Raw genomic sequence first — 72089 nt, 5'->3', positions numbered from 1 at the left:
TGCGGGCTAAGCTCATTAGCCGAGGCAAGCAAATTAGGCCCCATCCCTTCGCTACAGATTGGAGCACAGGGTCCCTGCGTGCTTCAGAATGAGCCTCGCAGACGCAGAGAAGAGGAGTATATGTGTGTGTGCGTATTTGTGTGTGAGAGAGAGAGAGAGAGAGAGAGAGAGAGAGAGAGAGAGAGAGAGAGAGAGAGAGAGAGAGAGAGAGAGAGAGAGAGAGAGAGAGAGAGAGAGAGAGGGTTAGGAGTGTCTCGGGAGAGCACCGCCTTCCCTTTGGCTCGAGCACACAAGCGAGATGCCAAAGAAACCGGTGCATAGCGTCACAAGAGAGGGAGGGGGGGGGGGGGGCGATGAAGAGAGCCCACAGGCAAGGGTGAATGGGAGTGGAAATAAAGAAAAATTAAAACCCACAACAACAACAAAGTGAGCAGGGGGAGAGGAGAAGTGCTACGTCCACTTGTGTGTGATGTCATCATGGCGCCTGACTCTGAACCTGCAGCAGCTGAGAAGAGGCCCAAGAGGAAGACGGTCACGCTGATTCATCGACAGTCCCACGATTCTCCTTTTAAAAACGCACTCATCATAAAGTGTCTCTGAGCACGCATAACCCGAAACTCCCCCGCAAGTCACGGTGTGCGTTTATTTTTTTTGCCCGACTGCGCTGCGAGTGAACGCCAAGTCAAAGTCACTCGTCACCTGAGCATCAACGTGACGATGACGTGCTTATCGTTGTGCTGAAGGGGGGGGGGGGGTTAGCTGGCGCCGAGCCAAATGGCGCTATACAGAGGCTGCTTGGAAAAAAAAAAAAACAACAGTGAGCTGCATCTTATCTTTCTGCAGCACAGTGTGTGAGGGGGGAAGCTGTCAACGTCGAACACGCGGGGCGTCCACATAAAGCAGATCTACAGGATGGAAGCGCTCATGAACGGGCAAGAAGAGGGGGCCGGCCTGAGAACGCCATTTCCCCGTGATGAGATTCTCAGAAAAAGCACGAGCATTTCTTCTTAACTTCTTGGAAACATACCCTGGGGTTATCACACCATCACGGACCGGGCTCTTCACGTCGTAAACGTTTGTCGAACCACGTAAATCTGTCCAGGGCCTCGCCGTCCAAAAGAAAAAGGGCCACACAGGTGTGTTGAGATGCAGCCCCCACCGGCTTCAGAGGTGTGTGTGTGTTTAACCTTCAGGAGGTGGGAGGTTTGGACCCTTCCTCTGAGATGAGATCATCTGGCTCAGCGTGTGACACACACACACACCACAAACATGTCAATTCACACCGAGAGGCAGAGCGTTACCTGCACGCAACCATTAAACTTTTTCAGCACAGGTTTTCCGGGCCAACGTACTGCCCCAGCCTGAGCAGCAGTCGACCCATAAGGTGATGACCTAATAAAGCAGAGAGTATCTAGTGATTATCATTTGGACTTCATCTGGGGGGTGAATGCAAGTCGGAGTATCTTAGAGGGAAACCGGTACGCTAACGAGACTAGCTTCATTCCAGTTGGTGATCGTTTCATCTCCACAATCACTCGTCGTAGTCCGACGAGCATTCAACTTTCATCAAACAGCGACTCAACTGCTGTCGGCGCCTCCATTTCCGCCGCTTTTCCCGTCTCTCACTTCAGGTGACAGTTTAACCGCTTTCGGTCCAGACTGTTGAGCGATTGATTGAGCGATTAACGTTCAAACTGACAACCGGTCGCATCCCGAGTTGGAAACTCGGAAAAGAAGCTTCTTGACCTGTTAGTTTTCAAATAGATCAGCATTTCTTATTTTTTTTAAATCTACATTTGATTTCTTTTTCCTTGTCCCAACTGACTATTCACAGCCTACAAACTTCATCCGTCACGTTGTTGGTGCTACGCTAAACTCAACTGCTAATTGAGCTTAAACTCGGGAGAAAAACCTCCCATGGTTTCAGCTACTACACATTATTTTCAGGGCTAAAGGGGCCAGTACACTGGGATGTTTTTTTTAATTACCTGCCCTCAAGCAGCTACTATTTTTTTGTAGTTTTCAAAAAGAAAACAGAGTTAATGAAGATGTATTCAGACTACTCCAGCTCTGGCCCGGTAACTGTCTCACAATGCCTTTAATGGCCTCAAATACAAATCTCCGGTGACGTAAAGCTGTCATCATCACCTCCGCGCCTCCCGCCATCTGGCTGTCTGACTTGCACGTAGCGTTTGTGTCTTCGACTCGTCTGCTTCAGGGATGACATCAGAACTACAAAACCGCCCGACAGCTTCTACCCTGTTATTAGCAATAATGAGGCTTCACTGCCAAGGATGGGCAAGACCGTACAGGTCGCCGCTGTGATGCAACGCATCGCTTGTTCTCTAATCTTTGTGGGAATTGTTGGCTTTATTCAGCCTGTAAAACAGGCACATAAACAATGAAAGGTGTACGGAAGCTAAGAAGTGCACAGGAGGGCTTACAAGAAAAGCCGAGTGATGGTTAGGAAGTCCGCCGCTGCAGGTGTGAGGAATGCGAGTGTCTGCTGCGCGGTGCATATAAGAGGACTCACGTTTGCCATCACAGCCAAAAAAGCCAAACAGGAAGTTGCACTTCAAACAAACTAAGAAAGACCAGCCGAGTGCCGACTTCACGAGCAAGCTCTGATTCTCATTACGCAAAGTAAATGGTTGAAGGTTTAGTAATACGCTAGAGTTTAGCTGTGAAGAAGTTTTTTTTTAACTATTAGACAGTTTTAACCATTTAAATCCAATAAGACGGGGATGGACCATCCCGTAAGTGGCCCATCTGCTTTGTTTAGAACGTCTGCTTCTGTAAACGCTCACTCAGCGACCCGAAAGCGACATCGAATGGTTCTAGGAACGATGACGGAGCCCAGAAATCTCTGTGAAACCAGACAAAGTGGTGGTGCAGGTAGGTCTACCCTACGGCCATTTAACGAAACTACACTGTGATCTGTATAGGTTTTAAAGACCATACCACAAACAATTATTTTTTTTATTGAAGCCGATGTTTGACAATAACTTGTGCCTTATTCAGCGCATAGCCCCAAACTTCTGTCCTGTTGGTACAGATTGAGTAGCGTTGGGACCGTGTTACTTTAACACTGAAGCCAAGACAACAGCTCAACAGCTACAGATGTGCTTTTTGTTAGATTCAGCTGCATTTATGTTTTACAAACATTTTAGCGTTAGAGTCTGCAGATAACTAGAAAAAGACACATTGTCTGCCTGTCTATGCAGAAAATTGCAGGTAAAATTCAAAGAAGTTAAATGAAATATACCAAATTAAAAGAGGAATCAATTCTAGGAATAGGAACGCATCACAGGTCTTATTGACCCAACCCTCTCGCGTTTCCCTGCCTCAGTGTCAATTAAGAGCAAGGAGTTGAGGTTTGACTTTAAAAAGTTCGAGGCAGTTGAGTTGTCAAAGTCAACAACTGGAGAGTTAGAGCTGAAAACCGTTGAACTTCTAGCTGAAGTATCAGGGACGCGAGCAATTAAATGTCAGTCGATACCCGAGCACTCGAGCAGTGAACGCAGTTAAAGTGGAGTCTGTGAAAGCCATTTCCCAGTATTGTTTCACTTTAAGTTGAACGGTCAGTTTGTATGTGGGCCCTGGAGGGCCCGGAGCGCCGGTGGGTTCAGGTCCTGAGCTGGGGGCCGAACCCCAGTGCGTGCCAGAGAAACACGGATCCCGTCTCGTTTAGCACGCTTTGTGGTTTGACTTTTTTTAGCTTATATTTATACAACCAATGTGTTTATGATTAAAATGTTTACGAGAGCACAAACGTCTTTATTGAACGAGCCTCCTAAAAGAAGAGAGAGAAAACAACTGCTTAACTTGACAGAGTTTACCGACAGATAAGTTGACTTATCTACTTTCAGTTGAAGGAACGGTTTAATGTCGCGTTAGTTGAAATGTGAATTTGTTGATTAAATGTTGTTGATGATTACGGTGTCAGGCTGATGTAGTGGTGAGCCGACTCCACGAGGAAGGCCCTTCAGGTTCTTTAGGTTCTGAAAAAACGGCGCCGCGAGCGAGGCGGGTCATGTTTAATGTCATAATAACAGAACCGCTCCACTAATCATCCCCCCAGATGTTCAGTCGACGGCTCTTTTCAGTGCGGCCGCTATTTCAGCCTGGACAGGCTCACATGTGCAGCCAGTCAGTGGGTCATTATTAGATAAACACTTCCAGACTGTCCGCGTTTGCACTCGGCGTGACCTCGGGCGAGCGGAGGCATCTCGACAGGTCTGCTCGGGAAGAAGCGGCATCACCTTTGCGCTCGGAAAATCCCGAAAAACACTTGAGAGAGAGAGAGAGAGAGGGATAAGCGATAGAAGAGCTCGTCTCCTGCTCTGGGCTCTTTCACAGCCATCTTAGAAATCAAGTAGAGATTTATGGCGTCCCCCAGGAAAGATAGACGTCTTGACTTGGCGAGGAGAGTGGCGGAAGGGATCCGGCGCGCACGGCCACGTCGTCTCTGCAGACGCATAACAGCCTGAGCCTCAGCAGCATGGCCATAAATTCAGATTGTGGAGTGGTGGTGGGGGGTGGAGAAGGAAAGGATATTTATATGCACACATAAAGGGAGCTGGAGGGAGGAAAGACGAGGCTAAAACCCCATTTGCAAAGTTGTTAGATGTCTTAGTACTCGGCATGATGGGATTTCAGTATGAAGCAGACAGATTCCTCTACGTGACCCTTGACCTTCACAGTCAAAATGCCATGTTAAGAAATAAAATGTTCTTTGCAACATGTCACATGAAAAGTGGTTCGACATTAAATCTCAACATCTAATTCACTTACTGACTGAAGCCAAAAGGTCTCTTCAGGTTTCGACTTTGACCATTTTTAAGCACCGCAAGTTAAAAGGGACAGTAGCGGGCGGGTTTCGGGTCGCTTGCCTTCAGGCATCCAAACCAGCGTTTGACAGCTGATGCGGCTCCGGGAAGCCAAAAGGTGGGTCGAGCGTGTGTTCTACTCCATGGATTTGGGACGTTCCTCATTAAAGATTCAGGAACTGATGAAATATGAATGCATTTTAAAAAAGACAGTTCACCCCAAAATAAAAAAAAGATGAATGGCAGATGAAAGCAAACAGACATGAGACTTCTTCTCCCGATCGATTGATAGTTCTGACGAATCAAGACAGCAGGGACAGGAAAGTGCTGTTTATTTAATATTTCATATTTTTGCTTATTATTATTATACATAGAAGTGATCATGTTATGTAAAAGAATATGAACTAAAATCCAATGTTTAATTTAATGTCACAAATCCAGATGTTTTACAAGCTTGCAGCCAGAAGACAAAAAGGAGCCGCTCATCATCACAACCTGTCCTGCTATGAATGTGAAGCGTTCACGGACCCGGCCAGCTATCTTGAATGCCACGGTGCATCTGTACCTCTCGTGGGACTCTGATCTGCACGGCTTCTTCAGTCCGATATGACAATCCTTAAACTTCAAGAGACTCTCCTGGACCAGCGCCTTGAACCTCGTTATCAACTTCCTTTTATAACAGTCCTAAGTCTTTGAAGCTTAACGGTCAAACTGCAAATAGATACACCACAACAACGCTGACCTTCTCTGGCAATCATACGGAGTATTAACGCCCAGAAACACACACACGCATACACACACACACACACACCTCAGCGAGGCTGTCCTAAAATAAAACAGATAAGAGGTCTTAAGTGGGGGACTTGGTGACTTTAAGTGGAGAGCTCCAAGAGGTCCAGTGATTTGTGCCTGGAGGCCTATCACGGAGCTTAAATTGGGTTCTGGGCATCAGCTACGCCTCCATTAGACCAATGAAAGGATTAACGTGGTTTCCATTACCAAAAAATCCTCACCGCATGTCTTCTCCTGTACAGCACTTTGTGACCTTTGTCTGTGAAAAGTGTGATATAAATGAACTTTGACTACAAAAGGGGATTCAACTAAATTGCCACAGAGTCTGCAAAAATAAATTGACATTTTAATGGGGTTGAAAAATGGCCGACTGCAATTTTCAAACAGCAGAAGGTGCATCGTTTGTAAAAAGGCAGACCTGAGGGTCAATGAAATATTGTGGAGCTGCACTGAAGTCCTGGAAGAGATATTCTGCAGTCTTCAGAAAACAACTTTGTCTTGGTGCAGACCGCCACAAAAATCTAAAAAAAATTTTTTTAATACTCCTTTAATTGAAAATATTCATGTAAAAATGATCACTCCCTCTGATATGTCGCAATTGCGATATCGTTTAAAACTAATTGCTAAATCAGCTGTGAATTCCACTCAGAGAGATTCCTGGACTGGATCACAGACCTGTGATGTTCAATTTCACCGATCCTTTGCAAACTTGAGGAAGTCTTGCTTTGTGATTCCACGGTCATCAAAACCTGTCATGCTCTTTCAGCCATCGACGTCAGCTCACTGTGGAAGAGTTGAAGTCAAGTTGTCTACTTCTGGCCAATAATCCACGGGAATAATAAAAAAGGCATCCAAAACCAAAACAGTCGCACAGAAAAAACATTTTTCATGCCGACTTTAAGACTTTTCTCCTGACCCTGAAGAAGCACAATAAAGTGAGTGGGCTGCACATCATTTTCCACATCCATAATTACACATCTGATATGTTGCGACATAACTCCATAAAGTGCCATCCGTTTCTCAGCGAGCAAGAGACCCTTGAGGCTCGCCGTGCACCTGAAGTCCTGAGACATGCGTCGACACTGTACCGATCCAAACGGTGCCCGGGGAAATATATGCACAAGTCAGTCTTCAGCTGTTCAATACACATGCACATACACACACACACACACACGTGTGCATGCGTCAGTGTGACACACACGCGCGCAGCACATCTGGTCAGTACGATCGAGCCACGGCACCAGAAATCTTTGTCGATCGAACTTGCCAGGGAATTTGTTTCCATCCCCCGAGCACCGAGGACACCTTCCCAAGAACTGTCATCCTGGAAGAGGGGAAACACTTGAGGGGAGAGGGAGAGAGGGAGGGAGGAGACACTCAAGAGTCATCGCAGTGTGGGGTGAGCCAGCCGAGCGGACGCTGCCATTGGTGGGCGGGACCGATCGCTGCCTGGCAGGATGCACCGGCCTCCAGTCAGACGCTGGGAACTCAGTGAACTGGGAGCTCTGTGCAGGTCTGCTGCAAGCCATCAATAAACTAGAGAATGGCTTCACCACCGACCACCATATACAGTTAAGGGCGACTTCGCATCAGTAACATAAACACGAGTGTTACTCGATCAATTGTGGTCCACGCTTCAAATTTTCTGATTTTCCCATGAAATCTTTTTCACCAGGCCGTGGTCGATTCATCCGCAGCTTCTCATGAGTCCATCGGAAAAGACTTGAGGACAGATTGTCAGCACACGGTTGGCGGTAGTGCACAGTCGTGAAGCTCGGCCAGAGACTATCTGTTCCCTCTCACTTATTGTGCTCTTCTACTACTAAAACCAGTCCAGACCCGCAGCCAGACTCCATGCAAAACAGACACAACTCAAGGAGAAGGTCCAGAAGCAAATCAACACTCCACTGTGGCTGCGTATTATTTTAGTATTGGTATGAAGACGACATAATTCATGACCAATTCGACCGGGTTATGGTGGTGTAACGCATATGGAGTCTCCAAAAATGAGAGAAATGATTGCACATTTTTATGGATTTATTTGGGTCACGCTCTTTGTGTCTTTCAGGGTGTTGAACTGCAACAAACTGATGGATGCGTGTCGTCCGTGATGCACCTCAGCCTTGTGTCAGAGCTCCAGTGTGGGGTCACCTTAGCTCAAAGTGCTATTGGTGGCTCATAAATCACCACTAATTAGTTTGAAATAAAAAGGAAAAGTCGTCATGGAGGTTTGAATACGCACTTAACAGCCACCGCCACGTGAGACCACCGGGGCTAAGCCTCCTGCAAGACGTTGGGTGCTACAGAAAGCCTGGAGAGGGTCCATGCAAGTCCCTGGACACGTCGACCTCCTCTGGCTGAGGCAGACTGGTGGACAAAGACCCAGTTACAGTAGACAGAGAAGTCATTGTCCTAGCTGGAACTCATGTCAATCATTTGCTGGTTACAACTTCTCCATTGTGACCGTTTTCTTTGTTTTATACAGTAGCGCTGCACATTGTCAGCCCAGAGGCCCCCAAACATACTAGTTCTCCTGGCACACTTATCTGTTAATATGTGGTAACTTGATTTTAAACTGCACTCATCACTATCACCCAAAACTGAATACAGTAGACACACACAGTAAGCAACTGTGGGAAGCGGACCATATCGTCTGGGGAGCAAGATATTTGACTTGGAGCGCAAAACTGAGCTAAAAGTAGAGTTGGACTTGTATTTGTAAGGTGACACTTGGGTGTGTGGATGCGTGAGGTTGAGGCCCTTGATATATATTTAACATTGTTGATTGGACAACACTTTCAATTTCAAGATGCAACCATTGATTCTGAGACATGGTGATGGACATTCACACCATTTTAGGACACTTTGCACCCAAAATAAATCAAATACATTACATCTTGCCCGTTGAGTTTGCATCCTGCTGATTCGTTTCTTTTTTGTCAGAGTCTACTACAGAGCAAACAGAGTGGAGACACACTGTGCAAGTCCAACAATGGCGACAGAATAGTATACAAAACAAAAGTCTTCTGGCAGTCCAAGCCCTGGTGTCCTCCTGTGTTTGGTCTTGACCAGCGGGCTAAAATAAGTCTCTTAACGGCAGCATGAGACATGTTCAGTCATGGTGCTTCTGCCAGTGAGACATCAATCTGCAACTGTTTGTCCTCGTTGTCTCCAAACACACTCCTGTGTGTGTGTGTGTGTGTGTGTGTTCGTAAACTGACAGGAACAAATCTCCCATCACAGGCCCCAAAAGGAAAATGAAACACTCAAAATGATTACCCAGACGCAACACAGCTCCATCAATACTCTGACTCATGGACACAGCGCACATCCTCTCACCCCCCCCCCCCCCTCCCCACACACACACACACACACACACACACACAAGAGTCTGACAGCACCACCGACAGCTGAGGAAAGTGACAGTGACACAGACAACATCTCCTCCCACACTGGAAATCAGATCAGACCTCTCAGCCAATTAAGTCACTGTGAACTAGGGCTTGTGTATATTTGGAGCGGATGGCAAAAATAAAGCCCCATCGCTCAGGGATCGCGATGTAAATGAAGTGTGCAAGAGAACATCAGAAGCAAGCTTTCTTGATACTCACAGGTTGTTTTTTTTAGTTTTTTTTTTTAGAAAAGCAGCTAAATCACACAACATGAGCACAGTGCTAAAATATAGACGCGCATCAATGTAAAAACACTTGTGTAAATAATTGTTTGGTGTGTGTGTTGCCCCGTCGGGCCGCACTCTATTTCGGTCTGCATGCCCTAACAGAGCGACAGCAGGTGCAGCACAATGAACAACTGTAGTCTCACCAGCCAGTCACTCACCGCAGAATGAGTCACACATGGGGAGCTCGGCCGAGTCAAACGCAGGACCGATCATTTCCTCAACGCACATTGACACAGATAAATGCCCCTGCCGGAGGTCCGGAGGTCCAGCGCATCAGCTCCAGTCAAGAGATCGGAAGTTACACATATTTAAAAGAATCTGAACATGCGATGAATTACCGACACATGGGAACGTTTGCTGGCATTTGTTGTTGAGCTGTTTCTAGGTCAAAAAAGCAGAAAGCAGCAAGGGTCTCTTAGTCTCATCAGAAGCCGTTAAAAGGCAAACCATCTATCCGACACATTAGGAATCTCTCTGTATTGGAATCGATCCGAAAACCACCAAATATCTGACCTTATTAATGACTGTAAAACAAGGTTTCACCACCAAAGTCATTCAACAACTGGGACGAACAACTAATCGTGTGGATCATCAGAAGAAAGCCACATACCTTCTAGAGCAGGGAGTCGTCTCAGAGAGCCATCGAGTCTCGAGTGTCTCAGGTGGGTACAGTTAGAAAGTTAGCTAAAAGTCAGAGTCCTACTGGTTCCGCGGTGCCGGAGAAGGTCAGCGCTCTGGAGGCTTATGGGACAGGACTACTGGGACGTAAAGATAGACTCGTCCGCGGGCCCCGGCCAGCTCACACCCACCTCCCCCACCCACTTTCTATCTACAGCCCTCCTTTAGGGGCGCATGTGTTGTGGCTCGATCCCCGGCAGGCTTGAACCCGAGGGGCGGGTGGCGTGGTTGGTAAATTTAGAACGGTGCTTTCCCACTCAGTCAGTGGCAGGCCAGATCAATCAAATGACGACAGTGACAAGTGACGTCACGAGGACAATCAAACTGACCGTCACTGAGCCGTCCAAGATCTCCTGAATATCCTGGCACTCAGGTACCGACAACCACGGCCATTTCTTCCATTTTCATCTGTCCTAATTGACCTGCTGGAGCCACAAAACACTCCTTGGATAATTTCTGAAATGATAAGTCAATCAAAGAGTAAGTTAATTACTTTTTTCCAGTCCAAAAATGACTCAATAAATATGGTAATCGGTAATTGAAGTCGAGAAATACTTTATTCAGAGTTTTGTGTAAAAATAAGGCAATAGAGCAAATCTCTAAATAAAATCTGGACTACTAGTTATCTTGTATTATTAAATTAAATATCTATTAAATATCTACTTACGGAAGGTTACAATGAGAAATGACATCATCTTCAGCTGGACCTCCTCCTCTGATGATTTTTCACACCCCACATGTCCAGTTTGTAACGCAGGCAATATGTTAACAACTTGTAGTCCCCAAGCTCCAACTGAAATAAGCTTGATGACATCACTCTGGTTGTTTTCTAAAAAAGGCCCCACCCTGAGAAACAGACATACAAACAGACATCACCCAACTGATCAGTAAGCTGTGCGTGGAGTGTCCCTTACATGGTTATGTTGTAATGTAATTTACTTTCAATGGAAAAGTGTTCCAAATTGAATCCAAAGGGGAAAACCTATTTCAGGACCTAGATATTAAGAAAGGTTTAAATAGAACTCAATCTCTCCGAAATCTGCCAGTCTCTAGGGGTCAAATCAGACGTTAGCTCAATAATCCCTCAAAAGGCCACACACAAACAAACTGTACCAACCACGACCGGCAAGACCTTTCCATTAACGCCTAACGTTTGATTTTCATCACAATAACAGTCAAAAGTGTTACATCGGCCCGAACATTCGCCACGAACCGCTGGTTTCATAACATGAACTAGAAAAAAGACCTTGCAGTCGCACGCCTCCGAGCAGTGACATCATTTTATCCAACGTGACATTGCGTGTCATGGCCAAAACGCGTCTTGTGATGTCATAGTGACATTTGGCCACCGTAATAGAAATCAGTTTGTGTTTAAGTTGTTCGAAGGCATTCCAGAGATATCACGAGAACGAGAGGAGATCACAGTGACCTTGACCTTTAGCCTTCATCAGTCTGTTCTGGCGTCCTGGTGGACATTAGTACCTTCCGGACCGCACGGACAACACGTTGCCAACACGCTGTAACTCCCCAGTTTATGTTGCTTCTACCCTCTTTTATCCCATAAAGTAATGGGGTTTAACTTAGTTTAGACCCGTTACTCGGTGGTGACTCGTGGCTACGAGTCACCACCATCAACAGGAAGTAGCAGCAGAGACACTACAGCGTCGTAGTACAAAATAAATACAAAAGGCTCCGTCTGATTTGAGGCAGGCACGGTGTAATCCTCTCTCAGAGGACGTCAAAGCAAACAAAGTCCCCGAGTGCTACAGTGCTAGAAAGTGACAGGAAGGTGCTTAGTTCAACGGGCAGACAAACGTCTCATTCATCATGCTCACTACACATTAGGGGTTCAAAAGCACAGTGAGGGACACCGGGCAGATGGAGGGGAAGGAAGGGAATACACACAAACAAAAGACCCAAAGATAAGGACGGGGCTCCGTTTCAGCTGGCCTCCTAACAAAAGGACACGCTGGGCAAAAGAGAGGACACTGCCAAGCAGAAGGACATGAAGAGGGCGGGACATAAGAGGAGGAGGCAGAGATTCATCGTTTGTTTTCTTTTTGTGGACATTAGTCTACAGAATCGTAGGACCTGGCACCTCCTCGCCGTCATCAGGGACAAACACAAGTTATCTAAGGCGGTTTTAAACGTCACAGCAAAGAGCACCATCTAGTGTTGACAACATGGCACAACCACTCCGTTCCCCTCCGGGGCTTCTGGTCTCGTTTTGTTGGCTTCTTAACTCCCAACACCACCACGTCCTTCAAGAGTTCACGCCAGCCAATTTGTTTATGGCTGCGTGAAAAGGTGAAGCCTTTAAAAAATATCCACTGGAGCTGGTTGGGAGAGCAGGTCTGGGCGCGGGGGCCAGGCTCTTCAGCAGGGCCTTCGTGCTTTGAGTTAGGCTTTTGAAAGCGACGGGGTTCAGCCCCTGCCGAGCCAATTAGCGGAGGAGAAACATTAGTTCTTCCCAAGCCAGCTGAGAAAAGTTCGGAGCGAATGTGATTTCAATTTAGCCGCTCGTTTGGCAAGAGCTGGATGTTGATTGCTAACATGCCTCTCGACCACACTGAGCTGTCAGCACAACACAGGCGACCAAGGGCGAAGGAGTTCGCCTCCTGTTTTTCCATAAACAGCTGCAGGAAAACCACAACAATGTCTCGGGACGCAGGGAAAACTGCAAATAGGCGCACCATTAAAACCCTCTCCCCGCTCCTGCACCGCCCTGCTTTGATGAGGGGCGGCCATGCCGGCGAAGCTCATCTGTCATATTCTGTGCGCTCATGAACGCAGAGCATGGAGGAGTACTGAGACGGGCCCAAAACCCAGCAGCAGCATGAGACGCCAGGATGAAACAACAGCACCAATTACAACGGAGACGTAATAAAAAACGGTTTAAAGTGTCGGGAAAAGAAACACCAGACGAGGGTCGAGGAGCGGGACGCAGGACAGGTTGGAGACGGAAAGAGAGGTATTTGGGTAGTTAAAAAGAAGTCTGCCTTTTTATTGTCATCGTTTTTTGATTTTTTTTAACGAGACTTTGGGGTCAAAAGCAATAGTGGATTTATGGGTTCAAAAAAGCACCCATGAATAAAAAGTAATTAATGGTTGCATTGCTTGTTCAAAAAGTTAAAGTTAAATTGCTTAACCCTTTTGTAAAAAAAAAAGAAAAAAAAGCAGCCCTTCAATTTATCAAAATTAAAAAGAAATCCACGTGAACACTTTTGAGTAACAATTGGCCCCAAAAAGGTCCGTTCCCCCGAGCTCTGCTCTCCCAGACTGCACAGCAAGAATCCAGATGTGCCGCGGCAGCTCGGATCAAAGCCACATCCTCTTGCCAAACACACCCTCTTGCCACCTGCGATGCAGGGCCACACACAGGAGACGGAGGTTTCACCACGAGCAGGCGTTTTAGGCCGTGGTGTCGTTCTGCAGCCACAGAGAGCAGATAAGAGCCTCAGTGGAGGCAGATAAAGAGGTCAGTGGGTGAAGGAAAGCAGAAAAGAAAGAAGAGGGTCGAAGAGGCCGCGTGGGTGAGATGAAAGCACAGCGGCAGACACAAAAATAGAGGGAGTGACGAGACAATTAAAAAAGTAGGAGAGAGGAGAGGCGCAGCAGCTTTTCCAGTCTCCTTTCCTTACGTCACCTCTCATCTACTACTTCCCGTTATACAAAAAATCCCCCCCCCCCTTCTCCGAAGACCATTAATGAGCGGACACATCCATTGCAGGGGCAGAGAAGAGCCACTGGAGATGAAGGACGGACTGTACCTTTCATAGCTTCCTGTCGTTACTTCTGACGCAGATTAGCTCCGGCTCAAGTCCGTACCCACGGTCGGAACAACGCGAGAAGCAGCAGCAGGAAGAGGAGGAGGAGATGGCGAGGACATGGAAGAGAAGAAGAGCGAGACAGCCAGAGGGTAAGTCTGGAAAGGACTAGGAGTCACATGACCAGACTGGAAGGCCCACCAGTAGCCACTTCCCACAAAAAAAACCACGGGGTGGGTTTGGGCGGCAACACTGCCGTTGGCCCGTGAAGGCAGCGGCAGGAGCAGTTGGAGGGAGTCGGCCTGGTATCTGGGGGAGGGTCAACCGGGATGGCTGCCAAGGGTATATCACAGGAGGGGGCACCTGGAGTGTGTCTGACAGAGCTGACTGACATTATGATGATGGGAATTTGTCCTAATGAGGACGTAGCGGTGGGAGGGGGAGTGGGCCGAGTCACCCAGCAGAGATAGGAGGGGAGGAATTCCTTTTTATTCCCTTCCAGCGGCCCTGATGAGTCTAACAGAGGGGACAGTAAACCAGAAAAAGCAACGGCTCGGAGGCCGAGGGGAACAGTTCACCCACAAGACCGCAACGGCCGTAACTGACAAGCGCTGACGCACACATTGTGCGCGGGTGAGCGGCGGTGCTGCATCACTCCCCCTCGACAGTTTGAGGGATAGTTTTCCTCCGGAGGTCGGAGGTCAAACGGGCAGAGCTGGCGCTGCACTAAACATCAGACCTTCAAGGCTGACTACACGCAATTCAAGACTAAAAAGAGTCCGCAGGCAATGTACAGCACCATAAAATGCTGAGATGAAAAGGTGACGCAGCACGACTTTGAGACTAATCTGTATTCTGAACGCCAAACCTTTTGACCATAGATTTCCATGGTTTTGTATCAACCTGAGGAAGAGAAGGGCACAGTGGACCGCGAGAGCTCTCGACTGAAACGAGAAGCAGATAATTGAAAGTGTGCGGCCACAAAAGTCTGCTTTCAATTTCATGAGTAATTTACTAAACACACAAGCTGCATTAAACCCGTAGTGGCAACATTAGCATTCGCTTGGTGTCGTGTTCCTGAGAGCATCGTCGTGCAGATGGTTGCTCATAGGAGGTGGAAGAGGTTGTTTTTTTCCCCACATCTGCCGGCTGCCATTGTTCAGACTATGGAGTCTTCTGTCACTTGATACATGTTATTTACATTTACAACATCCACTGGTTGCTGCAGTCTCCGAGCCGACAGACTGTAGTTTTTCTGCCAACGACGCATTTGTTGTTTACATAACTCCCAGAGAAGGCAGAGTGTTGCCACATAGCAGGTTTTCCAGAGCTTTTTTTTTGCTGTGAACAGGGTTGATGAAGAGTTTTTTATGGTCAGAAAACCAAAACAATGGAGTTGTGTAGTGCTGACTGGGAAGTTTAACCATTCATGACTATTATTTCCTCGTAAAATCTAGTTATTTGATTCATTGTATGTTGAGACACTGTAAGCTTTAAGAGATTGATGTCGTTCCAGGTTTGGTTTCTTAACTTACGGTCGCTATTGCTGGCTACGGACAGAAGTGAAACGCAAGTGAAGGTGATCAAAAAGCAGAAAATGTCAACCCATACAACACAACATATTCCCACTGCCAGTGGAGACAGGAAGCTAGAGGACAATATGACCACTTCCTTGTTGAGGAAAGACAAAAAGGTCAAGAGTGGTGGTCAGTAGAAGAGCAGGGACGAGCTCCAATAAAGTAACGTGGGCCAAACGTAGCAGCGAAGAACCACAAGAACACTTCCTTTCAGTCATTATTGTGTTGCAAAACACACAAAGTGTCAAGCCCGTCAGGTCCCGAGTGCAGCGAGGCCCACGGTAAGCCCACCAGGAACAGGAACACGTATTTGGTCATGTTTACAGACCCTACGTAGCCCAAATCTGGCTTTGATCTCCTTGTGGACCGTGTACTCCTGATGCATGTGGTAGGATTATGCGGCCTTGGGTGTGTATGCAAACACGGTGTACACACCCGCAGCTCATACCGGCCAAGGCCAGCCTGTGTCCGCTGGCTTGCCTATAAAAGGCAGCAGGCTCTCGCATCGGCCCGAGACAATGACGAGCGACACCAGGTGTAGGTAGGGGTGTGTGCGTGTGTGTGTGCACGCACACACCCGTGGAGACTTTGGCACTCCACGATGACCCCCACAATGTGTGTGTGTCTGGGTGGGGGGGCGGGGGGTGAACAGCACCTGGAGCTGCCTGATAACATTCACCATGATGACCTCACACACTGGACTGCGTCAGGGTCTGTTATTGGGATTAGGCACAGGCCAAACAGATATATTTTTAAACCCATGTGGAGTAAAACCCCTCCCTAGCCCTCCACCTTCCAGGATGCGACCAACAACCTCAAAACTGTCAATCAGATGCGACTACACAAACTGAATTGCAAATGTTTGCACCGGATCTACAGGCGCGGCCCATTAGCGGTCGCTATTCGATGCAAACTCGCGGCCATTGTGAAGTATCCTGTTTCAGCATGAGTCAGGTCCATCTCATTTCAAGACCGACTTTCACTGACACATGCGAAGCGGTATGGAGGGAAGAAAAAAAACACACTTCCGTGTTAGATCGCTGGGTAACAACTGTTAGCTTATAAAGTACGTGCAGCAGACACGCAGCCTGCATACACGGTAAATGGACCTGTACTTGTATAGCGCTTTGCTAGTCCTCCGACCACTCAAAGCGCTTTAACACTACACGACATCATTCACACCCATTCACACACTGATGGGAGGAGCCACCATGCAAGGTGCCACATCAGCCGCCTTGCTCAAGGACACATAGAAATGGGCAAGCGAAGCCGGGGGTCGAACCACCGATCCTCTGATTGAAGGACAATAATGCTCACTACTGAGCCAAAGTCGCCATATGATTCTAATTTATGGAAGCAGCAGTGAGGGTGGATTTGGTGATGTATGGAGTCATGAAGGTTATGTCATATCGGTTATGGTAAAGTTGTACTCATCCACTCACTGTATGTGGACACAAAGAGGTTTGCCAGTTGGATTTGAAACCCTGAGCTGTGATTACAACAGCAGTTCACTGGTAGGAAACAAACAACAGTTTGGCCGAATGATTGAAGGGATATGAAAGGTTTTTAGACTAAACAGATTGTCTTCCCGAGTTTACGAAAATGGTTCGGATTGGGTTCAGAAAAGGGGAAAATTCTCGCTTTGGTGGAACTGCTCGACATTCATGTCAAGGACACAGTTTGAAGTCACAAATCAACGGCTCCGGGAGCCACTGACCCACAACAACGTCATACCGGAGGTAAGAAATAACAATGAGTGCAACAGAAACAACAGTAACAACCGCTCAGTCCACCGTTCTCTCAATGAGGGAAAGCGCGGTAGAACTCAGTAAACTGTGATGAACAGTTAATGTGTGCGAATGGAGCAATATGTTTACTGACAATATGTGAAATGTCAGGACAATAAAGGAGCGAGTCGTCCTGCTAAAACCCAACAAAGGAACATACCAACAAAAGAGTGAGGGTGATGTCAATCAAACAAACCTCACAAAAAACACCCCTCCTTTCTTTTATGAATGCCAATACTGTTACTGTTTTGATTATAGACATTAAAACAATAAAAGACAGGCCGACCTGGACCCAAAATTGGCTCTTTGGTGTGACAACATATGAGTTTGTAAAGTGGGAATAAACATGTTGGTGAGTGGATCAAATTCATCAGGTTCTCTCGCTAAAGCACACTATGCACTCTACCACTCACTTCCTGACACAATTAGGCCAGTCAGGCCTGTATGTGTGTGTGTGTGTGTGTGTGTGTGTGTGTGTACACTTGGCACTGCCTATTGTGTCAACACAACAGCTGCTGAGGTCTAATCTTTCTAGCATCTAGAAAGTTATACAACACACGCACACAAAGTGGGAAGTTTGTGCATCCGTGCCAGTGAGGGAGTTGTATTATTAATATTAGAGGACTGTGTCATCAGTGTGGACTGCCCACATCACTGCCTCCGCTCCGGGACAGCCGGTACGAGCACAGATTGGTAATATAACGGGGCGGATGCTCGATATACCCGCACCGGTTCTGAGAAAAGCCCATCGCCGATGCCAGCAGCCCGATGAGATGACACCCCATAGTACACGACTGACGGGGCCCTTTGGGGAAATGTTTACGCCACTGTTAAAAAAATAGATGGGCAGTTTGGGAACATGCTTATTCACTTGTTGTTGGGGGTTGAATGAGAACATTGATACCGCTCTCACGTCCGTGCATTAAATAGGGAGCCGGAGCAGAGAGCTGGCTATCTTAGCATAGCTTAGCTCAGCGTAGCATGAAGGCAGGAGGAAACAGCTGTGAGAGGACGGCTGCTGGAGATGCTAAGACCACAACTCATGGTTTTCACCTTCTGGTTTTGGCATATATTTCAGAACGGAGGACAGAGCCAGGCTGGCTGTGCCGTCCTGTGTGCAGACTTTAGGCTAGGCTAAGCCAAGCTAAGCCAAACTATTAGTTATTACTAATAAATAGCACTTTGTCATACTTGTACATTACATTATGGTTTATAGTTGAATCACTTGAGTGATTTTCTTTTCATACATATTTAATGAGCATTGGGAGAGTGAGCCTTTGATGATTTTCATCACCAACCACTGCTTCTCTGTAATTGTTGTACACGTGACAATAAAGAATTTTCTTACACACAGTCGAGGCAAAGAATGGGAAATTATTTGACGGCTGTGGCGACTAGATCATTACACAGTTAAAGATACATTTTGCTGGCAAACAGAAACCTTTACTTTTTAAATTTTGTATTAATTTTCTGACAATACTTTAGAATAGTTGCTTCCGTCAGACTTCAAATGTGCATCTTTAAATTAGTAACACATCTTTACTTTGTCGTCGTGGAACTTCTGCTGAAAGAACGGCAGCACTTCTCTCATAGGTGTTATTGCACTGACCTTCTTAAACAACCGATGTGTGTATCCAAAAATGTCAAACAGTTTCTTTAAAGACAACATAAAATGCTATTTTGAGCATTTTACTTCTCTAATTTAACCCGAAAAGTGTTAAACTAGACAAACGCATATGGCAGACCCACAGGACATCAATTACAGGTTTGAGCGGCTGCTTTTGTTATTAAATCAGCAGTTTTATTTATTTTTCCATTCCTTCAACCTGCCAGTTCACAGACCTGGCAGGTTGAAGGAATGAAAGAATGAACCTGCTGAGTTTCTGAAAAAAAAAAAGAATAATAGTTCAAGTGTCTTTGTACAACTAACAATTGTTTCTTAATGGGGCCTTTCTGTCCATTTTACAAAGCACTGAAAAGTGGATGAAACTATTTTTAAAAAGACTTAATGATCTGAGGCTTCTTTATTATATCATTAAAAAAAATACAACCTCTCTTTAAAATACTGAAGTGGAATAGAGCCCTGACGAAATGTTAAGTAAACATTTGCTTAAATATAATACTACCAAAACCACACTAAATAGTCCATAACTACCAAAAGTAAAATAAACGGATGTGAAATCTAAAACCATAAAATCTTTAAGTGCACAAAAAATACACCCACACTAAATATAAGTAGTTACATTCAGAAATAGTTTTTAGGTCCGTTGTTGATTCACCTCATTATAGCAACACATGATGTCACTGACAAACGGCGACCAATGAGTGGTGGAAGTGAACCAGCAAAACAGAGAGAGGCCTTGTAAAGGTCGGCTCATGTCTGGCTGACCTCAGGACAGGAAGAGGCCGATTCCTCCCTTCCTACTGGGATCACTGGGCCACACGGACCAGTACGGCACACTCCGTCCTCTTGGCTGCAGGTGACGCGTCTTTGAGTCCCATGAAACTCTACAGAGAAGAATGTGTTTTCATGAGGAGCAAATGGACTCGGCTGGGGTACTTACAAGATGACCGTTGAGACGTCCCAGGGCCCCTGAACGCCACCTGGTCCTGAAAACAAATGATGGACCTCGTCAGTTGCACTTAATATTAAAGCTGTGATAAAAGTTGACCTTCTCCTCGTGAATAGTGCACGACCAATCCAAATTCAGAGCAGACCACAGGTTTATTTTCTTAAAAAAAAGGCATAAATCCACAAAACTCAAACAACTTGACATGTGACCTGACAACTACAGCTGAGAAGAATAACTAAGGATATGAGTGAGTGAAGCAAAAAGTGTTTTGCACATCAAATGCCCGTTAATGACTGCACAACAATGCAGCGTTGTCTCTGTGACCTACATCAGCGACTATACCCGCGTACACAGGACGGTACCAATTAACGAACGCTACATAAACCACTTTAAATATTCAAGTGTTAAACATTACACAATGTTATTTCTTACTTGAGATACAGAAATGTGCCCCGAGAGGATGCCCATATCAGAAAAGTCTGTATACTATGATAGAAGGATTTTATCCCATGATGCCGAGTTATCAGGAATGAGATTAAAATGGCAAAGAGCCATAATGTTCACTCTCACAATGCACATAAGTATTAGACTCGGTTTTCCTCAAATGAAACCAGCAGTGAGTTGGTGATCGCTTCACCAAATGTTGTTTTTCTCGTCATCCCCAAATCCCACAGAACCTTTCACTTGCTCAAAAAGTGAATCTGGGCGCAGTTCCTTCCGCCTGCCAACAGAGGCCAATAAATGGATTTTAAATCACTAACAAAAGATCCAGACTGTTAGTTTTACACAGCACACGCTTATAAACTATCTAAGCCTCACAGCACTCTGGGAGTTCTCAATGTGGAGAGCTTGTTTTCACAAACTAGTGATTTGGAACACAATATGGACGCTATAGATGCAAAAGGTCGCAGCCACTAAACCGCGTGCTTTCCCATGCTAACAGGCTTTATATCTTCACGGTTTCCTTTGGTCCAAATCAGTTTGAACTTAAATTGACTCTTTGCCACAAAGTGTTTTTTTTTTATTATTGATTTACTGGCGGTGAACACGCGAGGCGGGGTTGTTTTGAGGATTAATAAACCTATAAATCATTCCTGTTTTAAAAACGGCCGAGGGGGGCGGGTCTCCCCCGTATTGATGCCATGGCAACCAAGCCCACCCACACCATACTTTCAACATTCGTCGGCTAAACAGCCAACGCCGAGAGACAAAAGCCACATGCACAACACGCATGTTACAGGTGGAGTCTGGTTTCATCTCCAGCACGGAGCCACGTCTTCCAGCAGGAGGGACTCACTCACTGAGCCTCCTCCTCCTCCTCCTCCCGAGGCAGCAGACCCATCTGAAGCCCTGAGCCCCAGCTCTCCGGACCGGACCCCCCCCCCACCACCTCCACCAAAAAACAATGATGTAACGCCCCGACAGGCTTACGTAACTAATCTCTGCTGGCGGTTTCTCCCTCACGAAACAGAGAAGGTGGAGACCCTGGGAACACTCACCAGACGAGTACACTGAGCTGTGACTCAGTGCTGATGCTATGTGCTTAGAAGATGCCTGGTGAGCTGCAGTGCTGCGAGAAACGGCACCCGACTGGTGCCGTTTATTGTAACTTAATGATAGAGGGCACCGGCCAACCTGGTACATCAGTGCATGCCGCTTTTGGGACAATGTACCAATTGGTTGGTTTGTAGATGTGACTTAAAGCGCTACACCATGGTGGACAGACATGGGAAACAGTGGACCATCCTTTAAGAAAGGGAAGGCGATAATGGCTCTTAAACGGGAACCGGAAAATGTGTGGAAAAGTATTCAAAAGAAATTATCCTGGCCGTTCAAATTACTGCAAAAAAACATGATTGTTGTGTAGCGTTGAGTATGACATCATTAAATAGACTGACTCAGCAGCACCCACTGACTTGAAGTGTGTGTGAGCCCATGCTTCGCTCATCTGGGCCAGCCAAAGATCACAGTGTTTCAGTGCAAGGCTCAGAAGTCATGGTCTGTTTTCCTCATGAACTTGTATCCAAAAACAGGACTTCTGTGCCTAAACCACAAACTGGGACTGAAGCAAGGCGATTCAGACATTTGACCTTTTGTTTAGATGTTTAAAAGTTGAATTCTTAAACTATAGATCCCATATCTGTTCAAATCAATACACTTAAGGGTTTGGCTGGTACAGCCGGACTTGCTCTGGTGCATTGTAGCAAATGTCAGCTTGATATTAGACACTTGGTTGTAACATGTCAAAGAAAAGTACACGTGTGGTTTTATCGCAAGTACAATCAAGAAGTGAATCACCAGGAGATGTTTACGTGTCCTCCTTGCTGCCCTACGGGCCTTTTTTATAGCACACAATTTGACTTGCCAAAGCAGGAGACGCACACAGGTGGTAATAACAACTACAACGAAGCCACAATTCCACCAAGTGTCCACTCGGCTATTCTTAGGACCAACAAGCACACACCAGGAGTCTTGGACCACCAAACCCAAATAGGACATAGCGACCATGAAGCCCACACAGTCTCTAACGGCATCCGCTGAATAAACATTATCCGTTTTTGGAAAAACTAAAGAAAGTGGTTTTAGAGGAAAGCAAACAGAAGGATCTACAATGCGCATTTAAAGGATCAATCCAGGATGTGAAAGTGATTCAACAAAAACAGGTTCAAAAGATAAAGATATAAGCTAAAGCTAGCGATCACAGTATGGAAGTGAACCACCACATCACCTGGTGATCCAGACAAAAGACATGAAGGAACAACAGTGTTACTGTAAAGTCTGGTGGGTCTTTAGTCACGGCTGCAATCAATAAAAAGCAAGCAGCTCCAAAAAAACAATTGTATGAAAGTCTATGGCGCTCAGCCAGATAGTTTTGGGCAGCGGTGGTCCGTCAGGGCCTGCTAAGACTTCACTGCAGGCCTAAACAGAATCACAAAGTTATAGCTAATTATAATCTAATTGTTTTTCACAAATACACTGCATGGATTGGATTATATTTTTCCCAATGAGCTTATTTTCTCATTGCACAGGTCCTGTCTCTATCTGTAGCTCTGCAACAAGTCTCAGGCTGCAGTCTGAGACTTGTTGGTGGATTAACTGATGACGCCTTTCGCACAGAGGGTTACGGTGCATCTGGTGAGTTAAATGCTGGTTGTTACTTGTTTTACATCTGCAGTCGTATTTAATCATAAACAAGCTACAGCGCTGTTGTTGCTGCCGGTGGAGCCGGGGCCGGTCCGACGCTTCTCCCCTCGGCAAGGTGTGCGGCCGCACTGGAGATGTCTTGTGTGCGAGCAGGGTTTTTAGTGCTGCTGTTGGATTGTTTTGTTATAACTAAATGTGGATTTGGACTTAATGAAGCAGCAACGGCGAGGTTGGAGGCTTGCTCCACGGAGTGTCCTCGCGCCCCCAGCGTCTCATTTTCTGACAACCAAAAAAAGGTTTTAAAAACAGCATCTTAATTATCTGCGCAACCACATGGTTGTTTCACTTCATTTAAATTGCTACAATGTCGTAACGCTTGTGAGAAGAGACCTGTGTTTTAAACAAAATGAAAAGTAACCAAAAAAAAACACAGCCATAAAACGCTTTTTATTCCTCATCAAAGTGGTTAAAATAGCGCCGCAGGTCCGTCCTCACACCACGTGTGACCTCCATGGCTGTAATAGTGGCAAAAAAAACTTTGTATAGCAAAGTGAGCGTCTGGTGTCCACACATGACAGTCTGCATGAACGCAGCGTGTCATGGGCAGCGTGTCGTGGGCAGCGCGCCGTGTTCAACACACTCACGTGTTGGTCTGCTCCTGGGAAACTTTTGTTCCTTTTTTTCCCAGTCCGCACCTGATGACACAACATTGAAGGCGTTCATTGAAGGCGTTCATTGAAAACGCACGGCCTGCCACTGGTTTTGGGACCCTGGTCGGCGCGGGCTGACTTAACGCGGCCAGTCTGCGCTGGAGGGGCGGGACGACGCAAAGAGTAAATTACACTTGTTTTTTTTCTGCTATATTAAATGTTGAAATATCCTATGTGAAAAAAAAGAAGATTATTCCACTTCCCATCAGTCAGGCTGCTGCGAGCAGATGTCGCCACATGTAGCGAGCTAGCGGGTTTGCGTTAGCAGGGAGGTAATGCTAACAGCCCAACAACTGTTGTTGCTGAAGGTAGAGCCAATCAGCCATTATACTGGAGCAGGGCTTCAGCGTAAACTTCCCCAGAAAACAAGGACATCGTTGCCAGGTTTTGTGAACAAGCGGTTTGCTGGAGGAGAGATAATGTGGCGCTCCCAGCTCAACGCCATCGCTACACGGATAACCACTAAGGACAATTAAAATGAGAGTAGACCGGATGGAGGCTGAAGCGCCATCATATTCCAACCATACTGCGTTCATCCATTATATTTTATTTTTCCAAAACAATACTGACGCTAATCACCATCAACAGACATTACCGGATGCTGCTATTAAAAAGAGACAATGAATAGTGTTTTGTTTTTCCTCTAAGAGGAAAGTTTTAGATAGGTTGTTCCTCGTTTTGCAGGCTCAGGCACATGTGAGCTTAAAGTCAGACAGATAAGTCCAACTTTAAGTTGGGAAAGGAAACGTGTGTTTTCATTCAAACTGAGGCAAAGGCAAACATTATCACATGCATTCAAGCAAATGTTTAAAGCCGGTCCGTATTCTGAGTGGATGTGGGTATAACTCGAGTGAGACCAAAGTGTCCAAGAGAAAGAACACAAACAAAACAGGAGACAAATTCCTTTTCAGACCCATGAGAACACCTGACACGTCGTTTAGACGCATCTTCAGCAGATCATATTATATCGATCCAACGTGGGACAACAAAGACAATGTATTGAAGGTTGGAGAAAGGAACCGATTCAGCAAAAAGTGAACATTTAGAGCCACGTATCTGAGGAAGAAAAAATAAATCAATCCAGGCCATTCCACTCTGTGGCCATTAAAATGATCAAGCCAGTGTTGTTACAGTCCCTCTGGGTTCACTGACCTCACATCTTGAAGGTTTGGCGCTATGGGGGGGGAAAGCTGCTAATTAGCCTTCACTTCCAGGTCTGGAGCCAAAACCCATGAAGTAGCCTCCCTTATTACCGACAGGTTATTTATCTTGGCAGATTATGAAGCACAGGAAAACCAGCCAAATAAGAAGGAAAAGGAAAAAACACTGGACAGTTTGCTGTGTTTGCGTGTGTTACAATGTGACAAAATGTGTATTTACTCAACTTCAGCTGTGTTTGTCACACACAACTGAAAAATCATGGCAACATGCAGTTTGCTAAATAGATAGAGAAAGACACTTTCATAAAATACCCGTACATTGTGGCATTTACCGCACCAAACACAGTTTGAAAAACTCAATTGTTTAAGTGGATTTGCTCTTTAAGGTTAACGTTACATTACAAACAGGAGATTTAAGACCTTTGAGGAACCGTTAATCTGCCAAGGTTAATTCGGCATGGTAAATATAATCTTCTTTGTAAACACTTCCCTTTAAATATTATATTTAAATATTATACATTTTAGCATTTCGGGTCGCTGCTGATGGGAGTTTTCTATCGGACAAAAACACTGAGGAAAACTCACGTCACACTTGTAAAAGTCTAAATATTACTTCGATGTACACGCCGAAATGGAGACAACATGGTGTTGAACTATGCATCTTAATGATCAGATCTGTCAGCGCAGTTTGGCGTTTCGTTGTCTCTAAAACGAGAAGCGCACGGAGCGACGCAGAGCTGCAGTGTTGGATGTCATGTGTAACATAATATACAGATCTGCGTTCACACTATAATAAAATAGCCTCGAGTCTCGAGTTATCACAAGCCGTCCGACGCGTCACTTCGCCTTTTATTTTTATAACTGAGGTGATGTACACTCGCATGCACGGTGTCGCCCAACATAAATAGTCCCCACCTGTCGAGAGGATGGTCACTTTCTTAATACAATTTTTAAAAAATCCCACATCCCACAACAAGTCCGTGAAAGCACCACCTGGCCGGCGCAGAGAGGTGACACCATTGAAAGCAACGACAGCAACTTAAAACTTGCCTTCTCTTTTTCTTCCGTTGTACGAAACCCCCGCTGAGTTTACACGTCAAGTTCCCTCCTCACGTTAGAAAACAACATGCAGCTGAATTCACATGCACAGACATGAAGAACTTACCGACGCTTGACCCGCAGGAAACTACTTTCTTTGCGAAGGCTCTTCAACCCAAACACAAGCTCTTGTTTTATCCCGCGGACGCACGCACGCGACTGTCATTCACACATGGGGTGTGTAGAGAAAGCAGAGCCGCCTGCTGTACAACTTCTTCTTCTGTCAAGTCAACTACTGTCGAACTTAAAAAACAACGAGTTACCGTCTCAGATTTTCAAAATAAAACCGTAATTGAATCGGAACGAAAGGTAGACTTTTTTCAAGGACAAAATAGATCCTCTTTATAGTAGATTTTACGTAGTAGTTTATGATGCAGAATATAGTAATGACCCATGTACAATATTGTACTTGCTTTGCTTGTATTCTACTTGTAACCCTGTAACCCATCTCCTCTGATGTTATCATATTGACTTATTGATAATTATTGCAATCTATATCCATTAAAATACAATTTTAAAGGCTGTAAACAGAGGTGTACCTACCCTAGTGTTAGGACATCCACATGATGATGAATCAATGTAAAAGAAAAAAGACCACAGTAAAGGAAAATGTGAAGACAAGCTCCACATTATCTTAACATATCTCTCAGCTTTAAGAAAGAAAAAAAAATAGACAAAGCAGGATCATAATAATTGCAGACAGCACGTGATTATCAATCTCATATAATTTCCAATATGTCACTGATTCCAACTCTGTAAACAATATTGCCTCTGTATTTTGGAAGTCAGTCATTTTGGACTTTTATTTTGAAGGCAAGATCCCATTATCATTGGTCTCAATTTTCTGGCTTTGCTTGTGAAGAAACAGAATCCTTTCTGTTGATTTCCACCTGTGGTCAGACAAACCTGAGCCAGTCTCTGCTGAACTTTAACTGTGTTCATCATAATGAATCAACCATGAAGGTCCTCTCTGTCTGCTGCATGTGTATATTTGAAAGTGCCTTCTCTTCTCATTTGCCTCTTAAATATTCTCTAGTCATCTCTTCTTCTGTGTTGTTTCTTTCTGCAGTGACTCATGGGGTCAGCTCAGTTTAATGGACAATCAATTCTCAGCTCTAATCGCAGAACTAACAGCCTTTCCACATATCCTGTCCATTAAAAACAAGCCCGCATAAACATTGGATTTGACCAGAGTTGGAGCTGTTCCTATCTCTGCGACTCCAGCACTTAGCAGGCTAGTAAAATGCAAAACGCTCGAGGTAAATAGATCGCTCTCTCCACCTATCCACTCCACTGCTTTAAAGGAGGATTCGTTATGTGAAGGGCCCCAGTCCTCTATCAGATGTGGGTCTCGGAGGGCTGAGAGGTGACCATGTGACTTTGTTTGACTGACTTGTCGCCTCTGCTCTTTGTTCACTTCGCCTCCTTTGAATAGTCTCCGCAGTTCCGAGGCAGGTTGCTAAGGGAAACTGGCCAACGGCAAACAAATGATCCTGAGCCGCAGTCAGAATAGTTGATGAGCCTGAACATGAAACTCCCCATCAGCCATATGGAAAACACAAAGGAGTCGGTTGGTTGGACCTGTGGGTTGATGCCAAGGCCCACACATTCCGGTCCTTCTTCAACATGATGATATGCTAAGTATGCGACATCGTGGCTGCAAATGAGTGCCCTATATCTCCGTATCTCTATCGCGTGTTAATCGTGAAAGATAAAGGCCTCTTTGTTTACTAAAGTGGAGGCTCATACACAATGCTTTTGTTGCAGCTGAGCCGCCACCAAATACCTTTGATGCTGCTGCAAAGGAGGAGCGTTTGCGGTGTTGCGTCGTGCATTCCATGAATGTCAGTAACTACGATATGAAAGCTGTATATCAGACCACAGAGATACACAAAGTGACCTTCTGCTGTTACAGATGATTTCTTGCTCCTCTCTGAGTCAGTGAACACTGACTTGCATTCATCAGAGAGACTGAAACATAAGACATTAGACATTGTCATAAAATAATAAAAAGATTTGTTTCCCTATGAGATAAAAAAAATGTTGGTATGTCTCCTTATGGTGCGTTCACACCAAACAGTTGCGAATTTTTGCAAAGCTTTCTCGCCTGAATTTACTCGCTGGACTTTATTAATTCACTTTTTTGCAACCATTCGCGGAGGAAAGGGGGCGTGGCTACGTTACCCCAAGTTACCAGCACATAGCCTCACTAGTTAACCAAAACTTATCCGGTCACGTTCCTGTGAAGCAGTTTTAATTTCCACTATCGACCATAAGAAATTAACAACTATTTATAGGTTATACTTGTTGTGAAAATACCACAAACGTCAAAACATCAACCGCCCTCGTGTTTGGGTTCATAACATCATCCGTAGCCGAACACAGTTCAGTGAATTTCATCGACTCCTGCAGGAACTGCTTCTGGATGACGGCCGCTTCCAGCGCTGCCATTCACCATTGAAATAACCACTAGGTCTGCTTTATACTTGTTGAGGAAGTCCCACAAACGTCCAAACATCAAACGCCCCCGTGTCTGGGTTCATAACATTATCTGTAGTCACACACATCTCCGACTCCTCCAGGACGCGTGTCTGAATGAAGCTGCTTCCAGCGCTACTTCATGCGGACCGGCAGCCAGTGGCTTTTGCAGCTCAGCGTTGGGCGAATATTAGCAACGTTTGAAACTTTTGCATCGAGCATAGTTCACGTTTTCCACATTACATGGCGTCACTTTTACCTTTGAGGGGATGCAAATGTTGATTATAGCAGCATTACGTCTTTCCCTTTTTTCTTTTAAATGTTTTTTTTTTTGGCTTTTCTTGTTTCCTTTCACATCAAGGGCCTAATGATAATGTACTACGTTGTATAAGTTGTAAAGGATGTATTTGTGATTTGGGCTCTATGATTACTTAACTTGATGAACAGGGCAGACTCACAATGGGCTTTGTTGCAGTTCTTACAGCGAGTCACATGGGGATACAGTCAATTCTCTTTTTACTTTCCCCTTGTGGCATATTATATTTTAATCCATCCGATGTGTGAGTGAGTGTGTGTATGTGTGTGTGTGTGTGTGTGTGTGTGTGTGTGTGTGTGTGTGTGTGTGTGTGTGTTTGTGTGAGCTCTTGCTTGCATGAGTACCAGGTCAGCTTTTGGTCAGATATCCCATAATGCTTTCTTGGAGCAACATGAAGGCCAGCATTTCTAATTTCACTTCCTTGACTCTGGGAAAGTGTATCATAAGATCCATGTTGTGGACTGCAGCCCCTTCAGTCTGACTGAAATACAGTCTGTTATGCTCTCTAAACAGCTTGATGGCAATTCCATTTGGCACTCGACGCATAAGAAACACATGTGGCTCCGCAGCAGGCCTTTGAGGTTGTGACGTTGTGGCACACATGGGTTTGGCATGCGCTGAACAACTCGGGCGACCACGAGGTTTTCATAACATCACATAAAACCGAGACCGGCTGAGTGAGAGCCATCTGAATAACATCATCACATCACCAATGAAGCGCACGTTTGTGTCAAAGCAGAAGAATTAGGAGTCAGTCTGCGCAGCAACGCCGCCATTGAAGACTTACATTTGAGTGGAAATATTCAAAGATAGTCCAAAGGCCCTCTAGTCACCCGGAAAGGGTGGCATTTAATTACTTCCCACAACGGGATGTTGGGTTATTAACGGATGCAATGAACAATGATTTTATTCTATTCTTAGAGCCTTACTGGTTAAAAATATCACGCTTTTCCTGCGTGTCTCTAGAGGAAATACCATTAGGTCCTAAGAGTCAAAAGGGTTTGTAAACATGACAGCATTAACGGATTCAACACATTTCATGGCAATCTACCAATGGAGTAATGTGATACTAGCTTGTGTCATTTTGGCCTGAAAAAAATCAGAGAAGAGTTGAGGAGTTTTGTTTTGAAACAGAATTTTGAACTGAGCCATGTTGGTTTTGAAAGAGCTGACTTTTCAGAATGAAACGGATCACGGATAATGGACCATTACATGGAGTTTCCAAATTAGGTATAATTTCCATATGCCCATTATATTTTGATAGTGCTGGTGTCCAAGGGGAAATTGTGACCTTACGATAAAAATGTAGCAGCTCTGTGAGGCCTTATAGGAACAACTTTGAGCTAAATGCTAACATCAGTGCACCAACATGTTTAACATAGACTGTGTATGAAGGGTGGACATGGTCATGTGGCATCTTGGTTGTCACCATCTTGAATTTTTACAATCTGAAGTTCCACAAGAGGGTGGGGTGCAACCAAACCCTGTAAAGGCATATTTAGGTGATCAAAATGAATACACTTTGAAAGGGTTAAAGTTCAAAGGAACCTGTCAATCACAAGGTAACACGCCTTAAAGCATCCCCTTTGCTTTATGGTGTATTCAACTCTAAATGGACTATAATTTACTAAATGAACATCATGCTGTATGGAAGAAGACTTGAAACTCGAGATTGAGATGTAAACTCATGTTTACAATGTTTACTGAGAGTATAAATCAAGAGAGAAGTAGAGTTATTTTTACAACCAGAGGAGTCGCCCCCCGATGACTATCCTACAGATGTTTACAATTCTAATGCTAACATGCTAATGTTTAGCTGGTGCGATGTTTACTATGTTCATCATCTTTGTTTGTCTTGTTAACATGTTAATCAGCCACTAACCACAAAGTGTAAACTGATGGGAATATTGTTTGTTTTATTCTAGTTTTGTTAGCACATATTTGGTCATAAACCAAAGTTAATACAAGTTCAATTTTGACCGACGATAGCGCTAGAAGTCTGGAGTTCACCAACGTCTGCATGTTCTATCATCTGGCGACCATCTATGTAAAAGGTTTCATGGTAATCCACCTAATAGTTATTGCTTTTTTACGCTGTTTCATAATTGTAGTCCAACTAACCAACAGACAGTCATTGTCATCCCTAGTGGTGAGGATAAAGTGGTCACAAAAAACATCTGAAGTTCATTCATGTCATGGATCACTGTGGTGGTCAAAGGGAACGTTTGGGAATGTTGGATAAAAGGTCACTAAAAACACATATGGTCCTTATCTGAAGCCCCCGGTGTCCATACCTATTTTATTGAAATATGGACAGGAATTGTTACACACAGACCTGGGTAGTTATGTGTTCACTGTTTGTTGTGTTGGCTGTCACTCACCCTGTCTCTCGTTTCAGACTCCTCCCCCTCGTGTGCCAGCCTCATGTGTGATTGCAAGCCCCGCCCTCATTGTTTCCACCTGTGTCTCGTTCCCTTGTGTATTTAGTCTGCGTCTACCCTCCGTCTTGTGCCAGTGTGTCATTTGATGTCACGAGCGTTTGGAGTAAAGACTCTGGTTTTTTGCAACAAACCACCTGGTGTCTGGTGTCTGCTTTTGGGTCCAGCCTCCCACAGTCCTGGTCTCCCTAACAGGAATTGTCAATATATCTCATTCTGGCCCAAAGTGTTAAGGCCCCGTGGCTGGCAGGGGGAAGAAGCTTATAATACAGTTTAGCTTGAAGGTCCATCCATGAGGTGTAAGAGACTTTTAAAATGCTAATGTATTAATTGTATCCATCGGCCACTTTATGCAACCATTACAAACGAGTAATGTTATCAATATTGTTCTGGTTTTATTTGAGGAAAATGTATTAAGTCTATTTGTGTGCTTTTAGATGTGTATGAAGTCAAAAAGAGTTTAGCTCAAAGGTGTGCCAACCAAGTGACCTGATGATGTAATTCCAGAAAACTCCAGATTACTGTCAATGCTAATGATTTTAAATATTTTGCTTAGTAAAGTGTGTTAATGAAACTGTAGTATGCTTAGCAGAAGGGAATATTGTGCTTATGTGAAAGAAACTATGGTAAGTCAACTAAAATATTTTAGGATAGGGAAAGATGGCCATTACAGTTAATAAAAAAGGTGATTGTTGACGAAAGACAGACGTGCTACTGTAGACCCCTTTCTTTATGCCTCCCCACTTGGAGGGCACACTACATTGGCTATGAACATTAACATTGGATGTAAATGTGTGGAATTGTTCAACGTGGACTTAATATTGAGCGGCACACACTGCGGATGACACCTGAGCCTGCCCTTTGCTGAATGAAGACCCAGAGAGTTTTACGTCAGCTTTGATTATTTCAGTTACATAAACTGTTTCCTTCAGTTCTTACATAAGGTGCAGTGAATGTCCTCCAAGAAACTCGTCAACGTCCGGACTGCTTGGTGGCATTTAAAAAGTTCACAATGCACTTCAGTTCCAAAGTTTCATTTTCCACCCAGCGTCTCCAACATCTCTGGCTTTTAACAAGCAGTATTCCTGTCTGACTCATTTGACAAAAATGCTGGAAAGAAAAAGTAATGTCATAACTTTTACGCAACATTTGAAATGTACCCTGTTATGCAAAAACCGATATCACATGTTACAGAGGTTACATCAACGCTGTGGAAAACCTTCTTTTTATTTTCTCATCTTTGACAGAAGGTCTCCATTTCATATGAACGAATCAACGCCACGATAGGGGTAAGGAATACAGTCAAGCAAACGTTTAGAAAAAGCAAGTTGAACATTGCTGAAATGCAGATATTCCCCCTGCATCCTCCTCTCACCATTATTGTCTTCCATCAAATAAAGTGATATTTCATTTCTTTCATGAACATAAGGATTCTTCAGGACAAAAAAATGTGTGTAGGTTTGTGTCTTTCTGCGTGCCATTCTTGGCATGGGGTTGTCTCGTCTGTCTAGAACATTAAACTGTGCCGCTCCGCCCATCGGCAACTCTGTGACTAGCATGAGCGCGAGTAATGAGGTCAAACTAGCAGCGGCCTCTGGCAGCTCTGCATACACTAACAAGCCCTCTGTTATCCCATTGTTCCGTATATCTCTGGACAGACCGGACCTTGTAACCTTGTTTGTTTCTGCGGCGCTGCTATGTCCGATCCCTCCACGGCCTTTAATTGCATTTTGCATTATCGGCATCGATCGTGAGTCTTTTGTTCCGGCTGATGAGAAAGATGCCGTGCGTGCCGGCAAGCGCTCACAACGACCCTATGAGAGAAACAGAAGAATGTGCTTCATCATCCACACGCCTAATGATGGACTCCATCGGCTTCAGAGCAGGAAATGGGAAAAAAAGATCTGCCTGCTGAAAATTGCAGAGTTGTCAACACAGCCCCATTCGAGTGCAAGAGAATCCCGACCCACTGTAATCTATATCTTGTTTTAATTACAGAGGGTACCCAGAATAGCTAAATGAGATGTTATTCAAGGTAAATAAGGTACTCTAATGGGTGTAATTTCTGGTGTCACAAAAGCTTTGATTGTACAGCAGCACATTGCCTGGATTTGTTCTCCTCGCTGTGGCAAAGGCCAGCTGAAGCTCTTTGTGTCTCAGAAGAAGAAGAAAGACGCTTTTTCAGAGTTTGGTTTCCCACAGCAGTCGTATAGCATTCAGTCACCAGGGGCTTGTACGCCCCCGAGAGAGGCTGCTGCTGGACAAACACACAGCCAGGTGAACTTTGCCTTACTTTGATTCATACCGTGGAGATGAGATCTTCAAAGTGAGACAGTTTTATGTGTTTTAAACTAAAGAACATGTGTTGGAGGTGCCCTAATATATGTGTATTGAGAAATGAGGACTTTAAAAATCTTCCTTAGCCAAAGCACTATGAATCAATGACAATGGTGCAGGATGTAGTCAGATGCTTTACTTTAAGCGACTACGAGGAAATTTCCATGTGTTGTGATTTTGGCGCCCCCTGTGGACGAAAGTGGTAATGTTTTCATTCGCCAGATTCCCTTTGGAAAACCTCTCATTTTACCGCAGCAACGGTCTGGCCGCCTTTAGTCCTGGTTCTGGTTCTCCGGTGCCTCCTTTCCCAGCAATGTGGCCTCGGCCTCCAGCCATGTGGTGTCGGTGTGGGCAAAGCTCAGCTCCGAGCAGGAGAAGGAGAAGCTGCTGACGGCTGCTGAGCTCTCCACCTCCCTTCAGATGTGGGTCTGTTCATGGTGGGCGGGTCGCTGCCAGACACCCCGCTGGACGTTCTGGTGAACTTACAGGATTTCATCCGATTTCGCACAGAATCTGACCCGGTGGTACCGATCTCGAGCATTTGGAATAACTATATGGAAATAGCCAATCTTCTTACTGACGGTCACGTTTACTTATGTAAGTTGTATAGAGATGCCTAAAAACAGAGGAAACATCAAGCCTGGCTCAGTAACAGCAGTGATTTGTGGTTATTTCTTGGCAAACAGCAGCCAGGCCCGCTGTTTGAAATAACCACAAATCACTGCTGTTACTGAGCCAGGCTAGCTGTTTCACCATTTTTAGTCTTTATGCTAAGCTAAGCTAATTGCCACCGAGCTCCACCTCTCTACTGGTGCACAGACGGGAAATAGTTCTCATTTTACGCTCAGTGAGAAAACAAATCCATCGACTGTAGTTCTTTAAGAAACAAGGACTGCTCAGTGGAAATAAAAGGCAAAGCTAGCCAGCGTGTTTGTGTGGGATGACCTATTCATGGATGGATGTGATCCTGGCTGGTACAATTTAGATCCGGAGTGACCCCATAAATTTCTTCTCCATATTAAACCCTTTCAGCGGCCTCAGGAAACTGCCCCGGCTCGCTAAACTGTAAAAAACGTTCAAGTTAATTTCATCATTCAGGCCCACCGAGGCGGTATTATTTCCCTTTGAGTCATGACACACTGTACAATAAAACATACACTATGTGTGACCTGCATGAGAGACAATAGGTTCAAACTCATATTGAGTTAGATGCCTTTAGATTTGGCTGTTTAAAATGCATTTGGTATCAATGTACTGTGTGTTTTTAACACGCATGCTCATTTGGTTTCAATTTAAATTGTTATTGTGTTTCATTTGTATTCTGTTCATTTTAGAAGAAACAAGTCTTTTCACAAGTGAGTCATGAACAACACGGTTGTGTCAGGCAGTTATCCTCCTGTGGACGTAGAGATGAAAAACAGGTGTAAACGTCGCCATTGAATGAAGGGATCTGTATGTCGTGGATGAGAGATCTTTTTCTTCCCCCTCTGTTTTTCTAAGATTACTTCGACCTGCGACGAGGCCAACCAGTGAGACATTCCCATCTGCTACTGATTATGGTGGGATAGCAACAAATTATATGAGATGGTTTGGACCTGAGCCAATGACATAATGCATATTTTCAACAAGGTCAAAGTTCATGTATAATCATAGATTTTTTTTAAAGCAGTGCTTTTAGCAGAAAATCTACTCAACATTTTTAAAACTGTAATATACTTTTTTTTCTAGATGGGTAAATTATGACAAAATTTCCATTTTTTTAAAAGTAAGAGGAAAAAAACAAGCTGCTTGTTGTGTTTTTGAGACTAATGCGCTGCAGCTGGGTTCTGCCTTCAGTCTGATCTAATGCAAGCAGCTGTGTGGTATTAATCATCTGTGCCATTTGTGCATCATACTCAACCTTTTCGGCCTCCGGGCCCTGCAGGCATGCCACGCTTTATCAATATCTATCGCCCCATGCCCCTTGTTTCCTTCCTAGCAATAAGCAAAGTCACATAGAAAAGTGCACAACATTTGGGAAAGCACGCGCCTCTGCGGCTCAAAGCGAGAATAATGACAAACATAAATAATGCAACAGCTCAGCGCGGCTGTGCAGATTACAGAGAGAACAGAACACAATCGGCTCTCTGCTTACATGGCCGACCTGTGTTGATGGGAGGCTTTGCACGCAAGAGAGAGCCGACAAGAGGGAAGCATGAAAGAATGGAGCGGATAACAGGATGAGGACAGCAAAAGAGGGGCGGAAACACAAAGAGAGAGATGGCTGTCTGAGCCAATGATCAAAACAGTGTGTGGGTGTGTGTGTGTTGACTGTCATTCCTAGAATTGCGAGGAACAAACCTGAGATTACACTAATCTACAAAAGTGAGGCATTTTTTCTCTTTTTTCAAGCAGTAAAGGTGGAAGTTACTAAAGGAACTTTCAAAATGTGAGATATTTTAGATTTTAACTTTAAAAACTGACGGCATTCAAGAAGTCCTAAATCAGGTGTGTGTGTGTGTGTGTGTGTGTGTGTGTGTGTGTGTGTGTGTGTTCTAATGTATCCTAATCTCCGTGTGTGAATATTTGTCTCGATCTATTTTGCACAACTGTTTGTGTTTCTGTCGGTCTGTGTGTGTGTATGTGTGTGTGTGTGTGTGCGTGTGTGTGTGCATAGGACTGTGTGTGTTTGTCAAACAGACGGCGGTCCACACAAATCCAACCACTCTGGCTCCACAGCTGCTCTGACACTGTCAGATCTTGTCAGCAACACAGATGCTGACTTTGTCTGTTGGGTTGCCAGATCCAGGGTGGTCCGCACCAGCGCTCTCATCCCACCCTGTCGTCAGGGGGGGATTATGCAGATTTAGGAGCTCTATACCTCAATCCTTCCCTCCTGCTATCCATCCATCCTCTCCTCATTCTTCTCACCCGATCCCTCGCCACTTGTACCGGTCCAGGAAATGCCCCTTCCACTAATATCTCTGCATGTGAAGGATGTCAAGCGCACTGTGCACACGGGAGACTGAAAAGCCAAAACGTTGCAATACATCTCCACAAAAGGTTTCATAGACTTGTTGCACTTTTTATTAACTGCTGGCACTGCTTCGTAGTCGGTATAAAATGAATGGAGGATTTAAGGTGATAAAATGAACACAAATCACTCTTTTACATGTGGTATTCAATGAATAATGGCCCAGTAAATGCAGACATAAAAAGTTAAATACATGTCAAATTGTGTAATGTATTTCACGTTATTTATGTGTTTGATTTGATTTCAAAACTTGCACACAATTAAGACTCTACTTCTTGTGTGGGAAAGCCAAAAACACACAAAAATGTTTACATAAAAGAAAGATTTGGGGGTTTTGGGAACATTTCCAAACTTGTGTCTTGTGTTTTTTTGGCTGAGTCGATACTGGAGGAGGTCACGGCTGTCATGGCAACTCCTGTAGACCAGACACAGGCGGCGCTCTCATCTTCCAGCATCCCGTGAGAGAGAAAACAGCGTTCTTAGTCCTGAAGTCAGTTCAACAGGATCGTAGTGGAGGTTTTGTTGGAGCACTGGCGCTTTACGTGAGTTGTTTCTAAAGTGCAGCAGACAGGAACAGGTCACATGACCAACCTGAGGAGGATTCAGGCTGTCAGTCCGTTATTGACCAGTTATGTGGAAAGAAGTCAAGTCCAAGTTTAATTAGTGCACAGCAACAACTGCTGGAATTTGCTTGTGGTCCCGCTCAGTTTCCAGTGCACTCAATACACACACACACACACACACACACACACACACACACACACACACGGCACACATCAACAGTGGCTGACTGTACATGCTGCATTCACTGTACGTGCAAATATGTGTAAATTTGAATGAATTCAGTGTCCGTGTAGTGGATTGTAGCTCTGAGTGGGCAGCGGGCTGGAGGGTCGACAGCAGGGGGCCGTCAACATAAACACTCTGCTGGCAGAGAAGCAAGCAGCCTGGATGCTGAATGAATCAACACTAAGACGCATTGTAAGACACAGCTATTGAAATAACAAACTTAAAAGAAGTACACCAATACATTTACTGTATGTATGTATATATTTCCTCCTGAGTCCTATAATAATACATAATTCATTTTTTGTATCTCTGTCAGGGTTTTTATTTCATTTAATTTATATTTCCCAATGTGTATTCAAGTTGGTGTTTGTGTATCTGTTAACCCAGACACGAAACAAAACACATTACAATTTGAAATGATACAAAAAAAGAACACAATCATAAAACATCCAAACATCTCCAAGCTACACAAGTCATCTACATTCATACAAACATCCTGTTTTGTCCATGATGCTCTTGAAAAAGACATTTTTAATCTAAATGAGACTCTCACTAGGTTAAATAAAGGTGAAAGTAAAAAAAATAAATCTGACGATCTGAAGAGCTCATTTAAAAAACAACAACAATGTTTCAGGTCATTATACACTAATGCAAACATAGTTGTGACATTATATTAAAATCCTACACACTGTTCCTGAACAGAGGTCATATTGCTCCAAGCCAACAGCACCTTTTAGGCTCTCTGACCTGAGAAAGATGAACTTTGGGTCAAGAGATGTTCTCTATGCTCTCGTGTCTCTGCGTCTGACTCTGGGTTCAGGAATAGAGCTCCTCGTCATCCTGTTTGTTCTGATAAACCTGAACCAATGTGGTGGAACAGAAACACAACGAGTGACACTCACGCAACAACACGAGAAAGTTCCACTCTCGTTCTCGGGAAGATGCTGTTGGACCTTTTCATTTGGGCAGAAGGAAATGTAGCATGTAAGCTAATCTACAAAGCTGTGAGTTATAGCATTTGAAAACCACGGTATTTCCTTCATGGGGAATTCCTGAAGCTGTGTGTCCTGAAAACGAAGGCTCAACCGAGTAAATTAGGTTTGAGCTTATGAGTCAGAAAAGAAAAAAAAAGTGCTGACCTGGCATTTTGACAGGACAAACCTGAATGGCCCGCTAAGGTTTCCCCAATTCATCCATCCTTCATGGTCGGCCTCTGCTGGATGGCTGGAAGGCCTCTTGTACAGTTTGTGGCCTTCTGTCAGCCACGATGCTTAATTAAAGACGGCGGTTTCCTCTCCATGACCAACACTGGGTACCTTGGTCATCAGGCAGGCGGAGCTACAAGAGAGACGCTTCCCATCAAAGCTGGTTTTGTACTTGACGATGTTCTGTCGAATGTGGCAGCGCGTGTTGGTGTACACTCAGTTACATCAGGTTTCTCAGCTGGCCAGGCACTCGTGTTGCTCATCTGGCTGTACTTTTCCGAAGTGAAGTCATGTTTTTCAGTCGGCGCTCCCCTGAAAGCTCTTGGAGCAACTCATTTTGCGATGTCATTTCAAGTGGGGCTGTTTTGCAAGCCTCCGCTCCAGAAAATGGAAAACAACTGCGTCCTTCGCTTTCTCCAGTTGATCCGTGCCAGATGTTGCCCTCCCTCTGCATGATCTTCTCGAAAAAAAAGTTTAAAAAAAGTATAATAACTGCATTTTCTGACCAGAGCAACATACTCTCCAGCCCATTGCATTGCTGTGATGGAGACGCAACAAAAAACTGTTTTTTATTTGATTTTTGGCCACTTGTGAGAGAAAGGGTGGATGATGATGATGATGATGATGTCAGTTACAAGAGGCTGTATAGCCTCTTCCCCAAGCCCTTGACCTCTTTTTATTGATGCATTGGAAACATTTTGTCAAATTCCTGAGAGGAAAGGCCAAAGTGGTTTAATAACAGCTGGATCTCTGCAGTCTGCTGGCGAACCGAAGCTGAAACGTTGTGTGGAGAGACAGATTGTGTAACCTCAGTAGACAATGGAGGGATCTTGCTCCTGGCTAGAAAAAAGACCATACTTTGTCAACAGAAATGTTCCTTCAGTGGCCTCAGACTCCTCCTCCCTTCCAGTGAAAAATGGGATTCTCAGCCAGCGGCTTGTTATCCAGGTGTTTGGCAGTCAGCGAGTGTTGTCACTGATTTCCCATGATTCTCAGCTTCCAGGTGACATGTGTTTTACATCTGGAAGTATGCCATGTCATGTGTTTCAGGGCATTAATGTTTCTGAACACAAGCACGTGCAGCTCAAAGCTTGATCGCACTCCCAAGACGAGCAGTTATGATCATTTCTACCTCGGTGTTTTCAGCTCTTTTATAGTCTCATGGATTGAAATTAGAGGGTGTAAATCTCGCCCGCAGAAGGTCTGCCGATTGTTGCTCAGGTTGTCAACACTAAAACAGAGAAGAGGAGCAGACTTATCAACAGTCCCCTCCAAACACCCAAAGAGTTTTTCTCAGCTAGCATCCCATTCAACTGACAGACATGGTGTTTCTTTTGTGCATTCATAATGGACTGGAGGGATTTTACTGCTATTATTACTTTTTAAAGGGGACTTTTACAAGAATGTGAAACACTGACATCCTGTGGTCAGACTATAGACCTAAAAATGAGGGGGAGTTAATGATATTTTTTTGGATGCTTTTACTTTCAATTTACAATATAGCCGTATTAATTATTTGATCATGCGTTAACTGCATGTTCTTATTTTTCGCTTTCGTCTTACACACAGGTGTGTCTGGTGGGTTTCTGCCTGTACGGGGTTCTTTCCTCCAGCAAACCAAATTCATTCAACTCCTCTCACTGGTATTGAGTCTATATTCTGGACGGTGTAGTACGCTGTCCCCTGTGGGGGATTCTGGTAATACACCGTCAAGGATCTACCACCCAATATCAGAAGATAGAAGCTGAATAAAGCGATTAATGACAAAATATATGTGACCTGTAGATAATTTAATATATGTTTTAAGTATAAAACATTATTTATAATATATAATCATTATATATTGATAATTATAAAATTGATGAATATAAAATATTGTACACACGTTATCATGAAAGTCAACAAGTTTAATTGTATAGAACATTTTAATAACAAGGCGTTTTTAAGTGCTTCACATAAAACCATTAAAAAGGCATCAAAGCATAATGCAAAATGCAGTTAATAAGACATTAAAACGGTCCAAAAAAAGCAAAATAAAAATTGAGTAAAAGTTGCAGTGCAGTTTATTAAATAAAATGCAGCAGTGAGATGCAGCAACTGAATCTGGTTCATTTGAAGGCAAAAGCAACAGAAAAGTCTTGAAGGAAAGGTGAAGCCTGCTATTGTTCCATTCATCTTTCCAGTGTTTATTAACCATATACGTTCATCATTGGTTTCAATGCATCATGTTGATATATATATACACACATATATATATATATATATATATATACACACACATATATATATATACACACACATATATATATATATATATATATATATATATATATATATATATATATATATATATATATATATATATATATATATATATATATATATACACACACTGGAGGATGTAATGTGCAGTTTCTGCAGCAGCCAGCAGGGGTCAGCAGAGACTCGTCCATCTGCTGTGACAGGACTCATGAAAAATAATATATAACAGGTGTTTCTGCATCATGTCTTCTTTCAGGCGAGGGAGAGTAAACATGGAAAACACACATTTAGAATTTTCTATTTGCGTCTGTAGATTTCTCCTGGATTCACCAGAAGCTAGTAGATAATGTCTCATGCAGAAAACCTGTAATGCAAAGAAAACAATTGTCTTATGTCAACAATTAACTGGGGAAGTTTCTTGGTGACATCAACTCATTTCTTCACTCTACTCACCTGCAGTGTTTTCAAAATAAATGTCGTTTTACAAAACATCTTTCAAATTACATAGAAATCTGCACTTCAGCACCTCTTACATATAAACGTTTCCAGTTTTTTTTTCTTTTCCATATTCTGAAGGTTTCTACAGAGGGTTTGATCATATATCATCGATTGTCTGATTTGTACAACATTTTAGTTTCACAAACATGGGCAATTTGTTTTATTTTTATGATTTCTGACAGTATTTTCTGATTTAGATAGATCAATGATCTATCTAAATCAGAAAATACTGTCAGAGTATTTTCTGATTTAGATAGATTTATTGAGTTTATTGAAAAAACCTTTGAGTAACAAAAAAACTAAAGTTTGAACCTGGCGTCATCCAGTGTTCCGATTTTTGGTTTGTAAACATAAACAAATTAAGTAAAAATATTGCCTTGGAAAAAAAAATTAAATAAAAACAATTTGCTTCATGGAAATAATCAACTGATGGAGTTTCATGGCGATATGCATGAGTTAAACTGTTTACTCTCCTGAAGCATTTCACCTAAAATGCTTCAGCTGCGACAAATTATCAGAAAAGAGTCAATATGGATGTATTTTTTTTATTCCATAGAAACTGCAGCATTAGACATGTAAACCATGTCACACACACACACACACACACACACACACACACACACAGTAGAGCCCTGGTGCAGGAGGCGGTGAAGCAGTGAAGCAGGAGTCACACAGTCAATCAAAGGAGAGAAAGCGGGCGGTGCTGCACCGTCACACTCGACAGCTCACAGGAGCTTCTCCCTCTGTGACCTGACCTTGAAAAAAAAGGTCATATCGCCCTTAACGGGTAGAATATATGAATTATTCCAAGGGGAAGTTTACATTCTCGATATTAAAACCCATAAGTTCAGTAGAGGTCCATGTGTCCATATACAGATATATCACAATACAGCATCAAGATGGAGATTTGTTTCTCTTTGAACACGTTAAGGGTACACGAGTACAGGGCAGCTGAGGAAAGGCTTTCACTTCCTGTTTCCTAGGAGAGGGGATGCCCCGCTTCCTGTCCTGAAGGAGGAGAAGAGAGGAGATGCTTTGAGGGAAGGTGTGAGGAAGAACTGATGAGCTTGTCGTCCAGGCTTCAACCTGACTCGCACTAGATGAAAAAAAGAGAGGGAGAGAGAGAACGAGAGAGAGGGAGAGACCTCGATGGTTACCCTGAAAATGGTGAGGGACAGATCAATGAGCAGCAGATCACAAAGCGTCACACTGAGTGTTAAACCCTGTGAGGAGTTCACCCTTTGACGAGTCAGTCAGAGAACGGGGGGCATACCGAGGAGGTGAGGGGAGTTTGTTACTGTGTGAGGGAAAAGAAAAGAGAGAAGAGAAAAAAGAAAAAGACAGGACCTCGTTTCGGCTACGTGGCATCTGGTTGCTAAGTAACGGTCTCCCAGGGCAGAAGAAGCCCCTCTTTGAGGTTGTTCGCCTCCAAAAGTACCGTTTTTCAGCCCATCCCTCCTCCTGCTCCCTCCATTCCTCCCTCCCTCCCTCCTCCGGCTCTCTCCCTCCCTCCTCCTCCTGCTCCCTCCCTCCTCCTGCTCCCTCCCTCCATCCCTCCTTCCTCCTACTCCCTCCCTCCTCCTGCTCCCTCCCTCCCTCCCTACTCCTCCTCCATCCCTCCTCCCTCCCCAGTAAGAGAAACCCTTTTCCTGAACAGTTTGTGAATGCTGAAACAGCGAGTGGCAGCGAGTGGCAGCGACTGGACGAGGCCTGTGAGGGACCTCTGGGGGGCCTGTGAGGCCTGTGAGGCCTGTGAGGGACCTCTGGGGGGCCTGTGAGGCCTGTGAGGCCTGTGAGGGACCTCTGGGTGACCTGTGGGGACTTGTGGGGCCTTTGGGGGCCTGTGAGACCTGTGGGGGCCTGTGGGGCCTGCGAGAGCCTGTGGGGCGTGTGGGGGGCCTGTGGGGACTTGTGGGGCCTTTGGGGGCCTGTGGGGCATGTGGAAGCCTGTGGGGCCTGTGAGGGATGTGAGAGCCTGTGGGGCGTGTGGGGCCTTTGGGGGCCTGTGAGACCTGTGGAGGCCTTTGGGGGGCTTTAGGGGCCTTTGGGGGACCCCCCCCCCCCCCCCGTGTTCTGCCTCCACTGTCCTCCTCCTTTCAACCGGCCACAAGCAGCAGGCTGAATCACAGCATGTGTCTGATGACATCACTGGGCGATACAGCACGACATCACCACAGCATCAATTTGACATCTGGACATGAACTTTGACATGGAACAACTTTTTAATAAGCATAAAAATCTATGATTCAACATTTAAATGAAATGTAAATCAAGTGAACAAATAAAAACAAACAGAAGAATGAAATCCTCATACTTTACTGTATCAGCATGATGAAACCCTCATTAAATATTCAGTGTTTCAGAACACTGCTGTTGCCTCATCTGTGTCACACTGCAGCCCCCTGCGGCGCTGGATGTGCAGATCCAGAGGCGTCTCTCAGAAGCAGTGGACGGTTACGAGTGTTCAGGTTTGGACGCATCGCTGTCACCGTCCCCTCCAACACGGGCACCAAAGAAAGATCCCGTGTTTCAGTGTCTTGCTGCTGAAATGAAAAAGCCCTCTGGTCTCGAGGCAGATGCTACCGACATGTTTCACCACAGCACACGGAGAAGACGGCTGAAGATGATGGAGGAGGAGGAGCAGGAGGAGCAGGAGGAGCAGGAGGAGCAGGAGGAGCAGGCACGGGTCTGTGTGGACACGGTAAACCTCCATCTTCACAAACTGAGAGTGAATCCAAAGCCGAGGTTGTGAGTCACTGGTGATCTTGAGCCCCATGCTGATTTAGACGTTCTGGGTCTGTTGTGAACGGATCTTTGCACAGAGACATGTGCCGGGTCAACGCTTGCAACAAAGTGGGCCAAAAAAAAAAAAATGATTTGAAGATATGAAGGGGAAGAAATAGTTTTTATTCTGGCCTTCCCAGCGGACAGCTCGACCCGCCATCATCACTGGTCGACACAACACACTTACAAAAGGATTTTACTCGGATGGAAACAGAAGCCTAATGCGAGACGCTTAACCTTAGCTTCCCAACAGTGGGAGATCATTTACAGCTCAGTCAGACTCAGCTGAGGCTACTCCAGCCCAGAGCCATGAATCACAGTCATAAAGCATGTTTACAGGCCTGCTGTGGCAAAGAAAACAACCACGTGATGATCGAATGCAGGGAACACAATTTATTTAGATCCTGGCTTGATTCGCTTTCTCTTTTTTTTCCAGTATCGGCTCGGTAACCTTTGACCTTCCATCAAGTTTAACTTGTGACATTAATTCAGGCCTTCATTCACAAATATCGATCACGAAAGAACAGGGGAGAAGAAGTATGATTAAACGAGAGAAGGGAATTACAGACGCATGGGTATTTTAAAAGGTTAGCAGACAAAGGGGGAAAAGTCTACATGCAGATTTGATAAGAGGCTCGGTACACAAGGGCCAATCATGGAACTTGAGTAATCTTGAAGAGCGATAGCTTATCAGTGTTGGACTCAGTTTGTTGGACGAGTCGGGTCATCAGGGGTGTTTACGATGCGTCTTCAGAGCAGACGTAAAGCTTTTCATAACAGCGTTAAAAGAAGAGCTTTTTTTGGTCAATAATTCACAGATGGGGACGAGAAGCTGAACGCTCCAAGGCCTCAGTCTGCCGTCGATCTCCCAAACACACTGCAGGTCAGTAAACTTCAACAGCAATAAAAAAACAAAAATAAATACAGTAACACTCGTGAAAACATGTCCCAGTTCCTTGGTTTTTACAAATAAAATACATACAGTACTTGTTTATTCCTTTAGAATAACGCGTATTGTTGTTTTATCATATTTTCATATGTACATTTTCAGTAGTCGTAACACAGATAGTATTTCAGCACAGTTTAAGAGTTTGAAACCACACAGGGGGAACAGAGATGCATACAACAACAAAAAAATCAATCTTTTGGCTTGTAGGTCGGTGCTGCTCTCCGAACCTGAAGTCACACGGCATCTTAAAATACAGGTTTGTTTGAGCTTTCTGGCCTGAGTGACAGAGTAAAACACAACGAGCGGTTGGCTTCTCCTCGTCTGATATATCAGTGGCAAAACTCATCCAAACACCGAGTCAGGTGGGATTTTGCATGCAGCATGGTAAACATCACACAATCACAATTTTGATTTAAAAACTGAGACACTTGTGTCTTTATCTTTACTAACTCTAGTCTGCTAATAAGGGTGGTGATATTCTATAATCTCTCACTCGAGCCCCAAATGTGCTCATTCATTGTCTTTTAGTTTAGTTTTTTCTGCTAATCGTCTATTTCGTCTGTCTGTCTTTGCTGCGGTAAAGTTGCATACTGTGAGAGTAGTTTGTGGGTCATAAAAGCCAAATAGTGAACTGAAATACACTAAAACACTACGTGGAGTAGAGGGGAGTTGAGTCAGGTGAGAATTATTTCCGCCAGGAGGATCATGGGATCGCCCTCGTGTGTGCGCGTGTCTGTCCGCGGCTAATCTTGTATTCTGCAGCAAACTGCTTAATATTTTCAAGTGGCCAATTCTGGCTTAACGCTCAAGGACCTCTCGTGATTGCTGTGACTCACACTTTCTCTGAAAAACCTTTTATTACCCGTTTTATACTGCCTATAATTGCCTGCTGACTCCTCACTCACGACTCTTAAACGGCCCCAGGCCGGTAGGCGCCGCTGGTGATAACACAGCTGAGCGTGAACCCGCTGTGTCTGGATGGGGATTAAGCCAGCCGTGGATTGTATTTATTTAATCACACAACAATTGGTCAGTGCAAACACACAGCTGGCAGAGATCAAGTGGACTCCACTCAGTGACAACTCTTTACTTTTGACAGGTGCAGCTTTAAATATTTGCATCTTGAATATGAATCCAAGGGCTCGAAGCCCAGTTTGCCAGACGGAGCAAAAAAACATGTTCGCGGAAACATAGAATAACACCAGCCTTAACGTTTAACACCTATTATGGAAACTTGAAGAAATGCAAAGTTTACAGTCTCACTGTAAGCGTGGGTTCAAACCGAACTTGCATGTGCCAGCATACTGGCAGACCTGCATCCCACTGTGCATGTTAAAGAAGTTCTAAAAAGTGTGCTAAATGCTAAATCTCGGTGGCTTGATGCAAGTGTGAACCCATTGCATTGCAATATCAAGATTAAATCCTCACACTGCTCTGCATATACTTAGTGTAAGACTGTATTATTAGCCACACTCAAGGCTCAGTGCGGATATGCACACACCATGATCATAGCCATGCTTCACAACAATAGAAAACGCACAAAATAAATTATAACATAAAAGCACCACTACACCAGCCACTCGTACAGGACTCGTAAACGATGCACAGGGTACTGTAACTGCATAAAGGCACACCAGAGTGTGTTTCACCCCTTAACTGCAGGCTGGAGGACGGAGGCGTTTCTGCTGCCCTCTACAGCCCAGATATATATTGCATACGCGAACCAGAGGGTAAACCCCTCTGAAAAACCCACCAGCCAAACTATTGATTTCTTTTCCTTCTTGTTTCACACACATAAAGGAAGCATACAGAGCAGGAAAATGCACACAGAGTTTTTTTTCTTCTTAAAACATTCACTTGGTAAAACTAGCAAGTATTTCAGACTACAGCAACAATACGGCAGCACAGTTTCAACTGAGAGGACTATCGTTATTCCTTGGCTGTCCTCGTGTAGACCCACAGTGTAAGGAGTTGTCTTCAAGACGCAGTCATCGTAGAAGAGAAGCAGAAAGGAGAGTCACAATACCCTTATGGTCAAGCAGAAAACAGGGGCATTAGTTTCGCTCCCTGATCTGCCTCTGCTGTAGAACTATATCTTTCAGTTGAATGAATCAGTTTTAATTACACGTGTATCTCCTTGGAAGTTTTCAAGTCTTCAAGCAAAAAAAGGAAAGGCTTCCTTATAAATAAAGGTTAGATTATTGATTACATTGCATTTCCTTGACTGCTCAGGCAGCGCATCAGGAAACCATAACTCTCTGGATCATAGTGGAGTAACCTCTTTGTCTGTAACGGTAGCAATTGAGCTTGAACGGGTGATGAATTTGAGAACTGAACCTGGAAGCTGAAGGAATAAAGTTCCAGCAACACCAAGGCCACCTACAGTTGAGGTAGGCATCCAGCCATTTGAAAGGGTTACACCCATCGGCCGGATGCTAACAGTAGAGGGACATCCTACTCCGCCGCATGGCCTCGCTGATCAAATACGCTGGGCTGATCTCCGGTTCCTCCGTCATCACCACAATGTTCTGCCACTCCCCGCACTGGTTGGATTTCTTGATGGTATCCACCACGCAAAGAGCGTAAAGACAATCCTCAAATGTCGCGGCCATGGTCAGAGGCCTCCCGTCCCACGTCCGCCTGTCGTCCTGGTCCTGAAAGGCCTGCCGCACAGCCTGGATCATGCGGATCGTTCCGGTGAGATACGGCGATGGAATGTCACTGAAGGCCTTCTCCGGCAAAGAGGCCTTCTCAAGAGGCGTTGTGTCTTTGAGCAGGAGTTCGGGACCTCCGCCGCTTTCTCCTTCTCCGCAGTTCTTCTGTCCGTACAGGTCCGTCCCTGTGACCGTTAACCTTCCGACCGTTCCCACAACAATCACTTCCTGCCGAAAATCCCCGGGCATGTTGAAGTTTAGCGTGACGGTGCAGCAGGCGCCCCCCTCCAGTGCCATTTGAAACGTGCAGAAGTCGTCGCTGGTGATCTGACGGATGCCCCGGATGTGATCCGTTTGTTTGACGAAGGTCTTGAGGAATCCATGGACTTTTGCTGCACGCTGACCGGTCAGAAATGTAAGCAAGTCGATGATGTAACTGCCCACCGAATGCAGACCTCCGCCTCCCATCAAGTCATCGCAGCTCCAGTTGTACTTCTTCCCCAGGAGACTGCCGCTGTGGACCTTTGGGGAAAAGATTCAATACCATATTAGGTCTTATTTTACTTTGATGCGACCACAGTAGTACTTGTGGTCAAATCTTGTGTCAGAAAGTCCCCACGCTGTAATAGTGACTTTGATCAGGACACCAAAATCTTGCCAGTTCTGTGGGCAATGCTCTTAACACAAAAAGACCTCAAGCCATTGAAAAAAAACATGCATGGATTTAGACATACCTGCGCCTCACAGACCAGAAGCTCCCCGATGTACCCTTCCTCTAACAGCTCCTTCATTCGGACGAAAGCCGGCAAGAAACGCAACACATTTCCCATAATGCTTAGCAGCTTGGGGTAATACTGGGCCGCTGACATCATTCGAAAGGCATCCAGAGGCGTTGCTGTCCGGTCGCAGATGACGTTCTTTCCAATACCTTTTCAAAGAGAAAGAGTTGGGAATGAGCAATGTGACCTTTTCTGTTTTGCTGACGAATTTCATTGTTCGTATTTATCTTTTCTGTCAATGTTGAATGAGGAGGTAGGGAACGAGAGAGGAGGAGAGAGAGAAGTAATGTGGTGAGCATGAACACATTTCCTCACTAAACAATGCAAAGCTGCAAAATGTGGCAACTCCCAGAAGAGCAGACTCAACAATTCACAAACATTCTGGGTTTCCTCTTCTGAGTCGTTGGAACTTAATGACAAAGGGGATCTTGCAAAAAGGCATATATGTAATATATATATATATATATATATATATATATTTGTTTTGTATTTATATTATCATGATCAAAACATTAAGAAGTCTTGTTATTGATGTTGCTACCACGCTGCTAAAATTAGTAGATTAAAGACATTTAAGATGTTGCAATCCTAATTGTGTGGTGTTTCGTGAGACTGCACAGCTTGGAGAGCTTTAGACAGGCTTCGCTGGTATTACAGGAGGCCTGATGGTAAGTTGATTAAAAAAAAAAGCTTGAGAAGGAAGGAGATAAAGAGCCTGTAGGCGCTGTGTGAAACCTAATTAAAATCACTTCCAGAACATTAAAAGGTCCACTTGTGCGAGCAACATCCAAACACAACGAAGAGAAGATGATGATACAGTAATGTGGGACGAGACAGACAGAAACATTTAGTTTTTTCTGTAATGCCTCTTTACTGGACAGTCGACTGGAAGGAGATTGGCAGCATTTACAGAAAAATGCCCAACAAGATTCCCATTTGCCCAAGAATCTTCAAAATGAAGGTATACTTCTACAGGACCTATTTTGACCAATGTAACACAATACAACATGCAACATATTAAATATTCTTGTGCCCCCTGTTGCTGCTCACAATGACCTCCAAATGACACACGGTCAGGGAGTCAGGCAGAGAGCATATGCACACATGAAGTATAGCGGCATCAACACACACATTCCTCGAGCCCCCGGAGTGTGAAAAGCAGCATGCCGCTTCACTTGCAGTCCTGGTGAGGGTAGTGACTGGAGGGGCTGTGTGGAAGTGAAACTTCCCATGCTAATCTACCATTAGGTTGAATTGACAAGGCTAGGAAAATAATCCCTCTGACCCAGTTCTGAGGAGCGCCGTGGGAGCCCCCACCCGCCACGCAACCCCTGCAGACACACAAAGCCAAGCAGCTCACCCTAACCCACCTCGCAAACAGCACAGATACTGGAAAGATGCATTGCTCGGGCAAGGCTCTTCTGGGTAAATGCTAAATGCTCATGACTGTTTTAGCCTAAGGCCTTAACAGAATAATGGCTTGTCTCGCTACTGAAATGGCTAAAGGCAAGTTTTACTCTCCCACAGTGATTGTCTTCATGATTTGGCCAAAATACAAACAAGTGTCATGCAGGCACAATGAGCTACAGAGCGCTAAAGCTAATTCAATGTGTTTTATACAGTGTCAGACCACGATTATACACAGCGACCTTTACAGAGATAAAAACAGCTCCTCATTAGATCAACAATGACCTTCCGTTCCTCACGTACAACGCTCGGGAAGGTCGAGGCTGGCTTAAACAGGTCATCCTGTTGAGTCATCAGAGCTATTCAGCCACAGCTTCCATCAGACTCTCAGTGAGAGGATGCATTGTGTGTGCATGTGTCCAATAGATTATGGATGCACCTGAGCACAACATAAAATCACAGCAGCTACCGCAGGAAACCAGCAGATGGGAACATAAAATCGAACACAAGAAGTGGACTTAGTATCCGTCACATCACCCCGGTTTTGAAGCCTCACGTTTGGCGGTCGCCATCTTGGTTTTTATCCATCGCTATCTTGTTTAGGTTTTTTTGGCGGAAAAGTAGTGGCACGAAAGGGTGTACAACCGAAGTACAACCAGAGTACAACCGAAGTACTCCCTGCTGGTCATTAGAGGGAATGCTAGTCTTAGGACACTTCGTATTTGCTTCACTTGGCAGAACTGAAGGTTGCTCCGTGGCGCGAAGTCACAACTATTGACCGTGGTTACATGGATTTGAATTACTGGCTTAATCGGACTGAAATGGAATTATCCCTTTCATGTAAACACCTTTGTTCGAATAGGTGCGGTCCGACTACGATCCGATTAACACCCCTGGATAACTCGATCCGACTCCATTGATAATTCGGACATCCTGGCATGTAAACGGTGAATCGGATTAGGAACTGGACTATTCCTCTTTGCGCATGCTCAAGATCCCGACGCCCTCCCCCCCCAGGTCGTGACCCAGAAGTCGAAAGAGACGATTAGTTGTCGCTACGGGGTTTTCTCCATTATGAAGAGTGAAGAGGTCAAGCGGAGATGGCTGTATCACCACTCCATGTAATGAAAACAGCGCCACCTATCGTATCGGATATGACATGCATTCGGCCAATGATTTGATTTATTCACTGCCATGTATATTCGGATAACAGCAGTTGCCCCGAAAGAGAGCATAGTCCGACTAAAGCAAGATTCGAATTGATACCATCATGTAAACGCACTGAATGTTAATGTCACATTTACCCCAGGTATCCAATCCAATCAAGCAAGAGGCGGGGCATTACTACTTGACCATTGCCTTCCTGTTTTGATGCCTGTAAATGTGGTACATGTGGTAAGGCTAGCTATCGAGTTAGCCACTGGACTGAGGGAAGGGGGAATACATGTCTCATCGTGTGATAGTTTCATATAGGCTACAGTGAGCAAGGGAGCGAGTGGAGAAGCGAGAGAGATCTATTTTCCATTATCACATATGATCGGGTGCGCATGTAGAGCAGCAATTAGCCCCTCCGATACTTTTTGAACACGGGTTAGTGAAATGGCTACATTAACTCTGCAATAGCCGGGGCGAAGTGGAGCTCCATCGGTTCTTGGCCCAGTGGGAGGGCAGTAATGGAGCAGAAAAAACCCTCCAGTGCAGCAGTTCAGTCTCTCAACATCAATAATTCATGTGCAGGACATATCTAACCAAGAGAGTTTAAAGACAGAGGGTGAGAGCGACAGCAATCCTATAGATATTATACAAGTATTACAGGAAATGTATAGAAAAAGGTCAAATGGATTCTTAAAATTCCATCTAGTTTGGTTGTGAATGCCAGAATAAAGGTCTCTTAGGAGAAAAACAAAGAAAACAGCAGACATGTATAGCATGAACAGCATCACAGACAATTTTTGCTGAACAGGTGGTACTCGCCTGTTTTCCCTGTTACGCAGCAGAGCACGGCGGCGGCCTGTTTGACCTCAGGTGCCTTCAGTGTGCAGGCGACTGATGTCCTGTCAGGGAGAATCAGCTCACCTCACAGACTGAAACCAAACCCTGCGCCTCACAGACCGGAGGCCAGAAACTCCTCAAACAAATCCAAGTGCACGCGCTTGACATGGCTGCAAATTGTTGTGAACGGCGAGGCTCTGTTTCCTCAGATAGTGATGCGGAAAAATACTGACTCAAAGGCAGGGCGACGGTTTCATTTTCCTCATTTCTCACACTCATGGTTTGATCATTTCCAAACACATATTCTGCTCATATTCAGCTTCTGAAAAACAATTATCAATTCCTTAATTGATTAAAACAGATGACTCACTGGATCTTCATTTTATTTTTTTTTACGAGGTGCTATGTGCAGCATTTGGCTCCTCAATTATCAGCTATTGCACATTAACGATTAGCTGCCTGTAATTATGGCGCAACTAGGTCAGAATGTCCCGGAAATCTGAATGGTTTCCAGGACTGATGACAGCGATGCAGGGCCCAACGTTTAACAGCGGTCGCAACGGCCTCAGGCCTTTAACAAGGGAGCGAAGTTACTAATGCAGCTACAGTGAAGACAACACCCACCCACCCCCCAACACACACACACACACACACACACACACACACACTACTCTGCCTTTGAAGGGTTCGGTTTGCGTAAGAAGATCCGGGTGAGCCAACCAGAGGCTGAACCGAGGTGAAGGACCAATCCACAACCAAATACCTAAGATCCTTTAAGAGACATGCACGTCTATTCTTTGACATGCTTGCTGAGAAGCAGGGAGAACAGGTTAGACTTCTTTTCGGAAAGAAAAGAAGTTCCAGATAAGAGAGAGAGCGAGACTGCATCATTACAAGTGGAGGCGGACTCTCTCCAGTCCGCTGCATGGCCTCACACTGAGATGGTTTCATGAGCTCACACCTCAACTGACTGCGCACTGGGGCGCCGTCATGCAGAGGAAGGAGGGGCTGGAAGTGGCGGCGGTGCAGGAAGGTCAGGTAGGGTTTAAGTGAGGGCGAGGGCGACATATTTGTGCTTGACAGCAGGACCGACTCGTCTAGCATGAAATTGTTTTCAGTGACATCACGGAAAGATGGAAAGATGCCACAGAAACTGTGATGCAGCGCACGATATGATGCTCTGAACAGTATTCATGGCTGTTTTATAATGCTCTTTAATGATATATATATATATATATATATATATATATATATATATATATATATATATATATATATATATATATATATATATATATGAATGAGAGAGAGAGAGAGAGAGAGATTCAAATAGATTTAAGGCAAACACACCTCCCCTTCTCTTTTACATTTAGCTATATGTAATTTAGCTTTACATATAAAGTATATATCTATCATCTATCTATGAGTACAAACTCAGAACAACAAGAATCAAGATGGTACAATTTCTTCAAAAGAGACAAACGACAAAATGCTATAAGTAAGTGTCATTCAAGTGCTACTTTGAATTTATTTGTATTATTAAAGATATAGTGGGAAGAGATATGTTTTTAGTTTGTGGCGGAAGATGTAGAGACTTTCTGCTGTCCCAATGTCAATGGGATGAGAAACACAAATGTTCACTGCTGCACACGAGGCCATGTGTTTCCTGTGCCCAAATGAAGGGATATCCATCTTAAACGCGGCCCAGTGGCAACAGCTGGAAATCACCACAGGGTAAAAAAACATCTGGATGAAGAAGGATGCTGAAGGCTTCGTAGTGACAGTGGACACAATGAGCCCCGCGCCTCAGGACGCCAGAAATAGACGAGCGAGGGGAACCGGTCGGAAGCGATGGCCATCTGCCACGCCGTGCCGTGCACGTGCTCCTGATGGCGGGGACGAGTGTCAGGAGATTCATACAGAAATTACTACATGTTATGTTTAAGTACAACAACGGATATGATCGAGTCGATAGATTCAAAGCTATCAGAAAGTATTATTGTTGATATGTCAGAGCTGTTTATCTAGTTGATTGAGTTGTTTTTAGTATAAATCTTATCAAACGTTGACTGCTTCCAGCTTCTTAGATGCATGTCTGCTTGTGTTTCATCTTACAAATGAAAGCCTTTTGTAGTTTGATGCCTCCAGAGAACTACAAATCAATACTTTGACATCAGTAGTGTATTCAAAGGCTATATGTAATGTTAGACATCTGAAGTTCCCCTCAGCGCTCTGCAGCATTTAGCTTCTTTTAGCTAATTGATTAGGTTTCAAAGCCTTTTTCTGTTGCTCACTGCTCTCATCACACATCACACCTCTGTTCAGCCGCAGCGAGCAGCTGCTCGCTGAACGCTGTACCTGCCGCACCGAGCTGCAGACAGACACAGCTTGCAACGAGCTGGTGAACAGACTGGATCATTCAGATGCGTGAGAGCCCGGTTTTCCATCAGGAGACGGCGGAGATCAGACACCGAGCCAAAAAGTGAGCGGAACCAGACAACAACCATCGAGTGGACACGAGCACGACGCCAAAGGAATGTGCTCCGTAAACACTGGATGTGGTAATTTGTGTTTGCAAACAAACGCTATTATCTATCGTTAGTCGCTCAACTGTTTGCCTGTCTGCTTAGAAAAAAACTGTGTGTGTGTATGTGTGCGGAAATGTGTGCACGACTCCATGTGTGTGTAATAGTGTGTGGCAGCGTCGAAATCGGACGAAGGGAAGCGAGTGGACTTGAGAGATCACAAAGCATCCTCCAGCACCGGAGCACTGGAAAAGTAATTAGCTTTTTCCATTAAGCCTGTGGAGGTGGAACAGCTCTGACACACACACACACACACACACACACACACACACACACACACACACACACACAGAGAGACACACACACACACACACACACACACACACACACACACACACACTGCTTGATAGCAGAAACAACAAGTGAAGCTTGACTCAAACACAGTCTATCAAGACTGAAACCAAAAGGAATTTGGTTTGGCGTTATCAGCGTGGCGTTATAGCACGCTGAGTGTTTACTGGCTTCAGCACAGTTGGAGAGACGAGCCAGGCTCGCCTTTCGGCTGACCATCCCAAATTAAATTTAGCTTAAAGCAATTACAAAGAGGAGGGAGCAGGAGAGACGGTCGAGGGGAACTGTACATTGTCATCAGCATATAGCTCAACCCCAGGATGTAAATCAGAGAAAACAAGCTTCCTGTCGACTAATTTGCCCGCCATTGTGTGTCTGAAATTAGCATGTGTATGGCGGCCTTGATAGTGGTGATGGATGAACAGTGTAATGTTTGATGTTTGGAGCAGAAGCAGAAGCACGGCCCTCTGCCGTCATGCAGGGACGCCCGGCCAGTGTGTCAGACCGGAGTTTGTCATCTGCTTCGGTTTAATGAGATTGTACAAATGTTTATTTGTATTCAATGAAGTTATGAGGTTGGTTTCTGAGTTTGTATCAAAGAACACAGGACGATTGATTCACAGACCAGATGTGTGCTGAAACAATCAATTTCAGTTGGACCGCTGACTGAATGTTTTGATCTATCACAAAGAAATTCTGCTGAAGCAGCTTCAATGCAGAGCTGCAAAACCTCGTCAGATGTGAGACACCAGCAGTTTGTCTCTACTGCCATGCCACTTCCACATGTCACAATAAAACCACAACAGTATTGATTAATGACAACTATTCCAGTGTCACATGATGGTTAAAGGGCAGGTAACTGGGTAAGTAGCTGTGGAAGTTAACTTTTCTCTCACAAAGCTGCATTATTTTGTGTAGACTCAAGATGCCTTTGTTTGTACAAACTCCTCGTGCCGTAAAACAATGTAAACTACGAATACCGGCCTCTCATGAAATTTACAGGAAATACTACAATACTGCAATCACAGTCTTCTTCAGAACAACATAGATTTTCCTCACACGGCTCTCCCTCGGTGCTCTGAGACAGTTCTGGTGTCATCCTGTGTGTTTCCTTCACTTCAAATATAGTACTTGTACTGTACAGTCTTTGGCAAAAAAGGCAATCAAATGGAGTCCACCTCACACACTGATGATAACACAACTGCAGATGGCATTTGAGGTCTGTATTGTTGCCGCTTCAGCTCCATTAGTGCACAGCAGAGCACTAACTAAACACTTAAGGCGTCTAACACGACTAAAAAACCTCTGACTCTTCTCACATGAGTCACAATGCTATGTTGTCATGTTATGCTAATACAATTATTGCTCCTCTGAAAATCAAAACAAACTATTATTTATTTCAGTATAGAGAGATTTGCACAAATAAATGTCGTCATAGAACAACGTTGAACATTCATCCGGTCTCATTCAGGCGGCTCTCTCCTTCAGCTCATGCGCTGGAGTTGTGAGGTCAGCATTCCTGGATGTGTTAAAGAGCTGCCGTCCACCCTGCTCACTGGCCACGATGGAGATGGGTGCAGTGGCTTCTGGCCACGTGGCTCTAATGCGTGCACTTACAGCACGCCGTAACGATGGTGGTTGTGCACCGCGGCAGCACAGAGGCCAAAGAGGCCGCCGTCTGAGGCCGGAGAAGCTGGCAAAACACTCGTGTGGGTTTTTCCCAAATCCACTTTCTTCACAAACAGTTGATGGGTTATTTTGTACAAACATGTCAGTTTAAGAAATAACTCTGTAACTTCTTAAGGTGTCGAAGACGACTAAACACCCACTGACCCTCCTCACATTAGTCACAGTGCTATGTTGTCATGTCATGTTATGGTAATACCATTATTCTTGCAGTATCCAGCAGTATAGAGAGATTTGCACAAATAAATGTCGCGATCAACGTTGAACAGTGAGACTAACATATTACTTCCATATCGGAGCAACAAAAACTAATTGTCGCTCTATAAACACACACTCTCGCAAAGGCAAGTGTGTTTGTGTGTGTGTGCGTGTGTGTGTGTGTGTGTGACCCTGTGCTCCTCTGGGGTCTAATTAACTGCCGAGCAGAACTGCTACCCCTCCTTTCTAATCTCACACACACACACACACACACACACACACGCTTCCCCCTCGCAGCTCTTGTGGCAGCACACACGCACACACACACACAACGGAGACAAATAAAACATGGCTGCCCACAAAGACTCATCGCAGACCCTCCCTGTCCCATTTGCATTTTACGGCTTGACTTGCCTTTGTCAGGTAAAGGTGAAGCAGGAAGACCGAGCAGAAACAGGTTTTTTGGGCTTGTGTAATTGCTAAATGAAGGCGATTCACAAAGCAGTCCAGCCCGTTCCCATGAGGGTTAAAAACGTCCCAATTCATCCATTAGCAGCGCAGAATAAACGTCACACAGCTTTGAAGACGGGGGGAATGGATGGAGGCCTGCAGCGTGGGACCCGTCTGAGGAAAGCTGCAGTGAACAAGTCCCACTGAGGCCGCCGGCGCTCATCAATAACCTATCAGTCAGTGATCCTTTGCTCCAGAGGAACGGGGCTGTGACTGCGCCTAACGTTCCAGAGACAGCGTTTAGCCACAGTAAGTTATATTTAAAGAGGCAGCGAGGGGAGGTCGCTAATAGGAGATGATTCAATTTTTCAATTGATAAAAGGAATCAATATCAAAATCAATATATTTAAAGAAAAGTGTATAGCTAAACCGTGGGAAGCTGTGCATGTCTGAAACGCTGCTCTAAACGGACCTGACAGGTAAGTGATGCCTTTTTTTCATTTTACAAGGAACCACGCAAGCCCAGGAAGGGACATGCAGTGGATTAAATAAATATATATATATATATATATATATATATATATATATATATATATATATATATATATATATATATATATATATATATATAGATAGATAGATAGATAGATATATACAAACACACACACATATCTCAAAGGTGCATTATTTTGCAAGATCTCGTCAAAGCATTTTCATGGAGGTCCACTGTGTGACAGCAGCATGGAAAAGAGAGATTAGGGCGCTCACATTAGATGAATTTACAGTTCATCAGACCACAAATGAGACAAGAATTTGGGAGTTTGATGTTCATTTAGTAAATAACGGTCCATTTAGAGTCAAATAGACCACAAAGCAGGGTATTCTTTAAGACGGGGCGACCTTGTGAGTGCCAGATACGGTGTGGTTACATCACTCCCCCGCATACCAAATAAAATCCCATCTGTTCATTGGTTGCATAAACAGCCAAGATGGCGACGGCTGCAACTGATTGACGACTGATTTAAGACAATAAAACAAGTTTGGGATAAAAGGTCTTCACCTTCACGCTCCATCACCTCCATCATTCTCTCTGAATCTGAATCTTGAAGCCATGAAGTAAGAAGGGACGGTCTCAGTTGGTCTCAATGGGAGATGTCAGGCCTCCACCAGCACAAGGTGAGCTCTCTTCTGCGGCTTGTCAGGACCATGAAGTGCATCTTTGTGTGAGACAAGGCTGCACGAGGAGACTGAACCAAGGAGGTGGGAGGAAGCTGGAATGCTAATGAGCAGCAGAGAGCTAACAGTTACCGGCCACTTAAAATTAATGCACTTTTTTTTCCCCTGCACACAACTGTGAGCCCTGATACACATCGACACACTGAAGCAGCACATGACTCCCTGCACGTGGTCGCTGTTCAGCTGCGTCTGAGGCCTTCTACCTCCATCCTATGTGCTGACGGAGGAATTCCAGCTTTTTGATTTAGGGATGATCCTCAAGGAGGAAAAACACACTCGCACGCGGGCTGACATTGTTATAGAAGACAGCGAGCGCTCGTTAATAACCATAAACGTCTGGAGGCACACTTCAGGCTCAACTAACGGACAGAGACATCTTCAGTGAATGGCATCCAGCGAGGGGCGAGGACGCTCCTCCCCAACAGCTGAGGGCCTCACTGTCAGGGCCGCTGCGGAGGGTGACTGATGAACTTTCTGTTTTAATTCGCTTCGAAGAAGCGAGAGGGAGGAGAGGAAGAGGAGGAGGAGGAGGAGGGAGAGAGCTCACTGATGCTTGGTTGAATCTGGATCGTTGTCATGGAGATGGCGCCCCCTGACAACTCTCGCATCTCTGTCTGCCTCCGAGGTCAAGAAAGGAAAATAAGAATATTGATGAATATCGGTATTTGGAACCTAAAAAAACGTCTTAAAACTTTAGTAACGTAATAGTCATGTGTAAATATCTAGTAACGACTATTTGAGTGCACTTATCACGTCCTTTACACATGTTTTATTATGTTTTTGTGTTTTAATTCATGCAGTTTGGAAGGAGTGGGACATATCCAAAGAAACTATAATTTAGTCTTGTGTCATCTGCACACTGTTTGGTAACTTGAGCCATTTTATTTTCATCAAAAGTAGTTTAATATAATTGTTCACAGTGATGTGTAAACTGAGTTTGAACTTCTAAAGATCTGGTGCAAGTGGCTTTTTCCCCCCGAAACATCAATTGTGACAAGAATATCGCACAAAATGTCAAATGTTTTCTTTGGGCTCACTGATATCATAGCAAAGGGGAAGCAGCGTTTCCCGTCTCTATAAACAAATCTTTGCTGGGAACACCGCCCAATTCTGTGACCACTGAGCTGTGACACACAGCAGTGTGAAGGGCCGCAGACCGAGGCTCTGAATCACTAACGTGAGACATCAGGTCAACAATGGTGGTACGTAAATCCACCAGATGACCTCCATAAACCAGACACAACCCTGCCCTTTGGAGACGGCGGGGCGAGTCGAAATACTGCCTTTCATACCTTTTGTTTTTTTTTGGGCCATTTGTTTCTGCCACAATTGGACTTGGCAGGCCGTCTCCAGGCAGCTCTGGAGGATCTAACTCACTTTGGCTGGCTGACAGCAGACGAGGGCAGCGATACAATGATTCGTTTATTTGTGGCTCTTCTGGGGTGTGAGATAAACACGGCTTGTGCAATGACTGCGCAGAAAACACACAACAAAGTACTGTAACCGTGAGGTGCAGTCTGACCTGTATCATTCTGAGGAATCCAGGAGGTTTGTAGCTGCCGGTGTGGATTTGAATAGCTGAGTACGTACAATAAACCCAAAATTGCACTCCATGCAAAGTCCCCCTATTTGAATATTTCCATCTATTCCTCATCAAACTACAACGGAGTACAGCGGCTCCCCGCCACAAGAACTCACCTCATGCAGGCTTCCAGTTCGAATTTCCTCAGATGTTCACTACTACATGCTCTTAGTTCATTCCACCTGCGCTACACATATCGGCCATTAAAATGTACGCTCCTGCTTTCTGCAGCATTATATGGAGACTAAAGAGAGACGAGGCAGGCTTACTGTCACCATTAACAGTCCTGAAGATATTCAGAGCCCTCTGATTCCCCCCCTCAGGTTAGCATCGTTAGCTAACTGAGCCGAGCTGTTAGCTAAGAGCCGTCAGCTCAGACGTCGCCATGTTGAGCGCCACGTGGAGGCGATAGATATACTCTGAATTGTGTATTTATCACCTCTTACAGAGCAGTTTAAAAACAAACCCAGCTGATATCCATAGCATGTCTCTGAATTCAGTCAGGAGCTGCAGTCAGGAAGTTGTTAGTCTAGCGTAGCACACGGTCTGGAAACAGGGAAACGAGTCTGGCTGTCAAAGGTAAAAAATAACAAGTAACTCCTCTAGTATTCCCTGTGAAAGGGGTTTAATATCTCTATCTGGGGGAGTTTTTTCTGATCCGATGTGAGGTCCCGGGGCAGAGATGTTATGTGTAGAGATTGTAAAGCCCTGAGGCAAATTTTGTATTTGTGATTTTCTATACAAAATAAACTGAATTGAATTGAATAAAGCTCTTCACTCATTGACAGCTGGGACCGGCTCCAGCGCACAGTGACCCGAAACAGGATAAGCGGTTCGAATAATGGATGCTGGATGGATGAATAAAGCTCCTGTTTCTATTTGGGTTGCCTCGCGTTTGTTTTTCCAAACAGAGATGTGACAACTGAAGAAAGAAAGTCTTTAAGTTGAGTTACATGCTACTATTTCTCGGTGCCCACACATCGCTACTTCACTGTGATGGGAAGTTGCACACAGACACTGGGCCTGTATGTCATCAAGAAATAGTTCCAGCACATACACGTAACACAAATTGCAATTTCTGACATTTGCCTTTGTGTATAGATATTTAAAATGTGATACGACACGTTCATTTTTCTTCTCGTCTCCAGTCTTCATGCTCAGCTGACCAAGTCCAGCTCCATACTCCAAACTGAACTTCATGTTTGTGTATGAACAATAGGATTGTTGTATGATTGTCACTGATCGCATCCTTCAGCTCGTGGTGTTGCTCTTGTTTCACTGTTCGTTTCACAATTCACTGTTCAGTCGTACTAATCTCTTGAGCATCGTTTACAGCATGCATCACACACACACACACACACACACACACACACACACACTCACACACACACACACACAATCCGGATGTTTACTTCTCATCACATCCTCAGAAAGAAGAGTTCACCTTTTTTTTTTTTTTAACTGTTCCTTTAAACACTTCAGATTATAATTCAGCATCTGGAGCTTCTTCCCTGAGACTTCAGCATCGTTCACTCAGACTGGGAGATCCCCGGTTCTGCTGCAGCGTGACTGAGTCAACGTATCAAGGTGGGTGCTCTTTCTCTCTCAAAGAAATAGGAAGGATGGTAATCAGGCATCCAGAGACATAAACCTGAACCCGGATGATACTTCAGACATGGAGAGATGGTGTCCGCTGCTCAGTCCATCGTTCCATCCCTCCGTCTCTGACCCGGATGGCAGATTGTTCTCCACGTGAGCTCGGACAGAAAGAGAACGGTGACGGTGAAGCGTTGGATTTCTGGGTGTCGTTGGCAGGAAGTGATTGAGAAGCCTCTTCAGTGTCACACAATCACAAGGCAACAGGAAGTGAGATACACTGCGGTGAAGAAACCCAAATATCACTTCCTTTTGCACACGTTGGACTGTAAAACTGCATAGAAGAAGAAAAAAACAACGACATATCTGTAGTTTAAAACTATAAATGGCATGTTAAATGTTTCAGGCCATACCACAAAGAACAAGCCCTGAACACGCTGTCGTAACAGAAGAACAAGGCCACTGCATCAGACGTCCTGCGCTCAGATCTGCAGCTGCCTCTTGTGCTCCGGTCCCAGGTGGCCAATTAAGAAACACAGACGGGCCTATTCCTAACACCGGCTCATAATGGACATCTGAGCGCGCCTATATGCAGGCCTCACCTGGGGAATACACAGGATGAGCTGAGGCCGGGAAATAAAGGGCCAGATGAAGTGCATGCCTTGTGAAGGCACACTATGGGAAATGATCAGAAGCGTGCGGGCGAGGCGGGTCGACACATCGCCGCCTCATGCGTCTGTGCAAGACGGAGGTATGTACAGGTGATTACCCAACAGCAGCGCAGAATTACACAGGTATCTTTGTTTTGGCATGCACGCTCGCCCACACACACACACACACACACACACACACACACACACACACACACACACACACACACACACACACACACACACACACACACACACACACACACACACACACACGGTGTGTTTTAACAGTCTCATCAGGGAAGTATTTTAAGGTGGAAGAGCAGTGAGCCTAAACGTTAAAGCAGCTGCATGTCAAAACAAGAAAGAAGAAAGAAGAAAGAAGGAGAAGAAGAAAAATTCCTCATTAGACCTCCAGTCTCATAATGCAAAATGATTAATTACTGAAAGTCTGCCGACAATCCCGTTCTTATGCTTTCATCTCAAAAAGCTTGCCCTCTCTCAATAACACAATGTGATCCATCGTCCAAAGACTGCACCCCGAATTTCACCAGCACACATATGATCCTTTACAGGTCCGTGCAGAAGAAACAGAGTCCCGCTGCAGGGCCGGGGACGAGGATCTCCTCCACTTTCTGTTTTCTCCAGGAATGCTCACTTGTCAGCGCAGCGTGGTGGCAGCAGACACAGCCTCCCCCATCCAGCCATTCATCCCACACAAAGGCAATTTCACAGGAAGACCGGCTTTCTCTCCGCTTTTCTTCCTCACTTCTACTCGACGTCCAGTCCTCTCTCTCTCTCACACACACACACACACACACACACACACACACACTGTCATTAGCATACTAATGGAACGCCCGGGAGAACGTGAACTATAGTGAGAAACTGTTGGGGCTGAGAAACAGAAGAAGAAGAAGGCCTGGGAATGGCAGCGTAGCTCTCTCTCTGAGGAACACACCGCTCCACCCCGAGACCCCGAATCCATCCGACCATGAGCACAAGGGAAGTCCTACTGGAGGAAGACAGCCGATGCTCCCATGAGGTTTAGACTTTGTACCCACAAAACTTGTCCAAAACTGTTTTTTTCATCTACTTAGCTGCATCGTCATCGTTATATTGCTTTGTTCAACTTGACTTTCAGAAGCCATGAATGTCCCTGTGATTTTTCAAAAGATCAAACTTGAAACAAAGACCATCTTTGGCCACAGTATGCTGGTCTCATCTCATCCTGCCTGTAGGCTTTGGGTCCACTCACCCTTTAAAGTGGGCTGAGTGGGCTGCCAAAGAGCTCATCACCGGTGGGAAGTGCAGTTGCATAAGAGCATCGGTGGTGGGGAACATGTATTTATGATGACGTCTGCCTGCCCTTTGCTGGCGGGTTATAAATAGCTCTTTGCCTTTGGCTGGCCCTTCAGAGCAGGTGCGGATGAACCACGCAAGTCCTGCTAATAAAAAAATAAAATCTGGCCAGGAGATGATGAGATCGTGTGTGTGTGTGTGTGTGTGTGTGTGTGTGTGTGTGTGTGTGTGTGTGTGTGTGTGCATCTCTGTGTCTGTCCACGGCCCATTTTGCAAACTGCATGTTTGATATCGCTACAAAATGACTGCTGACTCCTCGCTCGCTCCACGAATGACCCAGCTGATGCGTTTCTCCGACCAATAGATGCCCGACTGCACTCAGAGGGCTCAGTTTGAGTGATGCGGACGCCGTGTTTGTCCAACAGCTAATGAAACTACAAAAAACACCCCCCTTATCTAATTAATACCGGCACTATTTCATTGAATTCTTCTGTGTGAAGTAACAAAGGTAAGCTGGTGAACATCCCTCTGATGTGACATGTTACAGATACCCAGCAGCGTTCAGTGGATACGAGCCAGGATACGAGGTGGGAGACACAGCAACAAAATCAGCTGGAGGTCATTTGACCCGTCTCAGAATACGGGTTCATGCCGCTTTAAGGGTACGGGTGGAAAATCTATGACGCAGCAGCGGATGGCTTATTAATCAGACTGCTCATCTGCTTTGATTCAAAACATAGTTGGAGTATTAGACGCTATTCTTAGAGCGCACGGGCTGGTGTAGTCGGCAGCTCAGCACATACTGACCACAGACATGAGAGACCATGGCCATGTTGGTGAGACTTTAAAGGTTCTGTTTGGTTTCACTGTGGTCCAGACAGATGGCTTGACTCACACTGCTCATCGCGTCGGTTTCCTTTTCAGTCGTCATGTCCTGCCTGACCTTTTCACCTCCCTCGTGGTACCTCGTGTTACGTTTTCACGTCACGTTGTGACAGAATTTGTTCTATTTCGCAAACCTGACGAGTTGTGGAACCGAGCGCTGAAGGGGATTTCACAGGCGCATCATGTCGTCGCGGTCAGCTGCTATAAAAAGATGCACTTCCACTCTCGGTGCTCATCGCTGTGAAGCTCTCCGGGTCCCGCGGAGCAGCAGGCTCTGGGGCTCCTCTCCCACCACTTCCTCCTCCCGCCGTCATAACAAAAGTGCACAAAGGGAGGGTGCACCTGAAACTCTCGCCCGTGTAACATTTCAGTTCAGCTCTCGGGTTCCCTCTCGGCTTCGGGCTGCAGCCACAAGCGCACACTCAGCAGGAGCTGCATGATGAAGAGCGAAGAGCTGCAGTGTTTTATCATTTACGGAGTGTTGGTCGTACACAGCAGAGCACTTTCAAGGAAATCCTTTCGGTCACCTGTGACTACATACAGACACTAATTGATCCAGAATATACTCCTCAGATGAATCTATTAATAATCATTAGTTACAGCCCTACAACATGAATGGCAATACTTTAGGCAACATAGTTTAAATTAACTTGGAACACTGATCTGTGCAGTACATCCAGAATAGTTTGGGGGTTAAAGACCATATTCTTCAGTATTTTAACCAAAAGAAATGAGGTCAACTTACTAGCTTTCACAAACATCCCATGGTGTTCCTCAGCAGATGGAGTTTGGCGGATGAGCCATCTCGGCGAGAATGTGATAAATGATTTTCCGAAAACATGGCAAACTCCGTCTGCCGAGGAAGACCATAAGGTGTTGTCGAAAGCTCTGCAAGAAAGCGTGGAGCTTTACTTACTGCAACAATAAAGCTGGATACTTTGGACTTCTGCTTTACGAGACACCTGAGAAGCTTTTTTTGATTGAAGCCAAAAGAAATGAAATACTACTGTAAACCTATAAGGGAGAGGAACTGGGACACCAGCCTTCTTATGTTCCATATCTCGAACAGCTTTAATGCGCAGGTCTGAAAACATATAACAGCCATTGCTTTCAAATATACATCATAACTCTACTGAGAAACTTACAGTGTGCCATATGTGAACAGCATGGGATGTGAGGCTGTGACACACAGAGCAACAGCTCCTGTTGGAAAGGCTCAAGTACTCAAATGCTGCGAGATGTGAAAAAAAACTAGGAAGATTTAATCTCTTCTCATTTAAAAATAATATTTATCACACTTCAATCCTTCAGGCTCACGAGTTTGTCTTTGAAGGCAGAGCGTGTGTGTGTGTGAGTGTGAGTGTGAGTGTGTGCGTGCGTGTGTGAGTGTGTGTGTGTGTGTGTGCGTGTGTGTGTGTGTGTGTTTCCCTGCCAACATCATCTCATGATATCAGACGCCTCAGGAATGCTGCAGTAGTAAGAAGGAGAAGCGGACGTCCTTGTGGAAGGAGAGATGCGGCTCAACGGGACCGACTGGTTTGCCGGCTGAGGGGCGAGCGGCGAGCGGCGAGCGGCGAGCGGCGAGCCCGCTCTGGTAAAACCTGAATGACCTGTGAAGCATGCTGTTGACTCGAAGCAGGGTTTTTCCACCTTCCTCATCACCCTTTCTGGTTCATGAATGTATTTAATGACATACCATCCCTTTACTCCGTTCACATCTCTTTTATTTACTAAGTCATGATTTGAGGTTACCTTTTTTGTTTGAATTGCGGCGAACACAAGGACATTATTTCACTTTAATGCTAACAGTTTATTCAGCTGAAGCCTTCTATAATATAGTAGAAAATCAACACGGACTACGAGACAAGTTAAGACAGAAAATAAATATAAAAACTGAACGTCTTGGAAGCCAACGTTCACGTTCCTCCGATCACACTTATCAACTGATCTTGTGATCTGAATGATCGGCTCACACACCCTGATGGAAGAGGAAGTTGTTTCTGCATCGTCACCCGGCTGGGCGGCTCCAGCCTCTGACTGGGTAACACTTCCCTGGACGTGTCGCGCATCACAGTGACACTCATATACTCATAAATGATTTCTTATTTCACAACATAATTTCTCACACTGCGCGTCTCTACTCTGCGTACGAAGGTCTTACTACACTGCGGCCGAGAGGTTTGGGATTACTATGTTAGTGTCTCTCACTTCAAAGGGAAGGAAATGTATTGCTGTCCTGTGAAAACCACACATCTCATCTGCAGTTCAGAGAAGCAGCTCTGTTTTTATTGAACCATGACAAATCTACTGCGTATCTTCTACATCAACACGATTAGTTAACCTCTCAATCTTTCCATGTACCCTGGCTGCTCTCCACCATCTGCACTGCTCATCTCCACATACATCTTCAGGCCGATGAGACGATAAGTCGACTAACCATGAAGGCTGTTTATCAAGAACGACGCCAGCTTCACAACGTGAGCATGTGCTGCTTTTCCCTGGTTTCACACGTAGAGTGAATATCTTTGAGTTTTCCGGCTGTCAGTCAGACAAAGCAAGCTATTTAAAAAGGTCTTAACCTGGGAAACATTTTCACTTATCTCTGACATTTTATAAACACAAAGAATTTATCCATCAAAAACAAACAAAGAAATGAAATAATAAATGTCGAAAATAACCGTTAGTTCCAGGGTTACGTCAGCGCCTGCGTGATCCCACGGGTGCAACAAATAATAAGTCACGAGATGCTGACCATGATAGACTGGACCCGGTCTCGGCTGCGAGGAGGAGAGGCGGGTTCTCTCGCCAGGAGGAAAACCAGTGAGGAGGAACGAGAGAGATAGAATGGTCACTGTACACGTGAGCGACGTGCAGGTCGTGCAGGTCGTGCAGGTCATGCAGGTCGTGCAGGTCATGCAGGTCGCGTCAGGGGTCACTCAGGATCAGCTGGATCGTTTCATCCAGCTGGACTTTGTTTGCTGTGTGCGGCTGCATGTGAATGTGTTAGCATAGCGTATGCTTTAGCGTGCGTGCATGTGCAGTGTATATGTTGGCATCTGTGGAGTCATGCTATGAACAAACAATGTCTGCTGTACTCCTGGCCTCTTGCTCAACGCTGCCACTCCAGAGTTGACTGAAGCCAACGAGCAAACAGTAGCATTATTGTGAGAATGAGGCCCTTATCTTTACACTGGGAGGCAGAAGTTACAAGCTCTTCACTGGGAGTCACAGCCTGACACTTTTTAAAAAAAGGCCGCAGTGCGTTTCCAAAAGGGAGAACGCACCCAATTCAACCGTGCACCTTGTAGATGTATGTTGCCCTTGATATTCAACCTCAGGGGGATGGTTAAGAGGGGGAACTTGCGCTTTAAAAATCAAAAACATCACGCGACCAAAAGGTCTGGTGACAGACCGTGACAATCAGCTGTGTCATGGGACCCGTTCCAGCCCAGCGGAGCTCAGCCTCACACACATGTCCGTCCCTCACGCGCCGACAGACGCCGCGAATGCCGTCGCTGTCAGGTCGCGCCCCTCACCCGACGAGCGTGACGGCTGACGTGACGCTAATTGACAAGAGGAGCATCACTACTGTGGTTCATGGCAGATGGAGCCATCTCCGTGACGTGATGAAAATGACATAGACGTGGCAAACTCTATCCCCGAGGAAGACCATACGGTGTGGTTACGCTCTGCAAAAAAAGCTAGCGATGGGACCTTCAGTTCGGATTTTGTTTTTCATCATTCTCAAGTATATTGTCCACTAACTCTTGTGCACTTACTGGAGCAAGAAAGCTTTGGATACTTTGGACATATTTTGGGCATATACGGGGACACGTGAGAACCTTTTCACGGACATTTGATTGAAGCCTAAAAACTGAAATAATACTGTAAACCAAGATAGGAGAGAAACTGTGACACCAGTCCTCTTATGTTCCATATCTCTAAAAGCTTCAATGAATAAAATACAGGTCTGAAGAGCCACACTATCTTTTCAGGGTTCGGGTCAAAAGGATGCTACTGGTGGAACGGGATCCGTCATGCCTGCTCGTATCTACTTATCCGATATGTAGAGTAGTTTTCAGCCCTTACGGTACTGATGCTCTATAAGCTGCAATGAGAATCAGAATTCTGACCTTCGAAGTTTGTTCTTGACCTTGGGAGCTGCGGTTGACAACAAGGTGCCCTTACTTTAGCCGGCGCGGCCTCATCTAAAGCGTCACATGAGCTGGACTTTGCCCGGTAGTCGCGTCGTCTCGTGGTTCTGATCCAAACCTCCAGACCAACTAAGTGCTTAACTCTGACGCTACATCTGTAATATTCTAAGATCATCACTACTTGTCGTCCAGCTGCAAACTGTCTTGCAGCTCAGATCCGATGTACGTGTCCCCAGATATAATCCAGCACCATCGTGCCAAGCGTGTCTGCGCCCATTTGTTTTCCAGTCACAAACCTGACCTATTAGAGCTTTCCTGCCAGCTGAGCTCCTGTGCCAAACGGTGGGGTAAATAAAGCCTGTGAGGAGTGCGGCTCAGTGGTCCTTACCTCCATTCTTTCACAGCAGCTCCAAAATAAGCCGCACTGCTCCAGATTTAAACTAGAACAACCTCTCTTTGTGCCCCCCCCCATCCTCCCCGCATTCAGGCCTCCCCTGTGTCGGTCAGTTTCACGAACACGGGTTAAGTCCAGTTTGACCCAAAGGACACGAACACAAACATTCAGTATTACATCTCATGGCGGCGATACCGAGGACAATCAGGCCTCTGTCACCATCACACAGGGAGGACGACCTCCTGGCGCTGAAGGTCACATTTTTAGAGCCTGTGCTTGTGGGGGGAATGATAACGCTGTACATGCACAAATCACTGCACCTGCAAGGCCTTGCTCAAGAGCACTGCAGCCTCATGTAGGTCAGCTGAGAGGTCAGCCTCCTCACAAAATAAAGATTGATGAAGATATATGCGATGCTGCTCATCCCCACCTATTCAACTGGACTCCAACTCACTGGACTTTACGTCTACTCCTCTGCAGGACAATAACCCATCACCACCATCACCCCGCAGCATCCAGCCCGCCCAGCAGCAGCAGCAGCAGCAGCAGCAGCAGCAGCAGCAGCAGCAGCAGCAGCAGCAGCAGCAGCAGCAGCAGCAGCAGCAGCAGCAGCAGCAGCAGCAGCACTCACCCAGCGTCTTCACCGCGATCTGCCGCGTCAGAGGCGGCGGCAGGTTGATGCAGACCAGATCCACGTCCTGATGCAGCAGCACGTCGTCGATCCGGTTGGTGTAAAACGGCACGTTCATCTCCTTGGCCAGCTCCTCCGCCTCCTCCTGCGTCCGGCCCCACAGCGCCTTCACGGCGAAGCCCTCGTTCTTCAGCAGCGGGATGATCACCCTGGCCGTCAGGCTGGTGCCGAATACGCCGACCCCCGGAAGCATGGTTCGGGTTTATCTGTCGATCTTTTGTTTTGTTTTTTCTTCTTCTTCTTCTTCACTTTTGTCGTGAGAGCTGCGGATGACGCCAGACCCGCTGCGGCGGCGGCTGAACGGGAGGGAAGCGGCGGGCAGGCACCGTCAGGTTGGCCATCCACCTGCAGCCAAACACCCGCTGCGCTGCATTTCCCCCGTCACTCCGGCTGTGCAATCGGGCATGTACTGTCGTTATCCACCCTCCCACCTTCCACCCAACGGAAGATAATCAAATGTTTGACGATGAACCGGGCGGCGGGGTTAGAAATGACAATGTAAACGCACCATTCCGGTCTTTACCTCGTCCGCGTCTGACAGCGATCAGCGCACTGACTGCGCCAAGCAGCGACGGGCATGTCGGCCCCTTCCTGTCTGTGAGTCCGTGTACTCAGCAGGACGCTTCCTTCCACACAACGCGAGAAGGAGCCGAGGAGAGCCGGGAAAGGTGCTCTGTCTGACGGCGTGCTGACAGAAAGTCCCCAGAGGATCCTCCAAGCAGCAGCGGCGATACTACGCTGAAGGCTGCGCTTCACGCTGCAGCGCAGACATGCGCAGTCAAGTCGGAGACGGTGACAGGAAGCGCTCCTGGTATCGATGTGTCAAAATAAGAGCGTTCCCCGCACGCTTCACGTATTGTATCTGAGTTATGATGAAATGTAAAGATATAGACTGTTCTGTGTTCAAGGATTTCACTTTGTTTTCCTGCACGCTGACGCATCGAAGCACAACTGAATGAAGACACCTACATGTTTTGCTTATTGTAAGCATGGCCACACTAATTTGTATTAGGAGATAATGGCAGCAATGGCATTGGCTTGATTATTATTATCATTATTGTAAATATTATCATATTATTATTAATATCATTATTATCATTGTTATTATCAATATCACTGTTATTATTAATAGCATTAGTATCATTGTTATTAGTGTTACCATTTTGTTGTATTATTACAATAATAATATAAGTTGTGTTTGTATTATGTTACATTTTTATTTCAATGACAACCTGAGACCTTCTTTGTGTCACTTGATGCATCTTTCACTGCGCTCTCGTTCCTGGTTTAACCCCCTCACTACTGCACAGAAACAATAAGGTTACTTCAATGTATACCTACTGTGTGTGTGTGTGTGTGTGTGTGTGTATATATATACATATACATATATATACATATACATATATATACATATATATATATATATATATACATATATATATATATATACATATATATATATATATATACATATATATATATATACATATATATATATATATATATATATACATATATATACATATATATATATATACATATATATATATATATATATATATACATATATATATATATACATATATATATATATATATATATATACATATATATATATATACATATATATATATATATATATATATACATATATATATATATATACATATATATATATATATATATATACATATATATATATATATACATATATATATATATATATATACATATATATATATATATATATACATATATATATATATATATATACATATATATATATATATATATATACATATATATATATATATACATATATATATATATATACATATATATATATATATATATACATATATATATATATATATATATACATATATATATATATATATATACATATATATATATATATATATATATATATATATATATATATATATATATATATATATATATATATATATATACGATATTATTTTTCTACCTCATCATGTACGTGCTCACCTTGTTGTGTACACTTCTTTGAGGTAAAAGGGACACAAGGGGACATTTATTCTGAAGGGGCTATTTTGAGTTCCAGGAGTTCCAAATATGATCACAGGCTCATTGAGAAGGAAAGCACGTTATTGTTCATAATTAGTTGCTTTAGTTTTAATACACTTCATGTTGTCCTCTTTTCCTGACGGTTATTGAGCTGTTTGGTATTCGGCAGCAGAGATCAGACGTATTTAAATTACAAAAAAGGAGTTGGACGTCATCACGGCTGACTCCACTGTGTGTGTTCTAATAACTTACTTCTTTTCTCTTTTTTTTTTACAAAAGATAAGATATTTAATGTGACATCTTGCTGCACGATGACTTGCTGCCATTGTTGAAGCCACAGCCCAACCAACTCTCCTTTATGAGTTACAGAACACCTTTGTGTCATCAAACAAGCCAACACAGTTTGAATGTGCATATGTTTATTAGCATTTCTGACATACAAGGAGTGCAAACATAACCCTCTATTTGTTTTTTCTTCTTCTTATCTCTGAGCTGTCATTTTCCTTGTAGTGAGCGACAGAGCTGCTCTGTGAAAGGATGTGACTGGCACACCTTGAAGGGCCGCGGACTGTACCAAAGCCCCAGCAGAGGGGGGTTTGGGACTTTTGTTTGTTTTGTAAATGTTGAATTGTTCCTTTTAAAGGA

At 44.8% G+C, this 72089-nt stretch overlaps 2 protein-coding genes across 5 annotated transcripts in view; both read right to left on the bottom strand.

Moving 5' to 3' along the window:
* The window catches only part of svila (supervillin a), a 47638-nt gene extending 47584 nt beyond the window's left edge, over nt 1-54 (bottom strand). The window contains exon 1 of one of the 4 annotated variants that reach the window (XM_068581789.1): nt 1-54. This exon is cut by the window's left edge and continues 511 nt beyond it. The gene's annotated coding sequence lies outside the window, so the exon portion shown is untranslated. The other 3 variants (XM_068581791.1, XM_068581790.1, XM_068581792.1) reach the window with 3 other exon arrangements.
* A 44238-nt stretch (nt 55-44292) lies between these two features.
* Nucleotides 44293-70146, bottom strand: gfod1 (glucose-fructose oxidoreductase domain containing 1). The gene is made up of 3 exons (XM_068581793.1): nt 69336-70146; nt 48252-48445; nt 44293-48039 (listed from the first exon to the last, which is right to left on the bottom strand). The coding sequence occupies exons 1-3, from the start codon at nt 69586-69588 to the stop codon at nt 47299-47301; spliced, it is 1188 nt and encodes a 395-aa protein (XP_068437894.1). The 5' UTR covers nt 69589-70146; the 3' UTR covers nt 44293-47298.
* Between the last annotated feature and the right edge of the window lie 1943 nt (nt 70147-72089).

Source organism: Clinocottus analis, unplaced genomic scaffold, assembly GCF_023055335.1.
Source record: "Clinocottus analis isolate CAN_PGR_092001 unplaced genomic scaffold, fCliAna1.0.p SCAF_18, whole genome shotgun sequence".
Classification (NCBI taxonomy): Eukaryota; Metazoa; Chordata; class Actinopteri; order Perciformes; family Cottidae; genus Clinocottus; species Clinocottus analis.
This window is presented reverse-complemented; position numbering and strand designations above follow the sequence as displayed.

Bases quoted from the DNA above. Each gene is read 5' to 3' on its own strand.
- gfod1 (XM_068581793.1), bottom strand. From the start codon at position 69,588: ATGCTTCCGGGGGTCGGCGTATTCGGCACCAGCCTGACGGCCAGGGTG. The intron at 48,446-69,335 runs GTGAGTGCTGCT...CTCTTTGAAAAG, and splicing joins GATCGCGGTGAAGACGCTGG to GTATTGGAAAGAACGTCATC. The intron at 48,040-48,251 runs GTATGTCTAAAT...TTTTCCCCAAAG, and splicing joins TTCTGGTCTGTGAGGCGCAG to GTCCACAGCGGCAGTCTCCT.